The sequence below is a fragment of the Zootoca vivipara genome, chromosome 17 (genome assembly GCF_963506605.1).
Source record: "Zootoca vivipara chromosome 17, rZooViv1.1, whole genome shotgun sequence".
Classification (NCBI taxonomy): domain Eukaryota; kingdom Metazoa; phylum Chordata; class Lepidosauria; order Squamata; family Lacertidae; genus Zootoca; species Zootoca vivipara.
Genome location: NC_083292.1, coordinates 14631689 through 14702927, shown reverse-complemented (window position 1 = coordinate 14702927; position 71239 = coordinate 14631689). Strand labels below are relative to the sequence as shown.

The 71239-nt window shown below is 44.9% G+C and overlaps 2 protein-coding genes and 4 gene segments (V, D, J or C); all 6 read left to right on the top strand.

Moving 5' to 3' along the window:
- The first annotated feature begins 747 nt into the window (after positions 1 to 747).
- On the top strand, positions 748 to 5154 carry LOC132591370 (immunoglobulin lambda variable 3-19-like). The segment is given in 3 exon segments: positions 748 to 860; positions 4663 to 4673; positions 4826 to 5154. Coding segments are annotated over 3 exon segments (453 nt in total).
- Positions 5155 to 25151: 19997 nt separating this feature from the next.
- On the top strand, positions 25152 to 36107 carry LOC132591369 (uncharacterized). Its single transcript, XM_060269809.1, has 3 exons — positions 25152 to 25460; positions 35441 to 35644; positions 35791 to 36107. Exons 1-3 carry the CDS (start codon positions 25190 to 25192, stop codon positions 36105 to 36107), a joined length of 792 nt encoding a protein of 263 aa, XP_060125792.1. The 5' UTR covers positions 25152 to 25189.
- Positions 36108 to 44838: 8731 nt separating this feature from the next.
- LOC132591331 (immunoglobulin lambda variable 2-23-like) lies at positions 44839 to 45422 on the top strand. The segment is given in 2 exon segments: positions 44839 to 44911; positions 45103 to 45422. Coding segments are annotated over 2 exon segments (366 nt in total).
- Positions 45423 to 50586: 5164 nt separating this feature from the next.
- LOC132591368 (immunoglobulin lambda variable 4-60-like) lies at positions 50587 to 51101 on the top strand. The segment is given in 2 exon segments: positions 50587 to 50645; positions 50773 to 51101. Coding segments are annotated over 2 exon segments (375 nt in total).
- Positions 51102 to 52237: 1136 nt separating this feature from the next.
- Positions 52238 to 52760, top strand: LOC132591367 (immunoglobulin lambda variable 4-60-like). The segment is given in 2 exon segments: positions 52238 to 52307; positions 52435 to 52760. Coding segments are annotated over 2 exon segments (372 nt in total).
- Positions 52761 to 60914: 8154 nt separating this feature from the next.
- LOC118078880 (uncharacterized) lies at positions 60915 to 64285 on the top strand. The gene is made up of 4 exons (XM_060269807.1): positions 60915 to 61065; positions 61212 to 61514; positions 63670 to 63774; positions 63966 to 64285. Exons 1-4 carry the CDS (start codon positions 61020 to 61022, stop codon positions 64283 to 64285), a joined length of 774 nt encoding a protein of 257 aa, XP_060125790.1. The 5' UTR covers positions 60915 to 61019.
- The last annotated feature ends 6954 nt before the right edge of the window (positions 64286 to 71239 follow it).

Below are 71239 nucleotides of genomic sequence, written 5' to 3'. Positions count from 1 at the left end.
ATATCCCCTTTGACTTCCCTCCCCCTCTTTTGTGGTTTCATACTGCATCGCCTTTCTAATTCCAATCCTATATAATAAAGTCCAAGTGTCTCTGCGTCCAGTCCCTGTGTCCCTGGGTTTGCGCTACTGCGCATGTGCCCCATGGACAGCCGTTGGGACTTGGGATGCAGAAACACTTGGACGCCGGCGCCGCGGCTGCCGTGGCCGACGCATCCACGACGCCCCCCGCGGCCGCTGTGCCCCCCGACGACGATGAGGAGGAGCCTGGTCTGGCTCCTGCAGCCGCCGCCGTGGCCCCGGAGCCCGATGCCACCATCTTGGTCCGCCGCCGCCTCCTCCTCACAACCCTCCCTGGCCCGTGAGAGGAGCGGCGGGGCCGCGGCCTTCCCTCCCTCTCTGCGCTCGACCACGGGGCACGACAGGAGAGCGAGTTTGTTTACCTGCATTCCCAGCGCCCCCCGCAGCCAAGCGCAGAGAGGGGGGGAACGCTGCGGGCCCGCCACTCCTCTCACATATGTTCTAGCGCCCCGACACCTCTCCTTCTCCCAGAGGCGCCCATGGTGGCAGGCAACCAAGGGGTGGAAAAGAGGCGGTGGTGGGTGGATCCCGGGGCCGGCGAGCCTCCTCCCTGTAGGCCTGGCTGAGGGGGCGGCGCCCCGGCCCTGGCTTCTCCTATAGCTGAGCACCGGGGTTGCGATCCAGCCTTGCCATTGCCGCTGCCGAGACGCGCTTCGGGCCGCTGCCGCGATGGACCTGCAGATCCTGGAGCTCTGTGTGCGGGTGCTGAGCCTGGCTCGCGGCGGCCTCTGGCTCTACACGCACCCGCTGCTCAAGATGCTGCTGCTGCCCCAGCGAAGCAGGTGCCCCACCGGGTCGGGGGTCGGGTTCCTAGCGGCGTGTATGCGTGTCGTGCATACGCACACTCGCGTGTACCAAGGGGTTGAAGGAAGACAAGAGGTCTGCTCTAGAGATCAAGATGAGAGACTTTTTAGAACAGAATGGGGGGAAATGGTTGAATATATGAAGATGTATTAAAAGCATTAGCAGCACTGACATAAACATGTGCAGTAAGAAACAATTAAAAGGGGTTATATAGGCAAAATTTGTAAATAGGTTTGAATTGGATATGCAGTAAGATATCCAATAAGTAACTACTGGGGTGGGGGGAGCAAAGTCGAAGAAAATGCAGATTGGTTTTGTATAGATTTATTTTTGTTGTTAAAATAATTGTAAAATGTGAAAGTGGAAAATAAAATGATATATATAAAACAATATAAAGATGTTGCAGACACAATTCTCCATGTTGGTGAATCAGGAGATAGAATGGAAAATAAAGCAGATGAGACAAAAGAATTTCGAATCGGCAAATAAAACAGGGAAACTGTTGGCTTGGCAATTGAGAAAACGTCAAAATCAAAGTGTAATAAATGAAATCAAAATTGAAGAAGAAGTGACGGAAGATCCAAAGGAAATTAGAAAAGCCTTTCAAAGATATTATAAAAATCTATATAGCAAAGGAAAAGAAGAAGCTAGAAAGATAAAAGAATATTTGGAGAAATATAAATTAAAGCAAATTCCCAAAAAAGAGAGAAGTAAATTAAACGCTTCAATAACTGCACAAGAGGTTCAAATTGCGATAAAGAAAATGAAACAAGGAAAAGCTCCAGGTCCGGATGGGCTCTCAGCAAAATATTACAAAGTGTTAAATGGACAATTAATACCTATCTTAGTAGAAGTAATGAATAATATATTCAGAGGAGGAAAGATCCCAAATACTTGGAAAGAAGCATACATAACATTGATTCCGAAGCCAGGCTCAGATGGTTTGGACGTGAAAAACTACAGACCAATTTCATTATTGAACAATGATTATAAGCTTTTTGCAGACATAATGGCAACAAGATTGAAAGAGATATTGAAGGAATTGATTCATAAAGACTAAGCAGGATTTCTACCTGGTCGACAATTAAAGGACAACGTAAGACACATTATAGATGTAATAGAATATTTGGAGACCAGAATAGACAAACCTGCGGTTCTAATGTTTATTGATGCAGAGAAAGCTTTTGATAATATATCTTGGCAGTTTATGAAGAAGAACCTGGAATTGATGAAATTAGGGGGACCCTTCCTGAAAGGAATAGATGTGATTTATTCGGAACAAAGAGCAAAATTGATAATAAACAATGTTTTAACAGATTACTTCGAAATTACGAAAGGGACTAGACAAGGATGTCCGTTATCACCGTTATTGTTCATCATGGTCCTGGAAGTATTATTGAACAGAATTAGATAAACCCAAACAATTAAAGGAATCAAAGTAGGTGCAAAAGAATTTAAATTAAAAGCTTTCGCGGATGATTTAGTTTTGACCTTGGAAAACCCTAAAGAAAGTGTTGCAGAAGTGATAGAAGTAATCGAAGAATTTGGACAATTGACGGGATTTAAATTAAATAAACAAAAAAAGAAGAAGATGATTAAAAATTTAGAAAAAGAAGAGAAGGAAGAATTACAACAAAGATATGGTATTGCAATTGCAAAAAAGGTACAATATTTGGGAATATGGATGACAGCAAAAAACATAAACCTATTTAATGACAACTATGAATTAGTATGGAAAGAGATAAAGAAAGATTTAGAAACATGGAACAGAATGAAGTTGTCGTTCCTGGGGAGAATAGCAGCAATAAAGATGAATGTATTACCCAAAATGTTATTCCTGTTTCAAACAATTCCTATAATAAAGGGGACAGGACAATTCAAAGAATGGCAAAAAGTTTTGCAAAGATTTGTCTGGCAGGGGAAGAAACCAAGAATAAAATATAAAATTTTGGTCGATAGGAAAGAAAGAGGTGGATTCTCCATGCCAGACAAAGGGTCCAAATTTCAAATAGAGTTGCTGGAAGGTAGAACAAAATTGTTGTCTAAAATGTATAATCTGTTGCTAGAATGGTATACAAAAGATGAAATGACAAAGGAGGTGATGATAAAATGGGCAAAAGATTTTGGGCATAATATTGAATATGATGCGTGGTTGAAATTATGGAATCAAACATTAAAATTTACTGCATGTACCGCCCTGAAAGAAAATGTTTGGAAGATTATATATAGATGGCACCTAACCCCAGTGAAACTATCTAGAATGTATAGAATGAGTAATAGATTGTGCTGGAAATGTAATGAGAAGGAAGGAGATTTTTATCATATGTGGTGGAAATGCGAAATGCAAAAAAGTGAAAGAATTTTGGGAAAGGATATATAATGAACTGAAAAAGATTTTTAAATATACTTTCCCCAAAAAACCAGAAGCATTTCTGTTAGGAATTACAGGACAAGAGATTACAAAGGATAACATATTATTTTTGTATGTGACAACCGCGGCTAGGACATTGTTAGCTCAAAAGTGGAAAACTCAGGATTTACCGACGATTGAAGAGTGGCAGACAAAAATGATGGACTATGCAGAATTAGCGAGACTGACTAGCAGGATCCGGAACCAGGGGAAAGCAAGGTTTCAAAGAGACTGGAGTAAATTTGTGGATTATATGGAAAAGAACTGTAGAAGTTTAAAGACACTTGCAGGGGTGAAATAAATCCTACAAATTGACATTAAATGGGAAATATAAAGGAACTGCGAGATATAAACTGATTAGAAAACCAAATGAGGGGAGGGAGGGAAGTCAAGCTCGGCGGAGCATTGCCAATGAGAGATTGTGAGAGAATTTAAAAAGATTGATGTATGGTATTTTTTTTATGTTTGTCTGTTTTGTTTAATGTTTTTAAATGTGTTTTAATTGGAAAATCTAATAAATTGCTTTTTTTAAAAAAACAAAGAGTTTCAAGGGCTGAAAAGAAATCAATCCCCATCATTTTGCTGGCTCCCTACACCTGGGAAGAAAGGATGATGTGCTGGCTTCTTTCCACAGGGAGTGTTTAAATAGTTATTGTCTTGCATTTCCTGGTTTTCTTGAGGAGAAAAGGTCAATTGTTTCTGCCTAAAATTCACATTTCCAGATCTGAGAAGATATATTGATGTAAAACACCCCTCCTCCCTTGAATCAGAAGAATCTGCATTACAGTTTTTTCAAACTGTTTTGGAGGACTTGTGCAGGAAACCAGCTTTCCCCCATGTTGATATTTGGAAGAAGGAAAGTGATGGGGCAATGTACTAGAAAGTGTGGGAGAACATTTCTTTGACACAATGCCATCTAACCTCCCTGCAACTAAATCACAACAAAAATCAATCCATTTTCCAGGATTCTTATTCTGATCTCAATCATTTACTACCTGATTCTTTTTTAAACTGGAGGTGCCAGCGACTGTCTCTTGCACATGCACATATCATTTACCACTTTGCTGTGAGCCCATCTCTTTCTCTCTTCCCCTGAGTGACATTCCCAATCTGCCTTGATCTACTTCAGGTTCCCCCCCCCCCTCTCCAAATCAGTCCTAATGCATCTGGTTGACCTACTTAATCATGGATTCCAAATAGAGACATGCAGTTCTAGCAGAGCCACTGAGCACAGTTTGGATTTGCATGAAGCGGCCATTCATCAGTTCCAGGGCATTTAAGAAGCAAAAGGCTGAGGTCCCAACCAGTTGCCTGTTTGGATACGAGAGTTCACCATGGCCTGGACTCTGTTTTTTTCTGGCCCTTCTCAGTTACTGCTCAGGTAAGGATGTGAAGGAATAACATTTATTTTGCCTTGGAGCCAACAGCACAATCATCTATAATATATATTCATCATAGAAACATGATGCTTTTCTGATATTATTGTAGGGCAGAGAATGCGTGGAGTCTTTTTGAACCTCCTCTCCTCCAAAGGTGTCACTTCACAGGCAACGTTGACTCAGCCACCCTTCCAGTCTGTGTCCCTGGGCCAAACTGTGGAACTCTCCTGCTCCCAAAGTGGTGGTGGTGATTCTTCATACACATTTGGCTGGTATCAACAGAGACCTGGGCAGGCTCCTCGCTTTGTGTTTGCTGGTACCAGCACCCGGGGAGAAGGGATCCCAGATCGGTTCACTGGCTCTGAATCTGGGAACACTGGCTATTTGACCATCTCCAACATCCAGATTGAAGACGAGGCAGTTTATTACTGTGCTACTGATGAGGAATCAGGTGGCTACAAGTTTCACGATGGTGCAATCTAATGGAGAACTGAGACAAAAACCTTCACTCTCCCTCCCTAAAGCAAGGAAACCACAACATTACATAAGAGCAGGGTTGGGCCTGAATGATTTTTTCTCTGCTTAATGGTTTTTTAACAAGAACTTGGAAAAATATTGGTTGATTTAACAGTGCTTTTTTTCCCTTTAAAAATGTTTAGGGGTACTCTCATTTTCCCACTCATATTGAAATAATGCCCCTCAATGAGGCCAAACTTAGATTCACAAAATGTTTAGGGATATGCATACCCCTGCGTACCCCCAGAAAAAAAAGCACTGGATATAAAGACATGGATGCTGTTAGAAAAACCACCTCACCTTAAATACCATAGCAAAAATATGCCATCTAATAACAACAGTGTACAGTTTGGGGGTGATCTTAATGACCAGATCAAAGCTGCAGTTACAGGCCCTCTCTCCTACGCAGTTGGTGCTGTGGTCTAAACCACTGAGCCTCTTGGGTTTGCCGATCAGAGGTCGGTGGTTTGAATCCCCCTGATGGAGTGAGCTCCTGTTGCTCTGTCCCAGCTCCTGCCAACCTAGCAGTTCGAAAGCACACCAGTGCAAGTAGATAAATAGGTACCGCTGTGGTGGGAAGGTAAACGGTGTTTCCATGCACTTTGGTTTCCGTCACGGTGTCCAGTTGCACCAGAAGCGGTTTAGTCCTGCTGGGCACATGACCCGGAAAGCTTTCTGCAGACAAACGCCAGTTCCCTTGAAAGCGAGTTGAGCACCACAACCCTATAGTCTCATTTGACTGGACTTAACCTGAGCCTAGGGCTTGCTGATCAAAAGGTCGGCGGTTCGAATCCCTGTGACGGGGTGAGCTCCCGTTGCTTGGTCCCAGCTCCTGCCAACCTAGCAGTTCGAAAGCACGTCAAAATGCAAGTAGATAAATAGGTACTGCTACAGCGGGAAGGTAAACGGCATTTCCGTGTGCTGCTCTGGTTCACCAGAAACTGCTTTGTCATGCTGGCCACATGACCTGGAAGCTGTACGCCGGCTCCCTCGGCCAATAATGCGAGATGAACGCGCAACCCCAGAGTCGGTCACGACTGGACCTAATGGTCAGGGGTCCCTTTACCTTTACCTTTTAACCATCCAGGGGTCCTTTTTCTTTACCTTTTACCTACCAATATCTGATGGTCTCAACAAAGGATGCTTTACACAGGTTCATCTGTTTTGCAACCTCTCCTGTGCTCCCAGCATCCCCGGCTGTCTGAGTTTTGTGTTCGGGAACAGTGGGTTTTACCCGCTTTACCTGCCATAGGTGTGAGATCTATCTACACAAATGGTATGGAAACCCTCACGTATCCTCATGTGACGTTGTGTCCAAATTTGAACACAATCGGTCAAGCGGTTTCGGTGAAAAGTGGAGACCAACAAACATGCCCCTTTTACATTTTTATATATACAGTGGTGCCTCAACTTACGAATTTAATCCGTTCCGAAGGCACCTTTGTAGGTCGAAAAATTCGTAAGTCGAAAAGCGCCATTGGAAACACGATTTCCCATAGGAATGCATTGGAAACTGAAAAATTCATAAGTCGAAGCAACCCCATCTAAAAATTGGTAAGCCACAAAAACCCTATCTAAAACCGCCGTGGTTTCCGTTCCGATGTCGAGAAATTCGTAAGCGTGCAGCCATTTGCCCCACTTGTAAGTCGAAAAATTTGGTTGTCGAGTCGTTCGTAAGTCGAGGTACCACTGTATAGATGAAATTCACAATGTAATCCAATAAAATGTAATATGTAAGAAATGAAACAAGCAATGAAAATACAATTAAACGTGAAGCATCTCACACAGAACATTACAATTACTATAATAGGCAGAAAAATTATTAAGCACCCATCCTTAAGACCCTTGGCAATTTCATATGCACAATTTGCAGACTTAACATATAGAATAAGAGAACAAGAAGAACATACATGTTTAAAGAAGACTGGAAATGTTTATTAAATATATGGGAAATAATTGTGTACAGCTAAAAACGCTGGCGGCATTTAGATAAACTCAGCAGTGTAAACAAGTTTTGATGGGTGCAATAATGGAATACTGAATGGCATAGTTTTTTTAAAACGTGCAGGGATTTATGATATGCAAAATGAACCATGGAAAGAGAAGAAGGGAAGTCATTGGTACCTTAAGGATGTAAAATGAGTATTTTAAATGGTAAAACAACCCACTTGGAAATTGCCCAGGGTCTTTTATACGTGTGTGTGTGTGTGTGAGAGAGAGAGAGAGAGAGAGACCCTGGACAAATCTTACCACTCACTTCCAGGCCCTGAGAAACTTTGCCATGGGAACTTTGCTGTTGTTAGAGCTGCAAACTCTGCAATCCTGTCTTTAATCTTTAGGGGGCGTTGTTGGTCCACTTATACCAGATGTAGCAAAATTATATGACCAGATAAACTTCCTGCAACTGCGGTGTGAAGTGAAACAGAAGAATGCTCTTTATGCGTGAGTAAATCTCCTGTGCCTTCCAACTCATTCAGGTGCTAATATTCTGCATCTCTAATCTAGAATATGAGACACTGGGCTGACCAAAGGGGGAACAATTGGTGCTCCAGGTGTTACTGACCTACAAGTCCCATCAGCCCCACCCCAGACAGCTTGGCCAATGGCCAGAATTGCTGGGTACTGTAGACAGAGCCAAAGGTTCCCCACACCTGGTGAACATGGTGTGTGGGGGGGAAATAATAAGAATAAACGCTTATTTTGGCTCCCATTCAACATATAATGCAATCAGGTGCCAAAATGTTTTACATATTATGCATAAACTAAGCCATTCAGTATTCCATTATTACATCCATCAAAACTTATTTACACTGTTGAATTTATCTTAATGCTGCCAACGTTTTCAAGTGTACACAATTTCCCCCCGTATATTCAATAAACATTTTCCAATCTTCTTTAGACGTATGTTCCTCTTGCTCTCTTATTCTATATGTTAGGTCCACAAGCTGCGCCTATTCCATCAGTTTAAGTTGCCATTCTTCTTTAGTTGGGAACTCTCTTATTTTCCTTTTTTTGGGCTAACAAAACACGGGCCGCAGTAATGGCATACATCAATAACCTTTTTTTTTTTAACACCATCTTGTCCATCTTCACCCCTACTCTCCTGAGCTTTGATCCCAGCAGAAAGGGCTGGCCTTGCCATTCGTCAGAGGGTCCAGGCAGCAGATGCCGAGGGTGGCAGGGCGTGCTGGCAAAATTCTGGAGGGTGGGGCTGTGTGTGCCTAGTGGTCTGGCCAGCCTTCCCTAAGCTCCCCTGCTGCTCTCTGGGGTCCAAGAGTCTTGTCAATGGTCTTCACCAACCATTAATGAGAGGGATTATATCTCCATGTCCTCATTTTCATCCTGAATAAAACAAGGCAATATCTATTTTTTAAAAAACAAAACACTCTTTTTGTCAGGCTTCAGGGAATCCAATCCCTCCGCCAGTGGTGGCCAAAAACCATATAGACAAGAAGAGTTAATTTATTCCAGAGAGAGACAGATGAATGCAGTCTCTATCAAATAATGCCATTGCTACGAGTAAATTCCACCCCCACTCCCCATCTCTCCTATTCCACGTCATCCCTGCGCCAGCTGATCTGTGCTTTCTGCTTCTGAGCTTTCTGTTCTACTACTCTTAATGCACGCTGGGTCCTGGGAGGGGTGGGTGGGTCAGGAATGCTTTCAAGAGACACTGAGTTTGTCAGTGGTCTCTTTCCTGTTGCTTCTTTTTCCTGCTGCTCTCCTAATATTTCCCAGCTCCTTCCCTCTGCAGCCTCTGAACTATGCTCTTCCGCAAACCGCTGTTCTAAATCTATACAACCCTCCTGCTATCGGGAAGGTCCAGGAGAAGGGGGTTGGGGGCAGCCCCTACCATTCTTCCTCAGTCCAGCCCTTGATACTTTTATGCAAATTAGTTTTACTGGATTTGTATTTTACAGCATTGTATATTCTCAGTGGTGACATGTGGTTCTAGCAGAGGGAATGAGTGCAGGATGAAGTTGCATGATTTTGCATGATTTGCATTTGTTCATCAGTTCTAGGGAGATTAAAAAAGGAAAAGTTGAGTACCCAGCTAGTTGCCTGTCGGATTCAGAAGGAGACATTGCTTTGGAGAGCTCACCATGGCATGGACTCTGCTTCTCCTGGTCCTTCTCAATTACTATTCAGGTAAGGATTTGGAGACTGAATCTTATTTTGCATGGGAGCAAACGGCAAAAATAAATAAATGGGTGTTATATATTCATCATAGGATCGTAATGCTTTTATGATACAGTAGAGAATAAAATATCATTGTTTTCCCTCCTCTCCCTTTTCCTTTCTTTGTGTGCCGTGTGTGTGTGTGTGTGTGTGTGTAAAGGTGTCACTTCACAGGCAACATTGACTCAGCCACCCTTCCAGTCTGTGTCCCTGGGCCAAACTGTGGAACTCTCCTGCTCCCAAAGTGGTGGTGGTGATTCTTCATACACATTTGGCTGGTATCAACAGAGACCTGGGCAGGCTCCTCGCTTTGTGTTTGCTGGTACCAGCACCCGGGGAGAAGGGATCCCAGATCGGTTCACTGGCTCTGAATCTGGGAACACTGGCTCTTTGACCATCTCCAACATCCAGATTGAAAATGAGGCAGTTTATTACTGTGCTACTGATGAGGAATCAGGTGGCTACAAGTTTCACGATGGTGAAATCTAATGGAGAACTGAGACAAAAACCTTCACTCTCCCTCCTTAAAGCAAGGAAACCACAACATTACATAAGAGCAGGGTTGGCACTTCTCAGCTGCTGGTCGGGTAATAGTATGGAGAACTCACTTTGCATAGGAGAACATCAAAGCTGTTTTCACTGTGTACCTATCATAGGATTGAAATGCTTCTGTGATACCTGAGAGCATGAAAAATGTACCCAAATCATGGTTTCCCTTTTTCTTTTTGTGAAGGTGCCACTTCACAACTCACTTTGATCCAGCCTGCCTCTGAGTCTGTGTCTCTGGGGCAAAATGCGAGACTCTCCTGCTCTAGAAATGGTGGTACTCTCTGGGATGTATTTCAATGGTATGATCAGAAACCTGGACTGGCTCCTCGTTTTGTGTTTGCTGGTATTGGCACCTGGGGAGAAGGGATCCCGGATCGGTTCACTGGTTCGTACTCCGGGAACACTGGCTACTTAAGTATCACCAACATCCAGCCTGAAGATGAGGCGGTTTATAACTGTTGTGGCTTGGAGTATGGCAGTAGCACGTTCCAAGGGGTGCAATCTAAGGGGGAACTGAGACAAAAATCTTCTCTCTCCTTTCACAGAGTGGGGAAACCTAAATCACCCAAGAGCATAATTGCACATGACTGAGCTTTGTCTGTTTTTGACAAGAATGTGCATTTACATCAAGTTCTTTATACTCATGGATGTTATTAAGGGAGGAGAGGCAGAATACAGTCACACCTCAGTTTACGACCGCCTCGGTTTCTGATTGTTTGGTTTGTGAACGCCGCGGACCCGGAAGTGCTTACATCCGGGTTCCGCGGTGCGCAGATGCGCAGAAGCGATCTGCGCAGCATGCGCATGCACAGAAGCGCTCTATCGGCGCTTCGCGCACGCACAGAAGCATGCCTCTGTTTACGACCGTTTGCTCCCCGGAACTCAAAAAGCGAGGTACCACTGTAATACAATAGCTTATTGAAAATCTGACTGTTTTGTCTGACAGGAGTGAGTGATGATATCACTTTATTTAGGGACTACAATGAAGTTATGGTAATTATATCCCCTTCAATATTTGCCACCACCTGTCAAGTCTGTTGTAATAAACAGTTACTGACTGACGCTTACTTGAAAGAAAGGGTTAACTTGAGCCCTGAGCTCAGGTTGCCAGTGCGGGTGTGGCTTAGTAGACTCTCAGTTGCCTCTGCTTCCCATTTCCTTTCAGCTTATCTTCGTGCTTCCCGGAACAAGCAAGGAACAAGCAGGAGCCATGAGACGCTGGCTCCCAACTCAGCAGAAACTGCATGTGGACAAAAAGTCTCTCTGAAGGATTTCAGAACCTGCATCTCTGATAACCCAAAGAGCTTAATTTCATCTTCTGAGTCTGTGTCAAAAGACCTTTTGATCTCTAGAGCCAGAAGGCCACCTGGTCTCAGTCAATGGCAGGACCACCCACCCACTATCTGCACCAGCAATCTGGACAGCAGTAGATAGGAAATTTTCCTTAAAATCTCAATGTCAGGCTCTGTGTGATTTCTTGCCTTTTTTTCCCTAATCCCATTTAGCTCCTTAATCTCAACAGGGCACCTATCCCGGTTCTTTTAAATTGTGCACAGTTCCAGCATATTTATGTGCATTATCATATGTATGACGTTATACACATGTACACGCCATGATCCTCAAAGTAACCTGTACATAAGCAGGTTCATGCAACAATGTGTGTAACCAGAGCCATCTTTCCCATAGGGCTTAGTGGTTCATTGTGCCAGGGTGCTGGCCTCTCAGGGGTGCCCAGCGAGTGGGGGAGCTGTGTGGCTTTACCAGCGACCTCCCCTTTCCTTGCACGCCTGCCAGCTGCGCCCCATCAACCATATGGCTGGTGGGCGTGCAGCTTCCCTCCCAAGCCTCTGCAGGGATTGCTCTCCTGCAGCAGCATGGGGGAGAGTTGCACCCCCCCCCCCCCATGGCTGGCAGTGTGCAGCATTGCCCCCCCCCCCAACTATCTGTGGTAATTTGGGGGCACTGGGTGGATATTTGCACTCCAGCGCCACATCTGCTAAAGATAGCCCTGTATAAAAACAATACAACCCATTAAATAGATCCACGCAAAAACACAAACGAGTGTCTAACAACGCATGTCTCCAATGCCACAGAGTCATTACGAGCTTTTCAAAGAATACAGAGCAGGAGATGGAAAGCTCCTTGAGTGGAGCTGCAATGCAAACACACATGTGTAAATGGTAGTTCTGCATACAATTTATTTCTACTATAATTCAAATGTATATTCGTATCAGGTTTTTGTTTTTAGCATTGCAGCAAACTGATCAACGTTCGAACAGTCTGGACAATTCACAGCACTTTCAGTTTGTAATAACCTCCTGTGGACATAAATGCAAACCTAAAGGAAAAAACAAAAACTACGAGCGCCGTCTGCAAAGTATGCAACAACATGAACCTGTGATGTGCAGACGTGTTGCAGTTGCATTGGCTCTGCAGTAAAGCCCTATCAAAGGGTGTTTGAAAGTGCTGTTTCACACAGCTGAAGCTGGTCAGAATTTCTCGCACTGAAAAAGGAGAGGGATGGGCAGCACCAGCAGGAGAGAGTCTGCCCAGGACTCTCTCCTGCTGTGAGTACCCACAGGCCCTGTCCCTACCTCTCTCCACCTGGCCTAGGGCGGGGCCTGGAAGGCCTCATAAAGGACTGCTGCCGCTGCTCTGCTGCTGGTGCTGCCCAGGACTCTCTCCTGCTGTGAGTACCCACAGGCCCTGTCCCTACCTCTCTCCACCTGGCCTAGGGCGGGGCCTGGAAGGCCTCATAAAGGACTGCTGCCGCTGCTCTGCTGCTGGTGCTGCCCAGGACTCTCTCCTGCTGTGAGTGCCCACAGGCCCTGTCCCTGCCTCCTTCCACCTGGTCTAGGGCGGGGCCTGGAAGGCCTCATAAAGGACTGCTGCCGCTGCTCTGCTGCTGGTGCTGCCCAGGACTCTCTCCTGCTGTGAGTACCCACAGGCCCTGTCCCTGCCTCCTTCCACCTGGTCTAGGGCGGGGCCTGGAAGGCCTCATAAAGGACTGCTGCCGCTGCTTTGCTGCTGGTGCTGCCCAGGACTCTCTCCTGCTGTGAGTACCCACAGGCCCTGTCCCTGCCTCCTTCCACCTGGTCTAGGGCGGGGCCTGGAAGGCCTCATAAAGGACTGCTGCCGCTGCTCTGCTGCTGGTGCTGCCCAGGACTCTCTCCTGCTGTGAGTGCCCACAGGCCCTGTCCCTGCCTCCTTCCACCTGGTCTAGGGCGGGGCCTGGAAGGCCTCATAAAGGACTGCTGCCGCTGCTCTGCTGCTGGTGCTGCCCAGGACTCTCTCCTGCTGTGAGTACCCACAGGCCCTGTCCCTACCTCTCTCCACCTGGCCTAGGGCGGGGCCTGGAAGGCCTCATAAAGGACTGCTGCCGCTGCTCTGCTGCTGGTGCTGCCCAGGACTCTCTCCTGCTGTGAGTGCCCACAGGCCCTGTCCCTGCCTCCTTCCACCTGGTTTAGGGCGGGGCCTGGAAGGCCTCATAAAGGACTGCTGCCGCCGCTCTGCTGCTGGTGCTGCCCAGGGGAACTTGAAACAGCACAGAGTTCTTTTTAAAATGCTTTTTAAAGAATTTTTTATGTTTTTATCTTCTTTGGGGTGGTAGGCGGGAGGGATTTTTAGTTGGGTGTGGGAATCTGTTAAATTTTAGTGTATTTGTAATTTTTATTGTTTTTGGTTTTATTGTTTTATTGTGTTTGGGGTGGTAGGTGGGAGGGATTTTTAGTTGGGTGTGGGAATCTGTTAAATTTTAGTGTATTTGTAATTTTTATTGTTTTTGGTTTTATTGTTTTATTGTCTTTTTTGTACTCTTCTTTTGTTGAGTTCTTGCTGTTTTTTACAGAGGTTTTATTTTGTTTTTAAGGGGAGGGGTCAGGGCTGCCCGGGAGGGGGTCCCAGCAAGCAAAATGGCTGGGGCAGATTCCACAGGGGTGTGTGCACTGGAACAACCGATCTCAGTGGTCACGGGTAGGAGGAGGAGTTACGCTAAGACCAGACCATGTCATTACCGAGGAGGCAGACTTAGTCGTTGTCTGAGGACTATCCCTGCCTCCAGGTCTGGTCCTGACCGGACGGATATTGGAATAGGCAAGGGATACCCACATGACCTGAAGGTGCTGCTGTGCAATGCCAGGTCGATGATGAATAAGACCACCGCCATTCACGACCTGATTGTGGATGGAGGATTTGACCTGGCATGTGTGACAGAGACCTGGTTGGAGGAAGCCGATGGGCCCGTTCTTGGCGCTGCTTGCCCACCAGGTTTCTCTTATGCACAGCAACCCAGGCCATCTGGGCGGGGAGGGGGGGTTGCAGTGATTTTTAGGAAGTCATTAGTTTGCACCAGGCGTCCTATTGGGAAGACCCAGTTCTCTGAGTGCATGTTCTGGAAGTTGGGCAATAGAGGCAGTACAGGATTCCTTTTGGTGTACCGACCTCCCCGCTGCACCAAGGATTCCCTGCCCGAGCTGCTTCAGGTCGTGTCGGATGTGCTCCTGGAGACACCTAGCTTGGTTGTCTTAGGGGATTTTAACATCCATGCCGACACGACCTTACAAGGAGCCGCTCGGGACTTTGTGGAAAGCATGGCCACCATGGGGCTGTCCCTGAATAAGTCTGGCCCAACTCATAGCCGCGGACATGCCTTGGACTTGGTGTTTACCTCTATGGATGTTGGTGATCTGACATTAAGTAAAAGTGAAACAAAAGAAGTGCCATGGTCAGATCACTTTCTGGTGCAACTGGACTTCTCCGCAACCCTTCCCCTCTGCAGGGAGGTGGGACCGATTCGGATGGTCCGCCCCCGCTACTTAATGGATCCAATTGGCTTCCAAAGAGTGGTAGGGGATGTTTTATCCCATGTCGATGGCCTTTCAGCTGATTCCCTGGTGGCCCGCTGGAATGCGGAGTTAACCAGCGCTATTGACTGTCTGGCTCCGAAGCGCCCTCTCAGATTGCATGGAGCCCGGACAGCCCCGTGGTTTTCCCCGGCGCTGAGGGCAATGAAACAGTCGTTGAGACGGCTAGAGCGCCGGTGGCGGAAAACTCATTTTGAATCAGACCGGACACGGGCTAGAGCTCAACTTCGAGCCTACCAAGTGGCAATGGCGACGGCGAAGAGGACCTTCTTCACCGTCTCCATCGCATCTGCAGAAAACAGCAGCAGGAGACTCTTCCAGGTGGTTCGCAATTTAGCGGAACCACCTGCTCCATCCGGGCCCAGTACGGGCCACACGATCTCCTGCAATGATTTTGCAAAGTTTTTTGCAGATAAAGTCGCTCAGATTCGGGAAGAGGTAGACTCCACCGTGGGAGCAGGGCCGGGGCGGGGGAGTGCTAGAGTCCTGTCTAGTCAAGTTTTGTGGGATCAATTTCAATCTGTTACCTCCGAGGATGTGGACAGGCTGCTTAGACGAATGAAACCAACCACCTGTCTCCTTGATCCTTGCCCATCCTGGCTTATAAAAGCTAGCCAGGAAGGGCTGGGCGATGGGCTTCGCGGGTTGGTAAATGCTTCTCTCCATGAGGGAGCCTTCCCAGACCCGCTGAAAGAGGCGGTTATTAAACCGCTTCTTAAAAAACCATCTTTAGATCCGGCCAATATGGCCAACTATCGCCCAGTCTCAAATCTTCCATTCTTGGGCAAGGTGATTGAGCGAGTGGTTGCGGAACAACTCCAGGCACGCCTGGAAGAAGCGGACCATTTGGATCCCTTCCAGTCAGGATTCAGGCCTCATCATGGGACTGAAACTGCCTTGGTCGCACTGGTCGATGATCTCCGGCGGGCTAGGGACAAAGGTAAGAGCTGTTTCCTTGTTCTGCTGGATCTCTCAGCGGCTTTTGACACCATCGACCATAACATCCTTCTGGACCGTCTAGAGGGCTTGGGAGCTGGGGGCACTGTCATGCAGTGGTTCCGCTCCTTCCTCCTGGGCCGTGTTCAGAAAGTGGTGGTGGGGGATGAGTGTTCAGACCCCTGGGCGCTCACTTGTGGGGTGCCTCAGGGTTCTGTCCTCTCCCCCATGCTTTTTAACATCTATATGCAGCCGCTGGGAGAGATCATCAGGGGGTTTGGGCTGGGTGTCCATCAGTATGCTGATGATACCCAGCTCTACCTCTCTTTTAAATCAGAACCAGTGAAGGCGGTGAAGGTCCTGTGTGAGTGCTTGGAGGCGGTTGGAGGATGGATGGCAGCTAACAGATTGAGATTGAATCCTGACAAGACAGAAGTACTGTTTGTGGGGGACAGGAGGCGGGCGGGTGTGGAGGACTCCCTGGTCCTGAATGGGGTAACTGTGCCCCTGAAAGACCAGGTGCGCAGCCTGGGAGTCATTTTAGACTCACAGCTGTCCATGGAGGCACAGGTCAACTCCGTGTCCAGGGCAGCTGTTTATCAGCTCCATCTGGTACGCAGGCTGAGTCCTTACCTGCCCAGTGACTGTCTCTCCAGAGTGGTGCATGCTCTAGTTATCTCTCGCTTGGACTACTGCAATGCGCTCTACGTGGGGCTACCTTTGAAGGTGACCCGGAAACTACAACTAATCCAGAATGCGGCAGCTAGACTGGTGACTGGGAGCGGCCGCCGAGATCACATAACACCGGTCCTAAAAGACCTACATTGGCTCCCAGTACGTTTCCGAGCACAATTCAAAGTGTTGGTGTTGACCTTTAAAGCCCTAAACGGCCTCGGTCCGGTATACCTGAAGGAGCGTCTCCACCCCCATCGTTCTGCCCGGACACTGAGGTCCAGCTCCGAGGGCCTTCTGGCGGTTCCCTCATTACGAGAAGCCAAGTTACAGGGAACCAGGCAGAGGGCCTTCTCGGTAGTGGCACCCACCCTGTGGAATGCCCTCCCACTAGAGGTCAAAGAGAACAATTACCAGACCTTTAGAAGGCATCTCAAGGCAGCCCTGTTTAGGGAAGCTTTTAATGTTTGATGGATTTCTGTATTTTAGAATTTCTGTTTGTTTGGAAGCCGCCCAGAGTGGCTGGGGGAACCCGGCCAGATGGGCGGGGTATAAATAATAAATTATTATTATTATTATTATTATCTAAGATCAACTACGTTATGATGCCAGTACTGTATTCTGTTTTAAAATGCGACGCACCTTAGGTGATGCCTGCTATTCCAGCTTTAACCTCCAGGGGGGGCAATGTTGGTTCAGCTTCCCAACTTTTGAAGAAGGAAAAAAGGAGTTCCTGTGATGGAAAAGTTTGTTTACCGGTTGAGTCACTGAAAAAAGGAGTAGTTCCAAAGGCAGAGGTCCAGCATCAGTATGAGGGGAGGCCTGTACTTTTCCAGCATCTTCCAGCACAATTTGTTGTTAATGTATAAGGGGTTTATGCATGCAGAGAGAGGGAGAAAAACAAGGAAGGGTTAAGTTAGTTGTGCTGGTTAATTTGGGTGTGTGCTCCGAGTTCAGCATGGGAGAGTTGAGTCAGCAAGCATGTGAGAGTGACTCAGCACAATCTAAAGTATAAAGTCTAAATCCCCTTGTGTTTGAAGCAAATTTGCTCTTGGCTAGTGCCCTTAGCCAGAGCCTGATCTATGTTAGTAAGGTTAAAGCTTACTGGGAAATGATATATAATGAAATGAAAAGGATGTTTAAAATAACGTTTGGGGGGAAAAAACACCCAGAAGCTTTTCTTTTGGGAATTATAGGGACAGAACTACCTAAACTGCATACAGTAGAAGCTTATTCATGTATGAGACTATAGCGACAAGAATGTTACTTGCCCCAAAATGGAAAGAAGCAGAAATCCCAGCAAAGGAAGAATGGATACAAAAACTTATGGAATATGCAGAAATGGCAAAACTTACCAGAAGAATAAGAAATCAAAATAATAAACTTTAAAAAAGAATGGAAATTGTTTATTCAATATTTACAGATAAATTGTAAGCAGATAAAAACATTGGCAGGATTAGTGTAATAACCTGCAGTTTCATAAGAGTATATATTTAAAGAAGATGAATAAATGAGCAAATTAAGTTAATGAGGATATGAAAAATAAATTTAAGGAACCGCAGAAAGAGCGGGGAAGGAAGTCAGGTTTTGAAATGTCAAAATGATTGTAAAATCAGTGAAATTTATAAACCATAATAATAATAATAATAATAATAATAATAATAATAATTTTTAAGAGCCTGATCTGTGTTGGATTACTGCAAGCAGACTGTATGCTGCTGGAATTGATGCCTAGTACAACTGTATGCAGGTGGCGCTGTGGGTTAAACAGAGCCTAGAGCTTGCCGATCAGAAGGTCGGCGGGTCGAATCCCTGCAACAGGGTGAGCTCCTGTTGCTTGGTCCCAGCTCCTGCCGACCTAGCAGTTCGAAAGCACGTCAAAGTGCAAGTAGATAAATAGATACCGCTACAGCGGGAAGGTAAACAGCGTTTCCGTGCGCTGCTCTGGTTCGCCAGAAGCGGCTTTGTCATGTTGGCCACATGACCTGGAAGCTGTACGCTGGCTCCCTCGGCCAATAAAGCGAGATGAGCGCCGCAACCCCAGAGTCAGTCATGACTGGACCTAATGGTCAGGGGTCCCTTTTCCTTTACCTTTACGACTGTATGTAACTGCTAATCTGTGTAACTGCATTATACTGTCAGTAACGGAACGGGCCCTACCCAAACTGTTTGGTGTTTTCTGTGCCTTTGGTAAAGCATCTCCAGAATTCTGTTTGAGCAGGGGATTTACATACTAATTTGTATTACATCACTTCATAGTGTGTTTAAACCAGCTCTGCTGCATTATTTTAGAGGCATCCTGCTTATTCTGCTGACTGGGGGTCCAGGACACCTGCCCCATAGTCCTGTCCCAATGACATTCCCCCTCTTCCCTTTATCTTGATTGGAGTAAGTACCATCCCTCAGCACTTTTACGCAAATATGTCCTTTGATCGTTGCCTTCACTCAGACAGATAAATAAGCTTTTGCAGAACCAAATGATCATCAAATGAATTTGCATAAAGGACAGATGAAATGTACTCGGAGTCGAGAGTGAATTTCATGCTCTTTATTCAGCTCATAGTCATCAAGGAGAAGAGGAGAAGAAGAATGGCTCTTTTCCCAAAACCATCTGCTTATATACATTATTTACACAATGGGCCTTGCGTGATTGGCTACTTCAGGGCTACACCTGTGGGCCAATTATATTGTGGATTGACTTCTGCCTGCAGCCTGATTGGCTGCTCCTACAGGCCAATCCGGTAGCAGATTCACTTCTGCCAGCCGCCTGATTGGCTGCTCCAGCAGGCCAATCAGGTTGCGGATTCACTTCCACCTGGAGTTGGATTGGGTAGCTCCCGCTGATTCTGAATCCTATTGTTCTAGGATTCAGCTCAGTACATAACAACAGAGTTGGTATTTCTAGGGGGAATTCAGAAAGGAGGAAGAAGATCCCCTCTAGATCTCTTTCTGAAGGGAAGTCCTTTACAGAGCTCACCATGGCCTGGACTCTGTTTCTCCTGGCCCTTCTCAATGACTGTTCAGGTAAGGATGTGGGGGGTATAGATTTAAGTGGACCTAAGAGAGTACATATGTGTTTATCATGGGTTGAGAAATATGATAGTATTTAACACCAGTCAGATTAAATCAAATAAACAAGGAATATTCAGTGCTATGTTGGAGGGGCTGCCAGGAAACAGGGAATTATGTTCACATGTGGTGGGAGTGTAAATATGTAAAGAAGAAGAAGAAGAAGAAGAGGAAGAGGAAGAGGAAGAAGGTGGCAGAGGGTGTTTAAGGAGATAACAGAAATCACTGGGTTAAAGCTGAGACAAAAGTCCAGAGGCAGCATTATTATCAATTTACAATGGGGTGGAAGGTTACAGGCTATGAAGGACTTGCTCACAAATTTATGACAGCTGCACAAATTATTATAGCCAGGAAGTGGAAGGGGCAAGCAGAATATAAAATGGTAGAATGGTATAAAGAGGTGTGGGAGATACAGGCCCGGCTTTACGTAGACCCCCGGTGGCGCAGTGCACCATGTGTGTGTGGGGGGCTGGTAAGCTGGGCGCCGGCCTGGCAAGGAGGGTGCCGCGCGGCAAAGCCGCGCGGAAACCAATTGTACCCTGCGAGGGCGGGGAGGGCGGCGGAGCGATCTCCGCCCCTCAGCACCAGGGTGCGCGATCTGCTCAAGACGGCCCTGGGGAGATAGCTATTAAAGATAAATTAATATGTGCCATTAAGGTAAGGTGGGGAATATGCAGCCAACATGATTTTGAGGAGCTATGGAGGGTGTTTGTGGAATTTGTACTGTTAAAACGGAAAGGGGTCAAACCATCGCAAGAGTTGTTGAAATTTTGGGAGGCTGGATAGTTACAATGGAATGGTCTCAGGGGTGGGGTGCACATTTTTATTCTTATTTATTTATGATTATTACTTTGTCAAAATAAAAATAAAAAGAATGTATAAAATTTAAATAAAAGAATGGGGGAGGGGGAGAAATATTATTTTATCACAGGAAGAAAGAAAAGAAAAGAAAGCTTTGGTGAAACTGAAGGAAACAAGACACCAAGGGTCCTTTTCTCTTTCCATAGGTATCATTTCACAGCCAACTTTGACTCAGGCGCCGTCCCAGTCTGTGTTCCTGGGCCAAACAGCTACACTCTCCTGCTCTAAAAGTAGTGGGAGGTGGAACCCATTTTACTGGTATCAAAAGAAACCCGGACAGCCTCCTCGTTTTGTGATCTACAGCGACAGTCCAAGGGGAAGAGGGATCTCAGAGTGATTCACGGGCTCTTCCTCTGGGAACAATGGCTATCTAACCATCTCTAACTTCCAGGCTGAAGATGATGCAGTTTATTTCTGTTGTGCCTGGGAGTTCAACATTGACATGTACCACGGTGGTACAATTTGACGGGGAACCGAGACAAAAACCTCCCCTCTTCCTGCTTAGGCAGAGGAAACCAGAATCACTGAAGAGAATAACTGGTCATGGGTGACTTTTGTTTTTGGCAAGAAAGTTAAGCAGGTGGATTCGGTTAGAGAAAGGATCGTCCCTTAAATATCTGACACACCTGACTGAGAAACAAGGGCCCACAAATTTTGTCTGACCTTCCTAATGTTAGAAGAATTCTAAGGTCTCAAATGTTCATAAATCTACAAGACAAACACATACATAAGTACAGTGGTACCTCGACTTACGAACAACCAAATTTTTCGACTTACAAATGGGGTAAATGGCTGCACGCCTACGAATTTCTCGACATCCGAATGGAAACCACGGCGGTTTTAGATAGGGTTTTTTCGACTCACGAATTTTTAGATGGGGTTGCTTTGACTTACGGATTTTTCCGTTTCCCATGCATTCCTAAGGGAAATCGCGTTTCCAATGGCGCTTTTTGACTTACGAATTTTTCGACCTACGAAGGTGCCTTCGGAACGGATTAAATTCATAACTCTAGGCACCACTGTATATAAACCACATGTCTGAAATAGTACAGGAGAGCAATCCTGAAGCCATGCTGACTCTTCCGAATTGACCTCAAACATTTCTCTGCAAGGAGGAAGGAAATGGGAAAAGCTTGGACTGGAGGGGCTTACACCTCCCTTTTCGAATACAGTCTGGCAAGTATCTGTTAAGCTGAGCAAACTATCAATATCTGTAAGAGATTCAAGAACTAAAGTATTTATCATCTCAAAGGAATGGCCAAGCTACCCAGAAAATGCAATCAAGCAAGGCATTATCAGGTATCCTGGCAGACAGGAGAGAAGCAACACTCTCAAATTACTACTGGAGACCGCCTCCTTCTGTGATGTATGTATGATGTTATTGGGGGTGGTCTTGGGCTACAGGGTGGGCAATTTCAAAAGTCTATATATGGGCTTGTGCATCATTGTTCGGGGTTCTCCTCCCTCCTGTATGTGGTGCGTGGGGACCCTGTTGCAACAGTTCCTTGAATAAAGATCAGGCTTGCTAGCCCATTTGCTTCTCAATATACCCCGGTTGGCCTCTGTTATTTTCTCCTACCAATAGGGAACCCACTTAAGGACTATATACGGGCTCTGAAATACCCCATAAAGGAAAGGGGAGCAGTTTTCTTAGAACACTACTGAAGGCAAAACAGGAGTTCGAGTCCCCCTCCCCTACCAAGCCCACCCTTGCTGTTTTTCCTTAAGCAAAAGGCTTTGTTTGTGAATTGTGATCTGGGGAAACTTGAATTCTAGGGTGCCTCTGCCCTGGAGAGAGGCCATAGCTTAGTGGTAGAACACCTGCTTTGCTTGCAGAAGGTTCCAGGTTCAGTTTCTGAGATTCTTCAGGGATGCGTGGGAAAGACCCCTATCTAAAACCCTAGTGTGTAATGTAGAGCAAGGCCCTGACTCACCAACTCCTATGGTCCTGAAGGTGCTATGTGTCCCTTTAGGAAGCAAAGTCCTATTCTGCTTGCCTTCATCTGGCTCTCTCCGAAAGGACGTAAAATGTTGGTCCTCGCAGCTTCTGTGCGAGCTGCTCTTCTACATTTAGCCTGTAGGGGGAGAAGTTGCACCAGTTTTCACGTATTTGATGAAATTCTGCTTTCATAGAGACTGTGCACCGTCACACAATGCATATGTTCAGTACAGTGGACCCTCTGGTTACGTTACCTTCGCGTAACGTAACTTTTGGGTTGCGAACGCAGCAAACCCGCAAGTGTATATTTTCGGAATTCGCCACGCGTGCATGCGCAGAAGCGCTCTATCATGCTGCATGCGTGCACAGAAGCGGCGCCTCTTCTTATGAAATTTTTGGGGTGCGCACGGACCCCTGGGACGAATAAAATTCATATCCGGAGTGTCCACTGTACATATATTTAGGGAAGCTTTTAATCTTTAAGAAATTAGTGTATTTTAATATATCTGTTGGAAGCTGCCCAGAGTGGCTGGGGAAACCCAGCCAGATGGGCCGGGTATAAATAATAAATTATTATTATTATTATATTATTATATATTTGTAAGGTCCCCACCCTTGGTTTCTCCTACACATTCATATATAAAGACCAAACAAGCAGTCAGCTCTAAGTGTTTACCTGATAGAGTCAATGCAACCTTATTTCATTGTAACAACAATGTATTATTTATACCCCACCCATCTCTCTGGGTTTCCCCAGCCACTCTGGCCAGCTCCCAACAAAAATTAAAAGCACAATAAAACATCAAACATTAAAAACCTACCTAAACAGGGCTGCCTTCAGATGTCTTCCAAAACTCAGGTAGTTGTTTATTTCCTTGACATCTGATGGGAGGGTGTTCCACAGGGTGGGTGCCAGTACCAAGAAGGCCCTCTGCCTGCTTCCCTGTAGCTTCACTTCTTGTAGGGAGGGAACTGCCAGAAGGCCCTTGGCGCTAGATCTCAGTGTCCGGGCTGAACGATGGGGTGGAGACGCTCCTTCAGGTATACTGGGCTGAGGACGTTTAGGGCTTTAAAGGTCAGCACTACCGTAGCACTTTGAATTGTGTGTGGCAATATACTGGGAATGAAAATCTTTTAGGACTGGTGTTATATGGTCTCTGTCACCAGTCTAGCTGCCTCATTCTGGATTAGGTGTTGTTTCTGAGTCCCCTTCAAAGGTAGCTCTTTAGGGGCCTTTCAGCCTGTGTTTCCTTTGGGTGTCATTTAATCACCTATCAGCAAATTCTGCTTCTGCAATTAAAATTGGGGGCTTCTGCTACAAAGCTGCTTCCAACTCCCAACCCCAACCCAAACTAGTTTTTTTTAATGAAAGGGAAGTGATGGGGAAATACACTAGAAAGTATAGGGTAACCTATGCTAGACACAACATCATCTGCATAGCTGCCAAGTACCCCGTTATCCCCGGGAAACCCCTGTTTTTTATACCGTTTCCCGGCGGTCCCCTGTATCTCTTCGTCTCCCGTTTCCCCCCCTTATATTCTCCTGTCGGCTGCCATTCCCCCCCCCCTGCTTTGCCCATCTTTGAGCACCGAAAATGGCTGGCGTCGGTGTCAAAAGTCACGTCTACGCATGTCCGGAAGTGCGTAGACACGACTTCCAGTGTCGGCGGCGCCCATTTTTGGTGCCCATAGATAGGCAGAGCGACACCGGAAGTTGCGTCTACGCACTTTCGGACATGCATAGACGCGACTTCTGGTGTTGTCGTTGGCCATTTTTGGTGCCCATAGTCTACGCAACTTCTGGTTTCACGCGCCTGCCGGTCCTGGATTCTCCAGTCCGGGACTTGGCAGGTATGATCATCTGCCTTCCTTGCAAACAAATCAGAATGAAATGCTCAATCAGTAGCCAATACAGCCTTGCAAACACAATCAGGAGGAAAGTTCAATAAATGGTAAAACTTTAATTTGAAAAACCAAATAAATATTTACTTATTTTTTAAAAATAAAGTTCAATAAACAGCAAAACCTGGTCCAGTACTGCTATTCTGCCTGCAAAGGTTTTCGTATCATTTGATACTTGTTCCATTTTTTAACAGCCTTCCACATGCAAATTGTTTCTTTCCCCACAAAGCTATCATCTTTCTTCACCCCTCTTCCCCTGATTTCTGGCACCCAGATGAATTGATTGCCATGAATTATCTTGCTCTTGCCTTATGTTCATCCCGGGCAAAACAAGAGTCATTCTCCATACTTTTTTCGGCACCTCCTTAATACAAATCATTTACCTTGCATTTAGTTTTGTTACTGCACATTTTCATTATCAGTAGAGGCATGCAGTTCTAGAAGAGCCAATGAGTACAGGAATGGATTTGCATGAATTTCCAGCACTGGGGGATTTAAGAAAGGGAAGGGGGAGGTCTCGGCCAGTTCCCTGTTAGCTCCTGGAAGCCCCACTGTTTTGGAGAATTCATCATGGCCTGGGCTCTGCTTTTCTTGGGTCTTTTCAATTGCTATTCAGGTAAGGGGGGAGTAATTTCTGCATGTGTAAGAGACAAAGCAAATATTATTTTTGATATTTTACAAAGAAATATATCACTTCTCTAATACAGGAGAGTAAAAGAATGAAGGATAATGCTGTCCCTTTTTTCAGTTTATAAAGGCGTCACTTCACAGCCACTCTCAAAGTCTGTGTCCCCAAATTAGTGGAGCGATTTCACTGGTATCAAGAGAAACCTGTACAGGCTCCTCGCTTTGTGCTCTATGAGACCAGCGATATTTTGGTCCATTTATCATGGACCAAAAGAAGAAGAAGAAGCAAAAGCTGACTTCTATGATATTAGAAAATGCAGAAAATGATTCATGGGTTTATCTTTTTTCTTCCTTCTTGCAAAGGTGTCCTTTCACAGCAAACGTTGACTCAGCCTGCCTCACAATCGATGTCCTTGGGGCAAAGCGTTAAATTCTCCTGCTCGAAAAGTAGTGGTGGAAGCTGGAGCAACTTTTATTGGTATCAACAGAAACCTGGACAGGCTCCTCGCTTTGTGCTCTATCACATCAGCGACAGGGGAGAAGGGATTCCAGATTGGTTCACTGGTTCTGTCTCTGGGAACACTGGCTATTTAACCATCTCCAACACCCAGGCTGAAGATGAGGCCGTTTATTATTGTTGTGCCTGGGAGCGCACTGGCAGTGATAAGTTCCACGGTGGTACAATCTAATGGGGAACTGAGACAAAAACCTATGCGCTTCTTCCCTTCCCCAGAGTGAAGAATCATTGCAGGGCATCATTGCAGGGCAACTCCATTTCCATTGTGCCCTCCATTTCCTTTTGAAATGGAGGGAAAGAGGACACACCATCCTGGTAATGGAAAAACAAACAAAAACCTTTCTGGAATATTTGAGGGGGTAGCCCCCACTGAGTTGATGGGCGTTGCCATTCATATGGTCTTGTGATCGATTATGTCAGTTGGCTTACCTGCCCTTTCCTCGACCCCATTCTATTCATGTTGGCTCCTCTGTGCTATATGGCTTTATGTATGATTGTTGCAAACCACATATTTTGTTAAGAATATATATATTTGGGACCCGGGTGGCGCTGTGGGTTAAACCACTGAGCCTAGGGCTTGCCGATCAGAAGGTCGGCAGTACGAATCCCCACGACGGGGTGAGCTCCCGTTGCTCGGTCCCAGCTCCTGCCAACCTAGCAGTTCGAAAGCACGTCAAAGTGCAAGTAGATAAATAGGAACCGCTACAGCGGGAAGGTAAACGGTGTTTCCGTGCGCTGCTCTGGTTTGCCAGAAGCGGCTTTGTCAAGCTGGCCACATGACCTGGAAGCTGTACGCCGGCTCCCTTGGCCAATAACGTGAGATGAGCGCCGCAACCCCAGAGTCGGTCACGACTGGACCTAATAGTCAGGGGTCCCTTTACCTTTACCTTTAAATAGGTTTGCATTTTTTTTAATTCTATTGAGACTATAATGGCCAGTTGTTTCTGCCCAACATTGTATCATTCACTTTGTTCAGAACTGAGAAAAAGCCCTTTCTTTATGGGAATCTGCCTTATAGCAGCTCCAACTATTTCTCCATTCAAGGCAATTCCATAGCTGCCAAGTTATCCCTTATTTTAAGGGATTTCCCCTTATGCTGAATAGGCTTCCTCGCGAGAAAAGGGAAAACTTGGCAGCTATGCAATTCCAGCTTGCCATTGTTTTCAGGTGAGATTCAGTCACGTACCAGCAAATTGAAGCTGCACAATTCAGGTTGATTTCGAGGAAGCCAGCTCCTACTCAAAATTCGACTTTGCCCAGAAGGAAATTGATAGGGGAATGCACTAGAATATATAGGGCAACATTTGCTGGACACGCCAACTAACCTCATCACAAACATCAAAACCAAGGTTTAATGACATTTTAATCCAGTATTGTTATTCTGACTGCAGAGTCTCAGGTGCAAATCTTTGAAGTCTCTCAGCCTCACTCACCTCACAGAGTGTTTGTTGTGGGGGAGGAAGGGGAAAAGGAGATTGTTAGCCGCTTTGAGACTCCTTAGGGTAGTGATAAAGCGGGATATCAAATCCAAACTTCTTCTTTGTTGTCATGTGCTGCTTGATTTTTAAAAAAAATAAATTTGAGATGCAGGGGTGGCATCCTCAGCATCCACACATCACCCCTCATCCCTTGAACTACAGTCCCAACCATGCTTCCTTGTGGTAAATTGACCTAGTGTCGCCTCAAGTTCACAAGACAAGAACCTTCCTCAATTTGAAAAGCAGACGTCTCCTTTATCCAAATCAGTGCCATTGTGTTTTGCTTATTGCATCATTTATTCCAGACAAGGCTTTCTAACAGAGCCAGTGAGCACCGCCTGGATTTGCATGAAAGGATCCTTCCCCAGCTCCAGGAAGTTTTAACAAAGGAAAGACTCAGGACCCCAACAGTTGCCTGTTAACCTTCAGAAAGTCACCTTGCTTTAGAGAGCTCACCATGGCCTGGACTCTGTTTTTCCTGGCTCTTCTGAGTTACTGTTTAGGTAAACATAAAAAGAAGTAATCTTAAGTTGGCCTAAATGAGGGTGGGGGGTGGGAAGCATATCTGTAATGTTTATTTATGTAGTGCCTTAAAGTTCAGGTGATATTTGAGAACAGAAAGGATTAAGAATCATACATTTCTTTTTCTCTTTTTTTACGAAGGTGTCGTTTCACAGCCAGCATTGACTCAGCCAGGATCCCAGTCTGTGTCCCTGGGTCAAACTGCGACCCTCTCCTGCTCTAAGAATAAGGGGAGCTGGCAGACCTTTGGCTGGTGTCAACAGAAACCTGGCCAGGCTCCTAGTTTTCTGTGGTATGGCCCCAGCACCAGGGGAGACGGGGTCCCAGATCGGTTCACCGCTTCTCCCTCTGAGGATACCGGCTATCTAACCATATCCAACATCCAAGCTGAAGACGAGGCAGTTTATCACTGTTTTGCATGGGAAGGCACCGGTAGTGCGAAGTTCCACTGTGGTACCATCTGATGGGGAACTAAGACAAAAAGCTTCTCTCGCCTTCCCCATAAAGCAAAGAAACCAGAATTAGGCAAGAGCTGAGTTTGCTCCAAATGAACTTCATTTCTTTTTGGCAAGAATATCAAGTTACAGTGGTACCTCGCTAGACGAATGCCTCACAAGACGAAAAACTCGCAAGACGAAAGCTTTTTGAGATTTCAATGGAGACTCGCAAGACGAAGTTTCCTATGGCGCGCTTCTCAAGATGAAGGAAAATATCTAGAACAACATAAAATACCTGACATAAGAGAGGAGAAACTACAAAAATTAAACAACCCAATATTGGAAACTGAAATAATGAGAGCAATACAGAAATTAAAAACAGGTAAATCACTGGGCCCCGATGGTCTACCATCAGAATATTACAAAAAACTGGCAGAAATATTGATAACACCGCTCAAGGAAATTATGAATAAAATCTTAGAAAGTGGCACCATGCCTGACTCTTGGTCAGAGGCGTATATTACTCTTATCCCCAAGCAAGGAGGAGATTTGGAACTGATGTCAAACTTCAGACCAATCTCGCTTCTTAACTGCGATTACAAAATTTTTGCAAATATACTTGCCAACAGATTAAAGGAGGCCTTACAGGAGGTTATACACCCAGATCAAGCAGGGTTCCTTCCAGGAAGATTAATAACAGACAACACAAGAAACATCGTGGACATAATAGAATTTCTGGAAGTTAACAACGAAAGAGAAGCAGCATTATTACTCCTGGATGCAGAAAAGGCATTTGATAATGTCTCGTGGCAGTACATAAAGAAACAACTAGAAATAATGAACATCGGGGAAAAGTTTAGAAAGGGAATAGGAGCCATATATAGTAAACAATCAGCGAGATTACTGGTTAATGGTAATGTGACAGAGAAAATCAAAATTGGTAAAGGAACAAGGCAGGGCTGTCCAGTATCACCCTTACTCTTTATTCTAGCGTTAGAGCCCCTTCTACAGGAAATTAGAAATAAAGAAACTATAAAAGGAATAAGAGTCGGGGAAAGGGTGTACAAGCTAAAAGCGTTTGCCGACGACCTGATCGTAACAACTCAGGACCCCCAACAGAGTATACCAGCGGTGATGGAAACAGTTGTAAATTTTGGAAAACTAATGGGAATGAAAATAAATCTTCAAAAAACAAAAATGATAACCAAAAACTTAAGACAGGAAGAGAAAAAGAAACTACAGGAAAAAACAGGATTAGAAATAACAAACAAAGGAAAATATCTAGGAATTTGGATATAAAATAATAACTTAAATTTATATGAAGACAATTATAACCGAATATGGAAGGAGATAAAAAGAAATATGGAAATGTGGAACAAACTGCACTTATCGCTATGGGGGAGAATATCGGCAGTTAAGATGAACATCTTGCCAAAAATGATGTTCTTATTTTAAGCCATCCCAATATTAGGAGGATCTAAATGCTTCAAAGAGTGGAAAAGGGAGATAGCAAGATTTGTGTGGAATGGCAAGAAAGAACAGATATTTTAGATCTTGAAGGTCACGATGCGAGGTTTGGATGGCACTCCTATCTAATATACGGGAAAATCAAAGCACACAGGGTTTTTGTAAATCATATAGTAAGGAAATCTTTGTTTAATATTTGGACCAAATACAAAGGAATATTAGAACCAAAAATTCCACTCTGGACATCACCGCTAGAAGCAATAGCGGTGAAAAGAAGAAATATGAGAAATGATTGGCCAACATATAGAGATGTATTAGAAATCAAAGAAGGAAAATTAGTGTTGAAAGAGCACGAGGAAATCAAAAAATATTTAATGGATTGGTTTCAATATTTTCAATTAAATCAAAAATTTAAAATGGACATAAAGGAAGGATTGGCAACTGAAACGTCAAAATTTGAAACAAATTTAATCAGGATTAAAAAGAAGAATATTTCCTTGGTATATGATTACCTCCTGGAGTGGGAAACAAAGGAGGAGCAGACTAAAGCTGTGATGATTAAGTGGGCCCAAGACATCGGCCACAACATACAAATAGAACAATGGGAGAAAATGTGGGCTGATAATATGAAATTCACAGCATGCTATAGTCTGCAGGAGAACAATATGAAAGTATTCTATAGGTGGCACTTTACTCCCAAAAAACTTGCAAAAATGTATGGAGGACCAAGTCCCCAATGCTGGCGTTGTAAAAAAGAAATTGGAACATATTACCACATGTGGTGGACCTGCCAGGAAATTAAAAGATATTGGAATAATATATATGAAGAAATCAAAAAACTATTTAAACAACCAATAAAAAAAAGGCCGGAAATATTCTTATTAAACATACTACCACCAGAAACTCCAAAAGAAACAAAATTCTTACTGCTGTATGCATTAACTGCGGCCAGGGTACTAGTGGCAAGAAAGTGGAAGAGTGAGATCCTACCCACTGTATTGGAATGGCAAACACTCATGCTAGAATACGTACAACTGGCTAAACGTACTGACTCAGTAAGAGAATCATCAACACAAAAAGTATCCAAAGAGTGGAACGTCTACAAAAAATATCTAAAAGTGTATTATCCTAATAATTCCGTATTGGCAGATATAGAATAACGTTTGTGATATTAAAATGAGATTAAGGAAAAATAGAGAAGAAAGGAAGAAAACTATAACGAAGACCCGAGGAAACAAAGAATTTGAAATTGTAACATTGGAAGGACGGGAAGTGTCTAAGAGGGAAGAAATAGGATGTAACATAAAGATGGTATACGGTTCACATTGCGAAGAAGAATTTATTTTGAATTATGCATTTAGTTTTTTTGTACTTATCTTTTTTGTATGAGATACGATGAGGAGAAAATTATCGTTGTATTTATATCATGCATATGTTCTACTTTGTATTATTTTAAACAATAAAGTCTTACATTAAAAAAAAAAGATGAATTTTTTTCGTCCCATAGGGTGCCTCGCAAGACAAATATTTTTCCCCCCGGCTTGTGAGGCAGGCACCCTATGGAAAACCGCACTTCAATGCGTTCCTATGGGAGCCGCTTCACAAAACGATTTTTATGCTATATGAAGCGACTCGCGGAACGAATTAAATTCGTCTTGCGAGGCACCACTGTATTTAAATAGATGGATGCTTTTAGACAAATGACCTCACATACAATATCTGACACATCCCACCATTAAGCAGAGGCAGGGCCGTCTTACCCATAGGCGCTAGGGGTGAGGGGCACCCGGGCACCAGGCTCTCAGGGGCTCCATGGTGAAAGTCCGGGGCCTGAGAGTTGAGTCCGGGGAAGAGCCCACCCACCGGTTGGAGCGCCGCAGTGGGCTCTTCTGCTGCGGGCCGCTCTGTGCCACGAGTTCAGGGGCGACTGAGCGAGCGAGATGCTGAGGCAGCCGGCCGACCAGCTCTGCCCTCCTGCGCACCTGGGACTCGGCAACCTGAAGCGGGGGATGCTGGGCAGATCTTTGCACCCCGGAGACACATATGCTTAAGACAGCCCTGAGCAGAGGTCCACAATTTTGGGATGACCTTGTCAAAACTGTAATTACCGTGTTTCCCCCTTTTTAAGACACCATCTTATTCTTTTTTTTACTCAAAAAAACACACGGTGTCTTATTTTCAGGGAATGTCTTGTACCTTAAGGCCTCCTCGGAGGGGCCAGGCAGCTGGCTGGGGTGCTGCTGGGCGCTCTGTGCGGCGCTGCAGCAGCAGCTGGTTCCAGGCATCAAGGCAGCAGGCCGCTGGCTCAGTGCTTCGTCCGGCGCTGTGGAGCGCTCCTCTCTGCAGCTGCCGGTTCCGGTCCGGTGGCAGGGCGGCAGGCAAAAAAAACCCAAAACCAAAGAGGCCAGGCCGCTGCGCTCTGCCCAGCGCTGCAGGGCGCTCCGAGCGCTTGGCGCTGCGGAGCGCTCCTCTTTGCAGCTGCCGGTTCCGGTGGCGGGGCGGCAGGCAAAAAAGAAAAGAAAAAGGCCAGGCCGCTGCGCTCCGCCTGGCGCTGCGGAGCGCTCCGCTCTGCAGCTGCCAGTTCCGGTAGCGGGGCGGCAGGCCGCCTCGGGCAGGCAAAAAAAGAGAGGCCAGGTTGCTGGCTCGGGCGCGCGGAGCACCCCGAGCCTCTGAGAGCCAGCAGGACGAGGAGGAGGCTTGCCGGGTCGTCGCCCAGCAGCGCGCGCGGAGCGCCCCGAGCCTCTGGGATTGTTGTTGCTGCTGCTGGCTGCCGGAGGCTCGGGGCGCTCCGCGCGCGCTGCTGGGCGACGACCCGGCAAGCCTCCTCCTCATCCTGCTGACTCTCAGAGGCTCGGGGTGCTCCGCACGCACTGCTGGATGCCGACCTGGCAAGCCGCCTCCTGCTCTTGCCGGCTCCCAGAGGCTCGGGGCACTGCACCATGCCTCAGCCCCCACAGCACTGAGCGCGCCTCCTTCGCCTCCTCTTCCCCAGCCTGCGCTCGAGGCCATGGTGCGTGCAGCCGCCTGCTGCCCAGACTTTTTGTTCTCCGCTCCTCCGTCTCGCCCACCTTGAGCCTCACATTGTTCGCCTCTTCGCCCGCAACTCCCTCCCGAGACATGGAAAGCTGCTTCGCGCGGCAGCATCTGCTGAAAAGCAGTCGACTCTCGCCTCCCCCCCCCTCAGGAGTCCAGCGCAAGGTCCGGCACTGAGCTCTGCCTGCGGGGCCCCGAGGATCCGCGCACACCCTTGCCTCCCCCTCGACGCCCCTGCTCGGCGGCAGCCCACGCCGCTTGCCGGACACCCCTCTTCGCTGTGACTTCTTTCTCTGCTTTACTTCTTATTTCTATACTCTTGCCGCGGCCAGCGTGCTGGGTCCCGCTGGCTGGCTGGGGCACTCAGCGGTCTTGCTCCTCGGAGGTATGGCTTATTTTCGGGGTATGGCTTATATTTCCTAAACGCTTAAAATCCTGCTATGGCTTATATAATGACTACGTCTTAAAATAGGGGAAACACGGTACAAGCCCCCTGGCCTGTCAAACCAGTTCTTATGTGTGATTTATTCAGTCATCACAGTAAAGACAAAGAATTCCGGTCATTCCTCCATAATGGAGTTGCTCGCACTGAGCTACTCCTCCTCCCCCCTCTAGCAACAACACCTGTTCCTACGGCATCTGTCCTTGGACAATTGTCTCTGTGCTCTTTGTTCTTGCACCCTTAGTGAACGCCGCATTTTGGGAGAAGGGGGGGGGGTCTGTTATGCTGTCCAGTGACATGTCAGCTAGCTGCTCTGCCTTCCCTCCCCCTTCTCCTAACTCTGCATAGCTCTGCTGTTTGCCTATCTCTGAGCTCTTATCTCCCTCCAAGCCCTGCTGTAAATCAGGACTGCTGTCCTTCTCTCTGGAAGCTACAGGAGAAGGGGGAGGGGAGACCCCCCACCACTCCTCCTCCTCTTCAGTCCAGTCCCTGACACCACCATTTGAATGAGGTTTTGCAGTTCATGCAAATACAACATTCACAAGCTATCAGATACAAAATGGTCAACCTGAAAATGTTTCAAGGAGGGTGCTGCAGAAAAAACTGGGCTCCTGGAAATTCTTTGCTCAACTTCACTTCCGGCGATGTGAATTTACATTTCCACCTGACGTAGACCGCTGCAGAACTTGCACGTCTGAATTCAGCTCTGATTAATGAGTGGGGCTTTGTCCTCTCCCCACCCCAAGCACATTTTCTCAAATCTTGTAGGTAAAATGTTGGTTGTCTACTTTTGGCCTGAAAGATGGACAAACTTCCCCATATCTCATAGAATTTAACAGAAAACCCGCACACCACCTGCACCTGTGAAGCAAATGAAGCAGGACATGCTCAGGAAGGACGTATCTGCTCATGTTTCCACCGCCAACTGCCCCGTCTTCCCTACTCATTCATGCACAGAAATCAAACCATAACTTCTATGTGCACACAACAGAAGCCAGTGCAACCTCACTCTCATCCAGTTAACCCACCATTCAAGCTGCGGAAAGCTTTGTGTATTCCCACAACTGGGGGGAAAGTCCAGGCCTTTTTCTTTTGTATGTAATTTTTATTAAATTTTATGTTTTCCCATTTTAAATACTCTTTTTTACATCCTTGAAATAGCAATGACTTCCGTTCTTCTCTTTCCTTGGTTCATTTTACATATCATAAATCTATGCATATTTTTACAAAAAACTATACTATTCAGTATTCCATTTTGCATCCTTCAAAGCTTATTTACACTGTTGAATTTATCTTAATGCTGCCAGCGTTTTCAGCTGTACACGATTATTTCCCATATATCCAATAAATGTGTTCCAGTCTTCTCTAAACATATGTTCTTCTTGTTCTCTTATTCTATGTGTTTAAGTCTGCAAGTTGTGCATATTCTGTCAACTTAAGTTGCCATTCTTCTTTGGTTGGGAGTTCGCTTGTTTCCCATTTTTGGGCTAACAAAACACGGACCGCAGTAATGGCTTACATACAGTAAATAACCTTTTTTGACACCTGGGAATTTCAGTCTGAATTATCCCCAACAGAAAGGACTCTGGGTTGTTGTTTTTTTTTGGGGGGGGGAGTACTTTTAAACATTTTTTTCAATTCATTTTGGATCATTTCCCAATACTATTTTTCCCTTTTACAAGACCACCACATATGAAGGAACTTCCCCTTTACCTCTTTGCATCTCTGTGTCCAGGCCTTTCTATATGATCCTTCAGGGTATCTACAGATAATGACTTTCTTAAGACACACCCCTCTCCCCAGGCCACATCACTCATCACCTCTGCTATGTGGCCTCCATGGGTGTTTACGGCCATCTGGATTGTGTCTTTGAATTCTTACAAGAAGGAGGAGTCTCAAAGCGGCTAACATTCTCCTTTCCCTTCCTCCCCCACAACAAACACTCTGTCAGGTGGCCGGGGCTGAGAGACTTCAGAGAAGTGTGACTAGCCCAAGGTCACCCAGCAGCTGCATGTGGAGGAGTGGAGATGCGAATCCGGTTCACCAGATTACGTGTCTACCGCTCTTAACCACTACACCACACTGGCTCACACTTCTAGATTGTCAGAATTGCCAAGAGAGGGGTGTGAGAGCATAGAAACCAGCCTATGCTACAAAGGTAACATCATCAGATGTTGCTCCACCCACTTTCACCTCAGCCAGCCCCCCCCCCCATTATCCAGAAAATGATCCAGATGGGCTCTCTCTGAACTATGTCCACCACCCAGAGTACTGAAAAAAAATCACCTGTGGACTTAATGGACTAGGCAGTGGGTTTTGCTTCACTTCAAAACTGGTACATTTAGGGAACTTCCTGCTCATTCTACTGTGTTGAACCCTGGGCATCATCTGCCCTTAAGGCATATAGAGTTGTACCTCAGAAGTCAAACAGAATCCATTCCAGAAGCCCGTTTGACTTCTGAAACATTTGACTTCCAAAGCACAGCTTCTGATTGGCTGCAAGAAGCTCCTGCAGCCAATCGGAAGCCATGGAAGCCCCATCAAACATTTGGCTTCCAAAAGAACGTTCAAAAACAGGAACACTCACTTCTGGTTTTCGATCATTCAGGCGCCAGAACATTCGACTCCCAAGATGTTTGGGAGCTGAGGTATGGCTGTACTTGGTAACACTATGACCCCCTAATTTTTATCTTGGCCAGAGTAAGGACTGCCCTCAACATCATTATGCAAATTTCTCCTGTGATCATTGGCTTTTCACAGAGGGAAGCAAGTAGATAAAGAAACTCTTGCAGAACCAATGAGTGTACAACCAATCTGCGTGAAGGAGACAATTGGTATTTCTGGGGGATTTCAGAGAGGGGGAAGAAGATCCCAACTAGATCTTTTTCTAAAGGGAAGTCATACTCTAAAGAGTCTTACCATGGCCTGGCCTCTGCTTTTCCTGTCCCTTCTCAGCTACTGCACAGGTAAGAGCGTGGAGGACTCACATCACGTAGGGCAACATCAAAACTCTTTTACGATGCATCTACCAGAGGGAGATAAAGCTTCTGTGATATTTGAATGCATAGGAAATGTACCAAAGCCATGGTTCCTTTCTTTATCTTTATGACAGGTGTCACTTCACAACCCAGTTTGACTCAGCCTGCTTCCCAGTCGGTGTCTCTGGGCCAAACTGCTACACTCTCCTGCTCTAGAAATGGTGGTAGCAGGTGGGATGATATTCACTGGTATCAACAGAAACCTGGACAGCCTCCCCGTTTTCTGTGGTATGGATCCAGCACCCGGGGAGAAGGGGTCCCAGTTCGGTTCACCGGTTCTCGCTCTGGCACATTAACTATCTCTAACATCGAGGCTGCAGATGAAGCAGTTTATTTCTGTTGTGACTACGAGGGTGGCAGTAGCACGTTCCACAGTGGTATAATCAAATAGGGAACTGAGACAAAAACCTTGTCTCTTCTTTCTTACGAGGGTAGAATCCTGGATCACTCAAGAGCATAGCTGCACACGAATGAGTTTTGCCTGTTTGCGACAAGAGCGTGCATTAAAAGTGATCAAGTTATTTAGACTAAAGAATGCTATTGGAGATATGACCGTGCATTAAATATCTGACACATGTGCCAATAAGCAATGCTATAATAATAATAACAATAATAATAATAATAATAATAATAATAATAATAATAATAATATTTATATGCCACCAATCAGCCACCAAAAAAAGAATTGAAAACACAATATCTATCAATCAATCAATCAATCAATCAATCAAATCTTTATTATGGTCATAGACCAACATAAGTAGGGTGGGGTACAATCATTTAGAATCTGTAAAACATTTTGGAAAGCTAAAAAGTATTAAAACAGAAGATAAATTTAAAAGACTATAAGAATCGAAAGGACTCTGATGTGAGTGTTCATTAAATCTAGTTTGTTTTTTTTTTTTTTTTTTTTTAATAATTATTTATTAAATTTTCCAAAATAAACACATTTAAAACATTATACAAAACAAACAAATAAACAAACAAACATTCAAAAATACATACATCCCAAAAAACATGCTCCGCCGAGCTTGACTTCCCTCCCTCCCCTCAAAAGGTTTTCTAATCAGTTCTTATCTCGCAGTTCCTTTTTATCTAATCTTTAAAGTCAATTCGTAGGATTTATTTCACGCCTGCAAGTGTCTTTAAACCTTTACAGTTCGTTTCCATATAATCCACAAATTTACTCCAATCCCTTAGAAACCTTGTCTCCCTCTGGTTTCGAATCCCGCTAGTCAGTCTCGCTAGTTCTGCATATTCGATCATCTTTGTCTGCCAGTCTCCAATTGTCGGTAAGTCCTGGGTCTTCCATTTCTGGGCTAATAATGTCCTCGCCGCGGTTGTCGCGTACAAAAAAAGGGTACTGTCCTCCCTAGTTATCTCTTGGCCTATCAGTCCTAACAGAAAGGCCTCTGGTCTTTTGGGAAAGGTATACTTAAATATCTTTTTCAGTTCGTTATATATCATTTCCCAATATCCTTTAACCTTTTCACATTTCCACCACATATGATAAAAGTCCCCTTCCTTTTCATTACATTTCCAGCACATTCTATTACTCATTCTATACATTTTTGCTAATTTCACTGGAGTTAAATGCCATCTATACATCATCTTCCAGACATTCTCTTTCAAAGCAGTACATGCTGTAAATTTTATTGTTTGGTTCCATAATTTCAACCACGCATCATATTCAATATTATGCCCAAAATCCTTAGCCCATTTTATCATTACCTCTTTCGTCAACTCATCTTTAGTATACCACTCTACCAGCAGATTATACATTTTGGACAACAATTTTATTCTGCCCCCTAGCAACTCTGTTTGAAATTTGGACCTTCTCTCCTCAAAACCAATTTTTTTATCTTTCACAAATACATCATTAATTTGATGATATTGCAGCCAACTCGTCAAATATACTTTAACCTCTTCATATGGTTTCAATTTCCAACCTTGTTCCGATTGTCTTAGAAAATTTTCATATGTTGGTCTCTCGCCTTCCATATTCACTTTTTTCACTATGATCACTTCCATTGGTGAGATCCACCATGGCGTCTTGGTCTCTAACAAGGCTTTATTTCTTTCCCATACTTCAAATAACGATCTTCTTATAACATGGTTCGTAAATCCTTTATGGGTTTTTTTCTTATCATACCATAGATATGAATGCCAACCTGCTCTGTTGTCAAATCCCTCCAAGTCCAACAAGTCCGTATTTTCCAATGTTATCCATTCTTTTATCCAACAGAGACATGACGCTTCAAAGTATAATTTCAAGTCTGGCATGGAGAATCCGCCTCTTTCTGTCTTGTCTACCAATATTTTATATTTTATTCTTGGTTTCTTCCCCTGCCAAACAAATCTTTGTAAATCTTTTTGCCATTCTTTGAATTGTCTTGTCCCCTTTATGATAGGTATTGTTTGAAACAAGAATAACATTTTGGGCAATACGTTCATCTTTACAGCTGCAATTCTACCAAGGAATGACAGCTTCCTCCTATTCCATATCTCTAAATCTTTCTTTATTTCTTTCCATACCAATTCATAATTGTCATTAAACAGATTTATATTTTTGGTTGTCATCCATATTCCAAGGTATTGTACCTTTTTTACGATCGCGATACCATGTCTTTGCTGCAAATCTTCCTTCTCTTCTTTACCAAAATTTTTTATCATCATTTTCGTCTTTTGTTTATTCATTTTAAATCCTGCCAATTGTCCAAATTCTTCAATCACTTCTATCACTTCAGCAACACTTTCTTTGGGGTTCTCTAATGTTACAACTACATCATCTGCAAATGCTTTCAGTTTGAATTCTTTCGCACCTAATTTGATTCCTTTGATGGATTGTTTTTCTCTAATTCTATTTAGTAGCACTTCCAGGACCGTGATGAACAGTAACGGAGACAATGGGCAGCCCTGTCTGGTCCCCTTTGTAATTTCAAATTCATCTGTCAAAACATTATTTACTATCAATTTTGCTCTTTGTTCCGAATATATTGCTTCGATCCCATTCAGGAAACATCCCCCTACCTTCATCTTTTCAAGGTTCTTTTTCATAAAATGCCAAGATATATTATCAAAAGCTTTCTCTGCATCAATGAACATCAACGCCGCAGGTTTATCTATTCTAACCTCCAAAAATTCTATCACATCTATAATATGTCTTACATTATCTTTTAATTGTCGGTTAGGTAGAAAACCTGCTTGGTCTTTATGAATCAAATCCTTCAAAATTTCTTTCAATCTTGTTGCCATTATATCTGCAAAAAGCTTATAATCATTATTCAATAACGAAATTGGCCTATAATTTTTTACATCTAAACCATCTGAACCTTGCTTCGGTATCAGAGTTATATAAGCTTCTTTCCATGTGTTTGGGGTCTTTCCTCCTTGAAGTATATTATTCATTACTTCCACTAATACAGGGGTCAACTGTCCATTCAGTACTTTATAATATTTTGCCGATAGTCCATCCGGTCCTGGTGCTTTTCCTTGCTTCATCTTCTTTATCGCATTCAGGATTTCTTGTGCAGTTATTGAGGCATTCAATTTATTCTTCTCTTTTTCCATAATTTGTTTTAACTTATATTTCTCCAGATATTCATTTATCTTTCTAGCATCTTCTTTTCCTTTACTATAAAGACTTTTATAATAATTTTGAAAGGCCCTTCTAATTTCTTTTGGATCTTCAATTATTTCTTCCCGAACTTTAATTTTATTTATTATATTTTGATTTTGTCTTTTCCTCAATTGCCAGGCCAACCATTTCCCTGTTTTATTTGCCGATTCAAAATTCTTTTGTTTCATCTGCTTTATCTTCCACTCTATTTCCTGATTCACCAACATGGAGAATTGTGTTTGCAACATCTTTATATTGTTCTTAATTTGCTGATCGTACGGTTTGTCGATCAGCCTCTTCTCATTCTCCATGAGGTGTCTCAGAATTTCTTCTTTCTTCTTTTCTTTATTTCTCTTTAAATGACTGTTTTTTTGTATTAAATAGCCTCTCATTACTGCTTTGCTTGCGTCCCATACTATATCTATTCCAGTTTCTTTATGCAAATTCCAGTGGAAATAATCCTTCAAGATTTCTTTTGCTTTTTCAGCAGTTTCTTTATTTTCCAACACTTCTTCATTCATTCTCCATCTAAAGGAATTCTGTTCTTTCCCTCTCATTTCCAAAAATACTGGATTGTGGTCCGACAATGTTCGTGGCGTTATTTCACTTCTTGTTGTCCTGGGTACTAATTCTTTAGAAATCCACATATGATCAATTCTTCCCGAACTTTGATTTGGTTCTGAAAAAAAGGTAAATTGTTTCGTCGTCGGGTGTTTCACTCTCCATACATCTACTAGCCCCAGATTTTCCGTAAGTTCAAAGAACGATTTAGGTAATTTTCCATCATACTTCCTCTTTTTTGTTCTGTCCAATTCAGGTATCGCCACTCCATTAAAGTCACCTAACAAGATAATCTTTTGATCCATGTATTCCATTAGGTCTTCCTCCAACTTCTTAAAAAATTCTGCCTTATTTTCATTCGGTGCGTAAATTCCAACCAAAAACATTTTTTCTCCATAAAATGTTATCTGCACAACGATCACTCTTCCCTCCTCGTCCCTCGAGATCAATTTCGGATCCAATTTCTCTTTCACATAAAAGACTACTCCTCTCTTTTTATTAGCAATTGAATTTATAAACTCTTTTCCTAATCCTTTATTAATTAAAATATGACTGTGCTTCTTCGCTACATGAGTTTCTTGCAAACAAATCACATCCAAACTCCTTTTCTTCAAAATATGTTCAATCTTGTTTCTTTTCTTCTTATCATTTAGTCCATTTACATTCCATGACAACACCTTGAGTGCCATGTTCAAATTCTGTTACAAGATCTAGTTTAGTCTTGGATGGGTATTTTATTACTATCTTTATCCTCTTCCTCCTCCTCCTCTGGTTTAGATTCTTCCCCCGATTCTCCTTCTTCTTTATCTTCTTCCTCTTCTTCTCTTTTTTTCTCTTTTTTCTTCCTTGGTCTAACGTCTTCTTCTTCTTCTTCCGTCTCTGCAGCCAAAATTGCTAGACTTGGTTCCAACGGCCCCAGGAACTTCTCGTATTTCCTTAGAAATTTCCCGATGTCTGACATACTCGTCAGTATGTGTTTCTTCTCTTTGTAGTAGAACATTATTCCTTCGGGATATTCCCACTTATGTTGTACTCCGTTCTTCCTCAGTAAAGACACCATTGATTTATACGCGTCCCGTTTGCGAAGGAACCTTCCCGGTATTTCTTTAAAGACGATTATGGGTCTTCCTCCGATAATTAACTTGTTAGTAAAACTTAATCTCAGAATCTCATTCTTCATTTCCATTGAATTGAAGATCACCAAGCAGTCTCCTGGTGCTTTTCTTGCTCTGGCTTTGGCCGATTTTGCTCTGATCCTAAATGCAGTGACAATGGAGTTACTCACTTCTTCATCTGTTTTCTCCATCCATTTCGCTAGTTCTGCGGTGATTTTTGCTTTAATGTCCTCATCTTGTTCCTCTGGTATACCTCTTAATTTCAGATTTAATTGTTTTTGTTTCATTTCCATCATTGCCAAATTATCCAACATCTGTTCGTGGGCCTTATCTAATTTATCAACTTTTTCTTTCACCTTATCCGATTGTTTCTTGACATCTCTAATTTCTTTCTGATTTTTCTTCACCGCTTCATCAGTTACTTTGGATCTCACTGTTAAATCCTTTATTTTTGTTGTGAGGTCCCCCACTGCCCCTTCCACCTTTTCAAATTTTTTATCTAGATTATCCTGTACTTCCCCTAGCTTCTTTTCCATGCGTTTCTCATTTTGTCTTAATTCATCTTTGATTTTCTGCCATAAAACGTCCAGATCTTTGACTTCTTCTTGCTTTGATCCTCTTCTCTCTGATGGTGTTGCCGATCCCTTTTTCCCATCTTTACTCTCTTTTCCTGCCATTTTCCTCAAATTATATCTGAAATTATAATTTTATCCTCTGGGTGGCGCTCCTGTTTCAAATATTACAAATTTAAAGAGATGTAATACCCCAATGTCCACCAGGTGGAGCTCTGATACCAAAATTGTAAATGCATGCAATACTGGGCTAACCCCCAGATGGCGCTCTAATACACTTCCAATATACTTTCCAAATAATCATGCAATAATTTTCTGCCCACCGGGTGGAGCTAATTTTCCCTCTTCTCCCCTCTCAGTACTTTTCCATCTACCACTCAAACAATACAATACACAGATATAGTTTTGTCTATTGTTCTACTAGTTAGTTTCCCTTTCGTCTTCAGCCACTCACTGGCCTAATCCACCACGATACCTGTAAAAAAGAAGCCAAGTCCCGCAACTCTTCAGCCTCTTAATGGCCTAATCCAAAATTTTGGGGGGGAAATATAAACTTAAAACACCAAAGCCAAAGCAGGTCAGAGCCAGGTCTTCACAGGAGAAATCAGGCGTCGAAAATCCAGACAATAAAATCAATGGAGGGGGGGGATATAACACAAAAGAGAAGATAAATCCTCTTCAGCCGCTACTGGCTTAATCCACTTGGATCTTCTGCTGATCTCAAAGGGACAAAGAGATCGGGTTTCGCTGCACTCTCAAACAAAATAAAAATGCATGTATATGTATATATGCAAAGCCCACCGGCTAATACATACAGTTAAATAAGCTCTTTCCCCTCCTCAGTGTTGCTACAGTTTAAGATCTTTTCCACCTTTCACTCCCTTCAAGTTTAAACGTTGCTGCGTAGCAGACAGCCAAGTCTTTGAGCTGAAATCAGACACTTAAAGCCTGAGGCTCACAGCAGGGTCCGTTTTCCCAGCAAGGAGACAAAGTAACTCTTTAAAAGACTCCCATTCAGCTCTTAAACAAAGAAAAAAAAAACAGCTGCCTCGTTACAAGTAACAAAGGACTTTGGCATACCTCACTCAGCAGGCAGTTTCACTTTTGAGTTCTCCATTCCTGCGATTTCACAACTGCGTCATAGACACACCGCTGCTGGGACGGACTCCCTTTTTGCGCCCTCAGCCATCCAAATTCGCCAAATAACTCAGGTAATCCTTAATTTCCTTCTATACACCACGAATTTGTTCTTTTTTTTGGAAGTTCACCGCTTCACATCAGGAGCCAGAGACTGCGCTTGATGGGGCTAGTGGTCTTCTCCCTTTCGCGCCCGCAGCTCGATCCCTTCCTCGGCTCTTAACAGCGAAAAACCGGGGTGCAGGAGAGCGCGCTGGACGCCGCTGGGTGCCACGACCCACAGGGTAACCCCCCCTGTGGTTTAGGAGGATCGCAGAGCCTTTGCGATGCCTCCGTGCGCCCCCAAAAAGCTCAGGACTCCCCGAGGGGTTGTCCTGCGCTCCCTTAAGATGTCCGCAGGTCATCATCTGACGAATTTTGAGCACTGCTGTGCAGAATCTGGCAACGTTGTATGTTGTAGTACAGGGGTAGACAACCTAAGACCCTGGGGCTGGATGCGGCCCAATCACCTTCTAAATCCAGCTCGAAGACGGTCCGGGAATTTTTTGTGGGTACCCAGCACCCATACTGTGGGGCTCTGACATGGCTTTTGGTTTCTACCACATGGTGCATTGGAACCCCAACTCAACCTCTGAGGCAACATCTGAAGCCTTGCAAAGCCTCGGAAGCGACTTCTGGTAGAAACCGGAAGTCACACTGGACGTCTTGTGAGGCCTCGGACGTGACCTCTGGGGCCCTGTGAGGTCTCAGAAATGACATCCAAGGCCCTGCCAGGCCTCCAATTGCAACTTCCTACTTCTGCCTCTTTTGTGAAATACTTGCTTACAAGAAAAACCAATTCAGTTCTAATTAGTGCCTTAATTTCTTTATTTCTAAGGTGAATAATTTATTGGGAACCATTATACATATTATCTGGGTTTTCGACACAAGGAGGAGCTGTTGGTTCAGCTTCCCTTCATTTGAGAGACTTAACGACTTAAAGAGTCTCTAGATGGTCTTGCACCTGCATTGTGAAATATGAGTTCATCAACAGATGGGCGTTTAGTTTGAGTCTTACTCATGCATGGAATTCAAGTGCCTGTACACAACTTTCTCTAGCTTATCATATGCTCTGGGTTGTTGAATCATCCAGTCATCCACCCTTAATGAGATCTGATTCAAGCTGTCTCTTCTTCACTCACATTGATATTATGATCCCCACTCTTTGGAAACTTGCGTAATTTTGGATTGCATGGGACAGAGATGGGCAACGTCGAACCCGGCAAGCAAGAAGCATCATCAACATTCAGGGATATGTTCAAGCCAGGCAAAATCATTGGGGGCCACAGCACCATGTTAGTGAGCTGTGTGGCCTGAAGAGGGCATGTTCTGAGCAGGTTCTGAGAGCCAGAGAAGGAAATACCTGAAGGAGCCTCTCCACCCCCATTGTTCAGCCCAAACACTGAGGTCTTCCTCCAAGGGTCTTCAGGCGGTTCTCTCACTGCGAGAAGTGAAGTTACAGGGAACCAAGCAGAGGGCCTTCTTGACGGTGGCACCCTCCCTGTAGAATGCCCTCCCATCAGATGTCAAAGAAATAAAGAACTGCACTACTTTTAGAAGACATCTGAAGGCAACCCTGTATTGGGAAGTATTTAATGTTTGATATTTTATTATGTTTTTATGTGCACTGTAAGCCGCCCAGAATGGCTGGGGAAACCCAATCAGATGGGCGGGGTATAACAACAACAACAACAACAACAACAACAACAACAACAACAACAACAACAATAATTCTGGGAGTCCATATTCAGTCCCTGGGTCTACAGTTCCTCAATCATGTCCTAAACCAGGCATCCCCAAACTCGGCCCTCCAGATGTTTTGGAACTACAATTCCCATCATCCCTGACCACTGGTCCTGTTAGCTAGGGATGTTGGGAGTTGTAGTCCCAAAACATCTGGAGGGCTGAGTTTGGGGATGCTTGTCCTAAACAACATAAAGAAGCTTTCGTGTATTTCCTCATATTCTTTCTAGCAAGGCCAATGGGTATTGAGGTATTTGCATAATTGCTCATGCCTCATTTCCCAGGTAATTTAAGAGGGTGGTAGGGGGGTGCCAGCAGATTAGAGATCTGTTTGTGGGATTCACCCTCCTTTTGACGTTCACCATGGCCTGGATCCTTGTTCTCCTCACATGCCTCAGTTACTGTTCAGGTATGTTTGCGGAGATCTAATGTATTATTTTACTTGACCTCTGTTGATAATAATTTTCTGAAATTTGAGGGCACAGAAAATGATGCATGTACTAGCAAGAAAGCTATTTGTCTTCTCCAATAGTCTTTCCTAATATCTGAGAACACTGAAAATGATGCATGTGCTTTTATTTGATTTTTCTTTTTGCAAAGGTGTCACATCGCAGACAACATTGATCCAGCCTGCCTCCGAGTCTGTGTCTCCAAGTCAAACTGTCAAATTGCCCTGCTCTAGAAGTAGTGGCAGCTTGCATACTTATAGCTGGCATCAACAGAAAGGTGGACAGGCTCCTCGTTTTGTGTTCTATGCTACCGGCACCCGGGGAACCGGGATCCCTGATCGGTTCACTGCCTCCACCTCTGGGAACACTTACTATTTAACCATCTCCAATGTCCAGCCTGAAGACGAGGCGGTTTATTACTGTTGTGACTATGTGACAGGCAGTAATGTGTTCCACGGTGGTACAATCTGATGGGGAACTGATACAAAAACCTCTCTCACACACTTCCCCTATAGTTGACAAACAAGGATTGTTCATGAGCTTGCTTATACGAGAGAAAAATAGTTTATGGATTATGCCAAAATGGCTAAAATGACCGTGAGAATCAGAAATCGGGAAGACCAAAATTTTAATAAGGAATGGGGGAAATTTACGATTTGTCTTAGAAGCCATTGCAAACATTTAAGATCACCAGGAGGAAATTATTAACAGTAGGACTCACAAAGGGGAGGAGGGGAGGCCAGGAGATTCTTTGGAATCTTGTTTTTATGCGGTATGTTGGATATGTGACTGTAAAGTTTTAAACTGAAAAACCAAATAAATAAATAAGTAAATAAATAAATAATGCCAGCTCCTCTCCCTAGACAGGGACAAGCTTGAAGTGGTTGGGGCAAGAGGATAGATTTGGTGGGTCAGAGATGGGGCAACTGCAGAGGTTGAGTACCTCCATCTTCTGCCCTGATGCTTGATAAAAGGAATTTCTTTCACTACTATTACAAGAGAGCCGGACCAAATCATCACTATATGTTCAATATACAGTGGTACCTCTACTTACGAATTTAATGCGTTCCGAACGCACATTTGTAAGTCGAATCCCATAGTAATGCATTGGGATAAAAAATTCATAAGTCGAAGCAACCCTATCTAAAAATTCGTAAGTAGAAAAAATCCTATCTAAACCGCATCCAAGATGGCGGACGGAGCTCCATTCGTAAGTAGAAACATTCGTAAGTAGAGTTATTCATAAGTAGAGGTAACACTGTAATGTCAAGAGCATAGCTGCCAAGTCTCCCATTTTCCTTGGGGAAACCCCATTTTTAAAGCCATTTCCCGCTGTCATCCCGAATGGGGAAATATCCCGTAATTCCCCCGTAATTTTATTTTTTTTTTTGCAAACTGAGCCAGGAAGTGTGCGCGCGAGTATCACTCTTTACTTTTCCTATCTCTATGGGTACGCTCGCTCGGTCTTCCCAGGGGCGGCACTGGCTCCGTGTTTCCTTTTGCAGCCCAGGACCAGGAAGAGCGTGTGGCGATTCTTTCGCTTGTCCTCCCGCCATGCGCCTTTCCTTCCTGGTCCCCAGCAACTGTTCCTTGTGCTGCGGTGCCTCTGGTGAGTGCAGGAGCCACGACGGGCTCAAGGTCCTAATTTTGGGGGGAGGCGCTTCTTGCCCTCTAAACTTTGCTTTGTGCTGGGAAGGGAAATAGCTACAACTTCAGTACAAATGTTGGCAGCAGCAAATTTCTATTTTTAAACTCCTCTTTGCTGTGGCTTCATCAGTTTCTGCATTCCCTCCCCCTAAACACTTCTTTATATAAAATTGTTGGCATGAGGTCCTAACATAATCTTCTTAGGGGTGGAATGAAGGTTGCTGAAGTTCTAAAGGTTTTTGGTTTCTAAGTGGGATTTTTTTATAAAAAGAAAAGAAAAGAAAAATACATATTGAAATTTTAATTTGAGTCATGGAAGAAACAGATGTATTTTATGGCTTACAGATGCACCCACACAAACTCCAGCCCAGGTATATATAGCAGAGTTTTAAATGACTAATTTAGAGGTCAGAGAGATAAACAACTACCTGACATTTAGAAAATACTGTATTTTAGACAGGGGGAAGGGGGATTTATCCAGACTGTGCAGTATAACATGAGACCACATATGTTTTGGGGAGCTATGTTAGCTGATATTACAAATCAAAACAAATAAGCAGATTTTATTTTGCCCATTTGGTGATTGGATGTTCCTAAAAACAGCTCTTCTTGTATCTACAGAACTCATTGTAATTTACACTCATTTACATGTGAAAAGGATCTAGGAGTTTTGGTAGACCACAAACTTGACATGAGTCAACAGTGTGATGCAGCAGCTAAAAAAGCCAATGCAATTCTGGGCTGCATCAATAGGAGTATAGCGTCTAGATCAAGGGAAGTAATAGTACCACTGTATTCTGCTCTGGTCAGACCTCACCTGGAGTACTGTGTCCAGTTCTGGGCACCACAGTTTAAGAAGGATACTGACAAGCTGGAACGTGTCCAGAGGAGGGCAACCAAAATGGAGCTCGGTATGTTTAGCCTGGAGAAGAGAAGGTTAAGGGGTGATATGATAGCCATGTTCAAATATATAAAAAGGATTTCATATAGAGGAGGGTGAAAGGTTGTTTTCTGCTGCTCCAGAGAAGCGGACACGGAGCAATGGATTCAAACTACAAGAAAGAAGATTCCACCTAAACATTAGGAAGAACTTCCTGACAGTAAGAGCTGTTCAACAGTGGAATTTGCTGCCAAGAAGGGTGGTGGAGTCTCCTTCTTTGGAGGTCTTTAAGCAGAGGCTTGACAGCCATATGTCAAGAATGCTTTGATGGTGTTTCCTGCTTGGCAGGGGTTTGGACTGGATGACCCTCGTGGTCTCTTCCAACTCTATGATTCTATGATTCTATGACCCTTGAAATATATATTTTTTAAATCTGCATTGATAAAACAGGTCAAATTTTGCAGAGATTCTTGGTCTTCTGAGTATAAGGTAATTTTTTTGTTATTTTGTGTGTAAATATGTTGCAGTTGATAATGAAGATTATGGGGTTAAGCCAAAGGTCTTGTGGAAAAGGTGGGTATTGAAGAGAGTTTTGAAGGAATATTTGAGGGGCTATTGCATCACAGCTGAAAATAATACTGAGCTTTTAAAATTAGAAACCCTCTTAACTTTTAGAGTTTGTTTCTGCTGAATTACTACCTCTCTTTCTCTCTCCACACGGATGTAATAATGACATGTGCAGAAGCGATTTTCTTTCGGTGCCCAGACATGCGCAGAGCTGGCACCACATCTACGCATGTCCAGAAGTGCATAGATGCAACTCCGGTGTCGGCGGCGGCCATTTTTGGTGCCCATAGATGGGCAGAGCGACACCAGAAGTTGTGTCTACACAACTTCCGGTGTCACACGGCTGCCGGCCCCGGATTGGGCAGTCCGGGACTTGGCAGGTATCGTTTGGGTTCCAAGTTGTTTGAGTACCAAGGCATTTGAGAACCAAGGTACCATTTGTATTATGAAATACTATACAAATATGTTGTGATCCTGGTTTCAGACACAAGGGGGAGATGTTGATTCAGCGTCTCTTCATTTGAGGGACGTACATAGTCCCTATACACCCAGCTGCAGTGTGAAATAACAGCTTGGTAAAATGTATGTGTTTGGTTTGGGTCTAACTCCTGAATAGAACTCAAGTGGCCATAGACAACTTTCCCCGCCTTATCCCTAGCGATGGGCAAATCCATCAGTTTCACTTTCTTTCACTTTCCTCATTTTTCCCATTCTCTCTCTCTCTCTCTCTCTCTCTCTCTCTCTCTCTCTCTCTCTCTCTCTCTCTCTCTCTCTCTGTAAAATAACGACTAGATTTTCTCAGTAAGTTCACATTGTATAGAACTCAATGAGCAGCTGTATATCAAGAGAAGAAAAAAGAAAAGCCACCAGTACAAAACAAATATTGTTTCACAATATTAGAGGGGAACTGCAAAGCTGGAGACCACAATATCAGCACTAAGTCCCTCTGGAACGAATTCACTTTGCCACACTTCCACATACGTTTGGTGAACTTTTCTTGGTGAGAATTCATCAGCATCGCAGTTTGAAATTCGCCTCATACACACATTGTTGCAATTAATTTCCCCCCTCATACACATTTTGCAAAACAATTTTCCCTGATAAAATGCACTTTTGTCTGCTGTTTTCACCAACTCATGCATTTATAGGCACACTTTATCCCATTATATGAAGTTTTATACATATTTCTTGGCCAGTGAAGTGCATTTCAAAATTCGCAGAAACGCAAATTTCAAAAGAATAGTTGTGTTTTAGCTCAGGTGTGGTGAAGTTTATTAAATCTTAATTGAATCACATTTCTCCCTCTGCCTACTTATACTAATTTCTGGGTTATTGGATTAGTCTAGTGTGCAGCCTGAACGGGGCCTGGCACAGACGCTTCCTTCCCAATCCAGATTTATAACCTAACACTTTTTGTGTGTGTTTGTGGGGTGAGGAACATCAGACCTTGCCATACTCAATAGAGGACAGGACTTCTGTGCCTTTAATTGCCCTGCTCTCTTTTGAGTGTGGAAACCTTAAAGAGAAACCAGCAGACCCTTTGTTTAATTTCCAAGCAAAGGGTCTGCTGGTTTCTCTTTAAGGTTTCCACACTCAAAAGAGAGCAGGGCAATTAAAGGCACAGAAGTCCTGTCCTCTATTGAGTCTGGCAACCCTAGACCTGAGGCCAGATGTGGCCCTCCAGTCCTCTCTATGTGGCCCTGAGGGGATTACCCAGGCCACAACCCTAAAAACCCCTTATTTGAGCCTTGCTCAACTGCTCTTGCCTGTCAGGAGAATGACCATGAATTGTGATCATCCTTCTTGCTTGCCTGGACGAAGGATCAACACACACACACACATTTTTTTCTGGGGGTACACATGCCCCTAAACATTTTGTGACTATGTTTGGCCTCATTGAGGGGCAGTATTTCAATATGAGTAGTAAAAGGTTTCTTTATGTTCATGAGGAGCTGAGAGTCTGTTTGTCTCAAAGTAGACCTAATATAAATGAGATTACCCAGCAAAAGCAAGCTCACACAATATACAAACTTAAGCTACATATATAAGAAGCTCATTTATACTTTGGGGGTGATTCATGTTCTTATGTAGCTGCACTGTTTTATATTTTCTAAATGTCCCATGATCATATTATAAAGTAGTTGTGTTCTATGTTATGAGTCAAGCACCGCTACTGTAGGAGTTGCTTCTTTTAGGTTTCCAATGTATTATTATTAATAATAATAATAATAATTAATAATAATAAAAATCTGGGTGCCATGAGCAATTTTTTATTCTGAAAGTGTGGCCCTGAGAAAGAACCCAGACAAAACAATGAGCCTTATCTCTTCTTTTAAACAGTCCCTTTCATGCAAAATCTGTTCCAGGGTAATTTCTCAGAACTTCATCACAGTTCTTCATAATGTCTCCAGAACAGCCAATGGGACTTGACATATTTGCATGATAAATTATTCCCCAGCTCCTGGGGTATTCAAAAGAGGAGGAGATATGTGCAGCTAGATTAGACACAGAATTTCCCCCCTGTCTGAGGCTCATCTTCCTTTTGACTTCCATCATGGCCCGGATCCTTGTTCTCTTCAGCTTTCTCACTTACTACTCAGGTACGGTTCTGGTGGGCTAATGAGCCTACAGAGAAACTATTTATCATGTGTATTTAACATGCCCCCCCCCAAGCCAACTTCCATGATATTTGAAAATGTGTTTATCATTTTCCTCCTCCTTGCGAAGGTGTCCTTTCACAGCCAACGTTGACTCAGTCTGCCTCACAATCGACGTCCTTGGGGCAAAACGTTAAATTCTCCTGCTTGAAAAGTAGCGGTGGAAACTGGGGCTACTTTCTCTGGTATCAACAGAAACCTGGACAGGCTCCTCGCTTTGTGTGGTATGGCGGCTCCAGCACCAGGGGAGACGGAATTCCAGACCGGTTCACTGGTTCTACCTCTGGGAACACCGGCTATTTAACCATCTCCAACACCCAGGCTGAAGATGAGGCCGTTTATCATTGTTGTGCCTGGGAGAGCACTGGCAGTGATAAGTTCCACGGTGGTACAATCTAATGGGGAACTGAGACAAAAACCTTTGCTCTTCCTCCCTAGAGCAGGAAACTTGAACCACCCAGGAACTTCATTGAGGCCAAAAGGGACAGCCCTTCCTCCTCACCATGGACAGGGTCCAAGTTAGGGCAGGAGAGCAGATCTTGTAGCTTTGCTGGAAGACGATCACGGAGCAGTTGCCGATCTTGTATGCAACTGCACTGATGTTAAGTCTGAGGACCTCGCTTTCATTGGTATCAACAGAAAACTGGGTAATATCCCTGCTTTGGGCTCTACAATGCCAGCACTAGGGGAGAAGAGATTCCAGATCAGTTCATACGTTCTACCTCTGGAAACATTGCTCATTTAGCTATCCTAACATCCAGACTGAAAGCAATTAATTACACCACTACAGTTATTCAGAAGAAGCATGCACACTAACATTTGTACATGTCTAGAGGCAGCTTGTAGCTGTGTGCTGTGTCACGTGTGAACAAGCCTATGGTCTCTCCGGAGTGTTGGTACATTCATATGGCAAGGAATGGAACTTGCATACCCAATAGGTGAGATCTGCAAGCAACAAAATGTTGCAGCATACAGTTCAGACATGGCAGAAAAAGATTGCCCAGATTTTCACTACAATCCTAACCCTTTGAAATACATTGCATTTTTGGTTTGCCTTGAGAATTTCCAGCCCGGGCAGCAAGGGTCCTTCTCACCATTCAATGATATATTCTAGTCAGGTCTGGAAGGTTCCTGAGGGCCAGTAAGAGAGGCTGGAGGGCCGCATTATGCCTCTGGATCTAAGATCCCACCCCTGTCCTAAACAAAATGTTATTCTTCTTTTAAACTGCCTAATGCATGCAAAATTATTTCGTTAGAAGTTCATCCCATTTCCTGCCCCTGCCCCTAGCAGAGCCAATGGGTGTCATGGAAGTTGTAGGCCAAAACATCTGGAGGGCCGCAGTTTGGGGATGCCTGATCTAGCAGCTAGCCATTCCCTGACGTCAGGACTCTCCACAAATCACACCCCTTCCTCCAAGGGAATCTTTCCAGTGGGTGCAGATATATTTGCATGATAGACCATCCCTCAGCTCCTGGGGTATATAAGAGAGAATGGAGGAGGTCCAGCTAGATTGGAGAGCTGTTTGCCTCTGGGACTCACCATCCTTTTCAATTTCATCATGGGCCAGATCCTTATTCTCTTCATTTTTCTCGCTTACTGCTCAGGTATGGGTTATGTGGTCTAATGGGCTAGCAACAGAGCTATTTCTCTATTTAGCACAGAAACAGAATACGTTTGTGATATTAAAGAGCAGAGAATGACGCATTGGTCTTTCTTTTTCTTTGTGCAAAGGTGTCGCTTCACAGCCGACATTGACTCAGGCAGCCTCCAAGTCTGTCTCCCTGGGCCAAGCAATTAAACTTGCCTGTTCTAAAAGTAGCAGTGGAAACTGGGGCAGCTTTCATTGGTATCAACAGAAACCTGGACAGGCTCCTCGATTTGTGTGGTATGGCTCCAGCACCAGGGGAGACGGAATTCCAGATCGGTTCACTGGTTCTTCCTCTGGGAACACCGGCTATTTAACCATCACCAACATCCAGGCTGAATACGAGGCCGTTTATTACTGTGGTGCCTGGGAGTACACTGGTGATAGCAAGTTCCACAGTGGTGCAATCTGATGGGGAACTGAGACAAAAACCTTCACTCTTTCTCTGCAGAGTGCAGAAGTCCAGAATAGCTCAAGCTTGTAAGTGACAGTTCTCCTCCCTGGGAAGTCCAGAATAGCTCAAGCTTGTAAGTGACAGTTCTCCTCCCTGGGAAGGGACAGGCTTGAAGGACAGCAAAATGAAATAAGAGTTCATTAACAGAAATGCATTTGGCTTGGGTCTTACTCATGCGTTGAAATGAAGTGGGCATGCACAATATTCCTGCCTAATCGCACATTATGGGTTGTTCAAGTAGCCAAGTATGCATCTTGAATGGGTCCTGGCTCATGCCCTTTATAGCCCACTGTTGGAAATCTACCATCAAGTCTATTATCTGGGTGGGAATGACCGTTCCCCACATAAAAGGGGAGGCGCATTTTGCGCGGTCGCGTGCAGCCCCTTGGGATCCCTGGGGCAGCACTTGGAAGTTTGGAGGCCGGCACTGCCTTCCCGGGCTGGATACTGGTGATCTCCGCCCACGCAGTTACCTGCCCAATCCAGCTCGGGGAGGCGTTGCCTAGGGGATTGGCCAGGTAGGAGGAGATAACCTTTTCTTGAACGTGGCTGAAGCATAGTCATTCTTGGGAAGCAGTCGATGGCTCCATAAGCTTTCCCACACTACACCCCCAAAATGAAAAATTAATTAATGATTGCATTACAGGTTATCTTCTTCCACAGGTATACACGCACACAGGTGCTGCTACGACAAGGCTGCTGTTGAATCTCCCTGCATTGGCAGGTTTCGCCTTTCCCGTAGCAATTTGTCACAACTTTGGCGGATGCAGGCTTTGGGCGGAATCCTTTAGTCATCTACATAAATAGGGGGGCGTGGGGCGGTGACCCCCCCCATTGCGGCGGTGATAACAGGGTTCCTGTAAATGGGGCTAAGGGGGAGGCATTGACCATGCGCAATAGGCTGTCATTGCCCTCCCTCTTCAGCGGCTGCGATCGAAGGGGGGGTGGGCTAACTGCTTGAACATATGTTCTCCAGAGCTAGCCCAACCCCCACTCATGCTGGATAACCCTGAAATTACCTAGATCCCCGGCTGGGGGCTGGGAAGGATATATGCACAATGCCAAGGTCTCCCTACATCCAAATTCTTAATAAAGTTGTGGCCAATTTTAACCCCATAGAATGTGGTCTTGTGTCATCATTCCGCTCGGGGGCTTTGGGGGACTCCGCCTGACCACGCGATATAATACTACTTTATTATAGAAGTACATAGGTAAAGGTAAAGGGACCCCTGACCATTAGGTCCAGTCGTGACCGACTCTGGGGTTGAGCGCTCATCTCGCATTATTGGCTGAGGGAGCCGACGTATAGCTTCCAGGTCATGTGGCCAGCATGACAAAGCCGCTTCTGGCAAACCAGAGCAGCACATGGAAACGCCGTTTACCTTCCCGCTGTAGCGGTTCCTATTTATCTACTTGCATTTTGACGTGCTTTCGAACTGCTAGGTTGGCAGGAGCTGGGACCAAGCAACGGGAGCTCACCCCGTCACAGGGATTCGAACCGCCGACCTTCTGATCAGCAAGCCCTAGGCTCAGTGGTTTAACCACAGTGCCACCTGGGTCCCATAGAAGTACATGAAACTAAATAAAACCACCTTTCTATTGTTTAAGTCACAATACCAAGGTATACACGCACGCAGGTGCTGCTACCTGCTTCCAGCAGGTGCTGGAAGGTCCTCCAGTTATATTTATCTGCATATCTGCATGCTTGTTCAAACAAGCCCTTTTAAATGTGCTTTCTCTCTCTTTCTTTGAAACAGCATTCCTCTCTCTCTTTTTCAAATCTCACCTGTGCCTTCTTTCAGTGTTACATACTGTCCAACTTTTTCAGACCCCAAACTGGGACGTGTGTCTTCTGGGATGCGCTCCCGGGTGAGTCATGTGACCTGTGCCTCACTCTTGCCTTCAAAAAATCCCCTTTCCCAGGGCAAGATCTTGAGGGGGGGGGACCTTTTCCTGTCTTGCCTGCATGTGAGAGTGTCCTAAATAATTTAGGACTAAAGGTAAAGGCACCCCTACCATTAGGTCCAGTCGCGGACGACTCTGGGCTTGCGGTGCTCATCCCACTTTATTGGCTGAGGGAGCCAGCGTACAGCTATCGGGTCGTGTGGCCAGCATGACAAAGCCGCTTCTGGCGAAACAGAGCAGCACATGGAAATGCTGTTTACTTTCCTGCCAGAGAGGTACCTATTTATCTACTTGCACTTTGACATGTTTTCGAACTGCTAGGTTGGCAGGAGCTGGGACTGAGCAACGGGAGCTCACCCCGTCATGGGGATTCAAACTGCTGACCTTCTGATCGGCAAGCCCTAGGATCGGACACCTGGGAATTTCAGTCTGGAATATCACCGACAGAAAGGATTCTTGTTTTGTGGGGAAAGTATTTTAAACATTTTTTTCAGTCCATTATAAATCATTTCCCAATACTCTTTTACCATTTTACATGTCCATCACATGTGAAAGAACGTTCCCTCCACCTCTTCCATTGCTTATCTGATTCTCTTCTCCTTTCTATCCTGGCCAAAATGAGGACCGCCCACAGCACCATGATGAAAATATGTCCTCTCTTCATTGGTTTCACTCTAACATAAGCAGCTAAACAAAGAAGTTTTTGCAGGACCAATCAGCACAGAGCCCATTTGCATGAAGGAGCCATTTGGTATTTCTGGGGGAATTCAGAAAGGAGGAATAAAATCCCACCACAATCTCTTTTAGAAGGGAAGGTTCTCTCTGTTGCAGAGCTCACCATGGCCTGGACTCTGGTTTCCCTGGCACTTCTGAGCAGTTGGTCAGGTAAGAGTGTGGAGGACTCACTGCAAATACCGGTGGACAACATCAAAGCTATTTCCATTTTGTGTCTATTTCCATTTTGTGTCTATACGCACCTAATTTTGTGTCTATACGCACCATTTTGTGTCTATACGCACCTAATGCTTCTTTGATATTCGAAAGCATGAAAAAAGGTACCCAAATCATGGTTTCCCTTTTTCTTTTTGTGAAGGTGCCACCTCACAACCCAGTTTGACTCAGCCTGCCTCCCAGTCGGTGTCTCTGGGCCAAACTGCTACACTCTCCTGCTCTAGAAATGGTGGTAGCAGGTGGGATGATATTCACTGGTATCAACAGAAACCTGGACAGCCTCCCCGTTTTCTGTGGTATGGATCCAGCACCCGGGGAGAAGGGGTCCCAGTTCGGTTCACCGGTTCTCGCTCTGGCACATTAACTATCTCTAACATCGAGGCTGCAGATGAAGCAGTTTATTTCTGTTGTGACTACGAGGGTGGCAGTAGCACGTTCCAGAGTGGTATAATCTGATGGGGAACTGAGACAAAAACCTTGTTTCTTCTTTCTTACGAGGGTAGAATCCTGGATCACTCAAGAGCATAGCTGCACATGAATGAGTTTTGCCTGTTTGTGACAAGAGCGTGCATTAAAAGTGATCAAGTTATTTGGCCTTGTTGACAATAATAATTATTATTATTTAATTATTTATATGCCACCAATCAGACTGGGTTGCCTCGGTCTCTCTGGGAGCTCCCAACAAAAGAATTCAAAACACAGTATCAATCAATCAATCAATCAATCAATCAAATCTTTATTATGGTCATAGACCAGCATAAGTAGTGTAGGGTACAATCATTTAGAAACTGTAAAACATTTTGGAAAGCTAAAAAGTATTAAAACAGAAGGTATATTTAAAAGACTATAAGAATCTAAAGGAATCTAAAGGAATCCAAAAGAAGGGTTAGGAACATTAAATGGATATGGAATAGCGTAAAAGGTTAGTATATAAAAGAATACAACTATCAGTTTAGAGAGAACTCTGATGTGAGTGTTCATTAAATCTAGTTTATGGCACAGGTCAACATCTGACAAATTTTGAGCAGTGCTGTGCAGAATCTGGCAACATTGTAAGTTGTAGTACAGGGGTAGTCAACCTAAGGCCCGGGAGCCGGATGCGGCCCAATCACCTTCTAAATCCGGCCTGCGGATGGTCCGAAATTTTTTGTGGGTGCTCAGCACCCATACTGCGGGCCTCTGAAACCGGAAGTCACATTGGAGGTCTTGTGAGGCCTCGGACGTGAACTCTGGGGCATCCAAGGCCCTGCCAGGCCTCCAAATGCAACTCCCTACTTCTGCCTCTTTTGTGAAACACTTGCTTAAAAGACAAATCAATGCAGATCTAATTAGTGCCTTAATTTCTTTATTTCTAAGGTGAATGTTTTAATGGGAACCATTATACATATGATCTGGGTTTTCGACACAAGGAGGAGCTGTTGGTTCAGCTTCCCTTCATTTGAGAGACTTAACAACTTAAATAGTCTCTAGAAGGTCTTGCACCGGCATTGTGAATCATGAGTTCATCAACAGATGGGCGTTTAGTTTGAGTCTTACTCATGCATGTAATTCAAGTGCCTGTACACAACTTTCTCTGCTTATCATATGCTCTGGGTTGTTGAATCATCCAGTCATCTATCCTTAATGAGATCTGGTTCAAACTCTCTCTTCTTCACTCCAATTGATATTATAATCCTCACTCTTTGAAAACTTCCTTAATTTTGGATTGCATGGAACAGAGATGGGCAAGAAGCATGATCAACATTCAGGGATATGTTCGAGCCAGGCAAAATCATTGGGGGCCACAGCACCATGTTAGTGAGCTGTGTGGCCTGAAGAGGGCATGTTCTGAGCAGGTCCTGAGAGCCAGAGAAGGGAATACCTGAAGGAGGGTCTTCTGGCATTTCTCTCACTGCGAGAAGTGAAGGAACCAGGCAGAAGGCCTTCTTGACAGTCGCTCCCTCCCTGTGGAATATGACCTCCCATCAGATGTCAAAGAAATAAAGAACTGCACCACTTTTAGAAGACATCTGAAGGCAACCCTTTAATGTTTTTAATTTAATGTTTGATGTTTTTATGTGCACTGTAAGCTGCCCAGAATGGCTGGGGAAACCCAGTCAGATGGGCGGGGTAGAAGAAGGAGAAGGAGAAGGAGAAGGAGAAGGAGAAGGAGAAGGAGAAGGAGAAGGAGAAGGAGAAGGAGAAGGAGAAGGAGAAGGAGAAGGAGAAGGAGAACAACAACAACAACAACAACAACAACAACAACAACAACAACAACAACAACAACAATTCTGGGAGACCATATTCAGTCCCTGGGTCTACAGTTCCCCAATCATGTCCTAAACAATACAAAGAAGCTTTCATGTATTTCCTCATATTCTTTCTCGCAAGGCCAATGGGTGTCGAGGTATTTGCATAATTGCTTGTGCCTCATTTCCCAGGTGATTTAAGAGGGTGGTAGGGAGGTGCCAGCAGATTAGAGAGCTCTTTGTGGGATCCGCCCTGCTTTTGACATTCACCATGGTCTGGATCCTTGTTCTCATCACATGCCTCAGTTACTGTTCAGGTATATTTGTGGAGACCTAATGTATTATTTGACTTGACATATGTTACTTTTCAGAAGACGATAATAATTTTCTGAAATTTGAGGGCACAGAAAATGATGCATTGTACTAGCAAGAAAGCTATTTGCCTTTCCTAACATTTGAGAACACTGGAAATGACGCATGTGCTTTTATTTGCTTTTTCTTTTTGCAAAGGTGTCGCATCGCAGACAACATTGATCCAGCCTGCCTCCGAGTCTGTGTCTCCGGGTCAAACTGTCAAATTCTCCTGCTCTAGAAGTAGTGGCAGCTTGTATGCTTATAGCTGGTATCAACAGAAAAGTGGACAGGCTCCCCGTTTTGTGTTCTATAAAAGCAGCACCCGGGGAACCGGGATCCCTGATCGGTTCACTGTCTCCACCTCTGGGAACACTTACTATTTAACCATCTCCAATGTCCAGCCTGAAGACGAGGCGGTTTATTACTGTTGTGACTGGGTGACAGGCAGTAATGTGTTCCACGGTGGTACAATCTGATGGGGAACTGATACAAAAACCTCTCTCACACACTTCCCCTAGAGTTGGCAAACAAGGATCGTTCATGAGCTTGCTTATACGAGAGAAAAAGAGCAGCTCAACTTGATGGATTATGCCAAAATGGCTAAAATGACCATAAGAATCATAAATCGGGAAGACCAAAATTTTAATAAGGAATGGGGGAAATTTACAATTGATCTTAAAAACCATTGCAAACATTTAAAATCACCAGGAGGAAATTATTAACAGTAGGACTCACAAAGGGGAGGAGGGGAGGCCAGGAGATTCTTTGAAATCTTGTTTTTATGTGGTATGTTGGATATGTGACTGTAAAATTTTAACCTATAAAACCAAACAAACAAACAAATAAATAAATAATGCCAGCTCCTCTCCCTAGACAGGGACAAGCTTGAAGTGGTTGGGGCAGGAGGATAGATTTTGTGGGTCAGTGATGGGGCAACTGCAGAGGTTGAGTACCTCCATCTTCTGCCCTGATGCTTGATAAAAGGAATTTCTTTCATTACTATTACAAGAGAGCCGGACCAAATCATCACTATATGTTCTATATAATGTCAAGAGCAGGGGGAGAGGGACCACAAACTGCTTCGCTCATTCTACCTCTGGAAACACTGTTTCTTTGCAATTTTCAACCTCCTGGCTATATTGTATTCCCCTCAGGGGTACCAACTTGAATAAAATATTGGGTGGGGGGACGGACGACAACACTTAAGCCCTGCCTAACTGATGAGAAGATGCGACACACACACCTCATTTGAATGGCAATGCCCATCAATGGGGGGGGCATTAAACATTTCATTGGGGGGAGTCGAAGGGACTTCAGCCCCTAGGAGTTGGCTCCTATGATTCCCCTTGTTGGGTTTTAATGCTATTTACTGGTGTTCTGCTGTAGTCTCATTTTTGGCTGCTTTCTGCTAGCCTTTTGATAGTTTTCAGTACCATTTATTGTCCTTGCGTCTTATTGGTTTTATTTAGGGAACTGCCAACAAGACATGATTGATTGGGGTGTATAATAATGGCCAAAGTTATCATTTTTGAGTACTTACTGGACGGGAGCTTGGAATTAATCTAATCCAACCCCTTGCTGAATGCTGGAATTTTGCAAACCTCAACATACCTGACAGGTACAGGTAGCTTATCGTCCTCTGCTTAAATGCCACCGTAGTGGAAGATCCCATCATCTCTCAAGGTTGTCTGATCCACTCTTGAGCACCTGTTACAATTGTGAGACAGGGATGCAGGTGGTGCTGTGGTCTAAACCACGGAGCCTCTTGGGCTTGCCGATCAGAATGTCGGTGGTTCGAATCCCCACGACAGGGTGAGCGCCAGTTGCTCTGTCCCAGCTTCTGCCAAGCAAGCAATTCAAAAGTATGCCAGTGCTAGTAGATAAATAGGTACCGCTGCAGCGGGAAGGTAAATGGCATTTCCATGAGCTCTTCTTTCCGTCTCGGTGTCCCGTTGCACGAGAAGCAGTTTAGTCATGCTGGCCATGTGACCCAGAAAGCTGTCTGGGGGCAAATGCCAGCTCCCTCGGCCTGAAAGTGGAGATGAGCGCCACAACCCCATGGTCATTTTTGACTGGACGTAACCCTCCAGGGGACCTTTATCTTTTTTCTTTTTATTTTAACCATTGTGAGATTACCCCAATGGTTAGCTGAAATCTCTTTCCTTTGTGGAAACTGAAATCAAAATATCTATACAGTGGTTCCTTGGTTCTCTAACTTAATCTGTTCCAGAAGTCTGTTCCTCATTTTTCCCATTCTCTCTCTCTCTCTTTGTAAAATAACTACTAGATTTTCTCAGTAAGTTCACATTGTATAGAAGTCAAGAAACAGTTGTATATCAAAAGAAGAATAAAAAGAAAAGGTTGTCCCTATGCCTACTTATATTATTTTTAGGTTATTGGATTAGTCAAGTGTGCAGCCTGAATGAGGCCTGGCACACTCACTTCCGGTATTTTGATCATTCGGGAGCCAGAACATTCGACTCCCAAGATGTTTGGGAGCTGAGGTATGGCTGTACTTGGTAACACTATGACCCCCTAATTTTTATCTTGGCCAGAGTGAGGACTGCCCTCAACATCATTATGCAAATTTCTCCTTTGATCATTGGCTTTTCACAGAGAGAAGCAAGTAGATAAAGACACTCTTCAGAACCAATGAGCGTACTGTACAACCAATCTGCGCAAAGAGACATCTGGCATTTCTGGGGGATTTCGGAGAGGGTGAAGAAGATCCCATCTAGATCTTTTTCTAAAGGGAAGTCACACTCTCAAGAGTCTTACCATGGCCTGGCCTCTGCTTTTCCTGTCCCTTCTCAGCTACTGCACAGGTAAGAGCGTGGAGGACTCACATCACGTAGGGCAACATCAAAACTCTTTTACGATGCATATACCAGAGGGAGATAAAGCTTCTGTGGTATTTGAATGCATAGGAAATGTACCAAAGTCATGGTTCCTTTCTTTTTCTCTATGACAGGTGTCACTTCACAACCCGGTTTGACTCAGCCTGCTTCCCAGTCGGTGTCTCTGGGCCAAACTGCTACACTCTCCTGCTCTAGAAATGGTGGTAGCAGGTGGGATGATATTCACTGGTATCAACAGAAACCTGGACAGCCTCCCCGTTTTCTGTGGTATGGATCCAGCACCCGGGGAGAAGGGGTCCCAGTTCGGTTCACCGGTTCTCGCTCTGGCACATTAACTATCTCTAACATCGAGGCTGCAGATGAAGCAGTTTATTTCTGTTGTGACTACGAGGGTGGCAGTAGCACGTTCCACAGTGGTATAATCAAATAGGGAACTGAGACAAAAACCTTCTCTCTTCTTTCTTACGAGGGTAGAATCCTGGATCACTCAAGAGCATAGCTGCACATGAATGAGTTTTGCCTGTTTGCGACAAGAGCGTGCATTAAAAGTGATCAAGTTATTTAGACTAAAGAATGCTATTGGAGATATGACCTCGCATTAAATATCTGACACATGTCCCAATCAACAATGCTCATCATGTTTTCACTGGCTTTGTTGACAACAACAACAACAACAACAACAACAACAACAACAACAACAACAACATTTATATGTCACCAATCAGCCTGGGTTGCCTCGGTCTCTCTGGGCAGCTCCCAACAAAAGAATTGAAAACACAGTATCTATCAATCAATCAATCAAATCTTTATTATGGTCATAGACCAACATAAGTAGGGTGGGGTACAATCATTTAGAATCTGTAAAACATTTTGGAAAGCTAAAAAGTATTAAAACAGAAGGTACATTTAAAAGACTATAAGAATCTAAAGGAATCCAAAAGAAGAGTTAGGAACATTAAATAGATATGGAAGAGCATACAAGGTTAGTATATAAAAGACTAGAACTATCAGTTTAGAGAGCACTCTGATGTGAGTGTTCATTAAATCTAGTTTGTGGCACAGGTCATCATCTGGCGAATTTTGAGCACTGCTGTGCAGAATCTGGCAACATTGTATGTTGTAGTACAGGGGTAGACAACCTAAGGCCCTGGGGCTGGATGCGGCCCAATCACCTTCTAAATCCAGCTCCAAGACGGTCCGGGAATTTTTTGTGGGTGCCCAGCACCCATACTGTGGGGCTCTGACATGGCTTTTGGTTTCTACCAGATGCTGCATTGGAACCCCAACGCACCCTCTGAGGCAACATCTGAAGCCTTGCAAAGCCTCGGAAGCGACTTCTGGTAGAAACCGGAAGTCACACTGGACGTCTTGTGAGGCCTCGGACGTGACCTCTGGGGCCCCGCGAGGTCTCAGAAATGACATCCAAGGCCCTGCCAGGCCTCCAAATGCAACTTCCTACTTCTGCCTCTTTTGTGAAACACTTGCTTAAAAGGAAAACCAATTCAGATCTAATCAGTGCCTTAATTTCTTTATTTCTAAGGTGAATATTTTATTGGGAACGATCTGGGTTTTCGACACAAGGAGGAGCTGTTGGTTCAGCTTCCCTTCATTTGAGAGACTTAACGACTTAAAGAGTGTCTAGATAGTCTTGTACTTGCATTGTGAAATATGAGTTCATCAACAGATGGACATTTAGTTGGAGTCTTACTCATGCATGGAATTCAAGTGCCTGTACACAACTTTCTCTAGCTTATAATATGCGCTGGGTTGTTGAATCATCCAGTCATCGATCCTTAATGAGATCTGGTTCAAGTACTCTCTTGTTCACTGACATTGATATTACGATCCCCACTCTTTGGAAACTTCCTTAATTTGGGATTAAATGGGACAGAGATGGGCAACGTCGAACCCGGCAAGCAAGCATCATCATCAGCATTCAGGGATATGTTCAAGCCAGGCAAAATCATTGGGGGCCACAGCACCATGTTAGTGAGCTGTGTGGCCTGAAGAGGGCATATTCTGAGCAGGTCCTGAGAGCCAGAGAAGGAAATACCTGAAGGAGGGTCTTCTGGCAGTTCTCTCACTGCGAGAAGTGAAGTTACAGGGAACCAGGCAGAAGGCCTTCTTGACAGTCGCTCCCTCCCTGTGGAATATGACCTCCCATCAGATGTCAAAGAAATAAAGAACTGCACCACTTTTAAAAGACATCTGAAGGCAACCCTTTAATGTTTTCAATTTAATGTTTGATGTTTTACTATGTTTGTATGTGCACTGTAAGCTGACCAGAATGGCTGGGGAAACCCAGTCAGATGGGTGGGGTAGAAGAAGGAGAAGGAGATGGAGAACAACAACAACAACAACAACAACAACAACAACAACAACAACAACAACAACAACAATTCTGGGAGACCATATTCAGTCCCTGGGTCTACAGTTCCCCAATCATGTCCTAAACAATACAAAGAAGCTTTCATGTATTTCCTCATATTCTTTCTAGCAAGGCCAATGGGTGTCGAGGTATTTGCATAATTGCTCGTGCCTCATTTCCCAGGTGATTTAAGAGGGTGGTAGGGAGGTGCCAGCAGATTAGAGATCTCTTTGTGGGATCCCCCCTGCTTTTGACATTAACCATGGCCTGGATCCTTGTTCTCCTCATATGCCTCAGTTACTGTTCAGGTATGTTTGTGGAGACCTGATGTATTATTTGACTTGACTTCTGTTGATAATAATTTTCTGAAATTTGAGGGCACAGAAAATGATGCATGTACCAGCAAGAAAGCTAATTGTCTTCTACAATAGTCTTTCCTAATATCTGAGAACACTGAAAATGATGCATGTGCTTTTATTTGATTTTTCTTTTTGCAAAGGTGTCACATCGCAGACAACATTGATCCAGCCTGCCTCCGAGTCTGTGTCCCTGGGTCAAACTGTCAAATTCTCCTGCTCTAGAAGTAGTGGCAGCTTGTATGCTTATAGCTGGTATCAACAGAAAAGTGGACAGCCTCCCCGTTTTGTGTTCTATGCTACCAGCACTCGGGGAACCGGGATCCCTGATCGGTTCACTGCCTCCACCTCTGGGAACACTTACTATTTAACCATCTCCAATGTCCAGCCTGAAGACGAGGCGGTTTATTACTGTTGTGACTGGGTGACAGGCAGTAATGTGTTCCACGGTGGTACAATCTGATGGGGAACTGATACAAAAACCTCTCTCACACACTTCCCCTAGAGTTGGCAAACAAGGATCGTTCATGAGCTTGCTTATACGAGAGAAGAATAGCAGATCTAGTTGATGGATTATGCCAAAATGGCTAAAATGACCGTAAAAATCATAAATCGGGAAGACCAAAATTTTAATAAGGAATGGGGGAAATTTACAATTGATCTTAAAAACCATTGCAAACATTTAAAATCACCAGGAGGAAATTATTAACAGTAGGACTCACAAAGGGGAGGAGGGGAGGCCAGGAGATTCTTTGGAATCTTGTTTTTATGCGGTATGTTGGATATGTGACTGTAACATTTTAACCCGAAAAACCAAATAAACAAACAAACAAACAAACAAACAAACAAACAAATAATGCCAGCTCCTCTCCCTAGACAGGGACAAGCTTGAAGTGGTTGGGGCAAGAGGATAGATTTTGTGGGTCAGGAATGGGGCAACTGCAGAGGTTGAGTACCTCCATCTTCTGCCCTGATGCCTGATAAAAGGAATTTCTTCCACTACTATTACAAGAGCCGGACCAAATCATCACTATATGTTCTATATAATGTCAAGAGCAGGGGGAGAGGGACCACAAACTGCTTCAATCATTCCACCTCTGGAAACACTGTTTCTTTGCAATTTTCAACCTCCTAGCTATATTGTATTCCCCTCAGAGGTACCAACTTGAATAAAATATTGGGCGGGGGGACGGACGACAACACTTAAGCGCTGCCTAACTGATGAGAAGATGCGACACACACACACACCTCATTTGAATGGCAATGCCCATCAATTGGGGGGGGCATTAAACATTTTATTGGGGGGAGTCGAAGGGACTTCAGCCCCTAGGAGTTGGCTCCTATGATTCCCCTTGTTGGGTTTTAATGCTATTTACTGGTGTTCTGCTGTAGTTTTTGGCTGCTTTCTGTTAGCCTTTTGACAGTTTTCCGTACCATTTATTGTCCTTGCGTCTTATTGGTTTTATTTAGAGAACTGCCGACAAGACATGATTGATCGGGGTGTATAATACTGGCAAAACTTATCATTTTTGAGTACTTACTGAATGGGAACTTGGAATTAATCTAATCCAACCCCTTGCTGAATGCTGGAATTCTGCAAACCTCAATATATCTGACAGGTACATGTAGCTTATTGTCCTCTGCTTAAATGCCACCGTAGTGGAAGATCTCATCATCTCTCAAGGTTGTCTGATCCACTCTTGAGCATCTGTTACAATTGTGAGACAGGGATGCGGGTGGTGCTGTGGTCTAAACCACAGAGCCTCTTGGGCTTGCCGATCAGAATGTCGGTGGTTCGAATCCCCACGACATGGTGAGCGCCAGTTGCTCTGTCCCAGCTTCTGCCAAGCAAGCCGTTCAAAAGCATGCCAGTGCTAGTGGATAAAAAGGTACCACTGCAGCGGGAAGGTAAATGGCATTTCCATGAGCTCTGATTTCCGTCACGGTGTCCGGTTGCACCAGAATTAGTTTAGTCATGCTGGCCACGTGACACAGAAAGCTGTCTGGGGGCAAATGCCAGCTCCCTCGGCCTGAAAGTGGAGATGAGCGCCACAACCCCATGGTCATTTTTGACTGGATGTAACCCTCCAGGGGACCTTCATCTTTTTAAAAAAACCATTGCGAGATTACCCCAATGGTTAGCTGAAATCTTTGTCCTTCGTGGAAACTGAAATCAAAATATCTATACAGTGGTACCTTGGTTCTCTAACTTAATCTGTTCCGGAAGTCTCTTCCAAAACCAAGGCATGCTTTCCCAGAGAAAGCACTTGCTTAAAAGACAAATCAATTCAGATCTAATCAGTACCTTAATTTCTTTATTTCTAAGCATAGCTGCCAAGTTATCCCTTTTTTAAAGGGATTTTCCCTTATGCTGAATAGGGAGAAAAGGGAAAACTTGGCAGCTATGTTTCTAAGGTGAATATTTTATTGGGAACTATTATACATACAATCTGGGTTTTCGACACAAGGAGGAGCTGTTGGTTCAGCTTCCCTTCATTTGAGAGACTTAACGACTTAAAGAGTCTCTAGATGGTCTTGCACCTGCATTGTGAAACATGAGTTCATCAACAGAGTTTGAGTCTTACTCATGCATGGAATTCAAGTCCCTGTACACAACTTTCTCTAGCTTATCATATGCTCTGGGTTGTTGAATCATCCAGTCATCCATCCTCAATGAGATCTGGTTCAAGTACTCTCTTGTTCACTGACATTGATATTACGATCCCCACTCTTTGGAAACTTCCTTAATTTGGGATTAAATGGGACAGAGATGGGCAACGTCAAACCCGGCAAGCAAGCAGCAGCATCAGCATTCAGGGATATGTTCAAGCCAGGCAAAATCATTGGGGGCCACAGCACCATGTTAGTGAGCTGTGTGGCCTGAAGAGGGCATGTTCTGAGTAGGTCCTGAGAGCCAGAGAAGGAAATACCTGAAGGAGCCTCTCCACCCCTATTGTTCAGCCCAGACACTGAGGTCTTCCTCCGAGGGTCTTCTGGCAGTTTATGTCAAAGAAATAAAGAACTGCACCACTTTTAGAAGACATCTGAAGGCAACCCTGTATTGGGAGGTATTTAATGTTTGATATTTTATTATGTTTTTATGTGCACTGTAAAACGCCCAGAATGGCTACGGAAACCCAATCAGATGGGCGGGGTATAAAAACAACAACAACAACAACAACAACAACAACAACAACAACAACAACAACAACAATTCTGGGAGGCCATATTCAGTCCCTGGGTCTACAGTCCCTCAATCATGTCCTAAACCAGGCATCCCCAAACTCGGCCCTCCAAATGTTTTGGAACTACAATTCCCATCATCCCTGACCACTGGTCCTGTTAGCTAGGGATGTTGGGAGTTGTAGTCCCAAAACATCTGGAGGGCCGAGTTTGGGGATGCTTGTCCTAAACAACACAAAGAAGCTTTCATGTATTTCCTCATATTCTTTCTAGCAAGGCCAATAGGTGTCGAGGTATTTGCATAATTCCTCATGCCTCATTTCCCAGGTAATTTAAGAGGGTTGTAGGGGGTGTGTGTACCAGCAGAATAGAGATCTGTTTGTGGGATCCGCCCTGCTTTTGACATTCACCATGGCCTGGATCCTTGTTCTCCTCACATGCCTCAGTTATTGTTCAGGTATGTTTGCGGAGACCTAATGTATTATTTGACTGGACTTCTGTTGATAATAATTTTCTGAAATTTGAGGGCACAGAAAATGATGCATGTACCAGCAAGAAAGCTATTTGTCTTCTGCAATAGTCTTTCCTAATATCTGAGAACACTGAAAATGATGCATGTGCTTTTATTTGATTTTTCTTTCTGCAAAGGTGTCACATTGCAGACAACATTGATCCAGCGTGCCTCTGTGTCTCCGGGTCAAACTGTCAAATTGTCCTGCTCTAGAAGTGGTGGCGACTTGTATGCTTATAGCTGGTATCAACAGAAAGGTGGACAGGCTCCCCGTTTTGTGTTCTATCAAAGCAGCACCCGGAGAGCCGGGATCCCTGATCGGTTCACTGTCTCCACCTCTGGGAACACTTACTATTTAACCATCTCCAATGTCCAGCCTGAAGACGAGGCGGTTTATTACTGTTGTGACTGGGTGACAGGCAGTAATGTGTTCCACAGTGGTACAATCTGATGGGGAACTGATACAAAAACCTCTCTCACACACTTCCCCTAGAGTTGGCAAACAAGGATCGTTCATGAGCTTGCTTATACGAGAGAAAAAGAGCAGCTCAACTTGATGGATTATGCCAAAATGGCTAAAATGACGGTAAGAATCATAAATTGGGAAGACCAAAATTGTAATAAGGAATGGGGGAAATTTACAATTGATCTTAAAAACCATTGCAAACATTTAAAATCACCAGGAGGAAATTATTAACAGTAGGACTCACAAAGGGGAGGAGGGGAGGCCAGGAGATTCTTTGGAATCTTGTTTTTATGTGGTATGTTGGATATGTGACTGTAAAATTTAAACCTGAAAAACCAACCAACCAAACAAATAAATAATGCCAGCTCCTCTCCCTAGACAGGGACACGCTAGAAGTGGTTGGGGCAGGAGGATAGATTTTGTGGGTCAGGGATGGGGCAACTGCAGAGGTTGAGTACCTCCATCTTCTGCCCCGATGCTTGATAAAAGGAATTTCTCTCTGTTATGTACTGAGCTGAATCCTAGAACAATAGGATTCAGAAACAGCGGGAGCTACCCAATCCAACTCCAGGTTGAAATGAATCCGCAACCTGATTGGCCTGCTGGAGCAGCCAATCAGGCGGCGGGCAGAAGTGAATCTGCTACCTGATTGGCCTGTAGGAGCAGCCAATCAGGCTGCAGGCAGAAGTCAATCCACAATATAATTGGCCCACAGGTGTAGCCCTGAAGTTGCCAATCACGCAAGGCCCATTGTGTAAATAATGTATATAAGCAGATGGTTTTGGGAAAAGAGCCATTCTTCTTCTCCTCTTCTCCTTGATGACTATGAGCTGAATAAAGAGCATGAAATTCACTCTCGACTCCGAGTACATTTCACTGGCGACGAAGGTGGGATCCTGCTGAGCTGACCGCCACCACGCACTGCACCGCAGCACCGCCACCTGCTGCACCGCTGCATCGCACCGTGCATCCAGGCTTCAGCTCCAGGACCCAAGGAACCCAGAATGGCAACCGACAGCAGCTTCTCGCCATTCAAACCAGCATCAGGAGACTGGGAAGGGTACGCTGCCCGTTTCAACTTCCTCCTGCAAGCGAAAGAAGTCACCAACGATGCCATGAAGAGGGCGACATTCTTCAGCGTCTGTGGAGAGGAGACGTTTGAAATCGCCCGGGCTCTCCTTGCACCTAGAGATGTCGCTACCGTCTCGTACAAAACAATAATGGAACGGCTGAAGGAGCACTTCTCACCACAGCCCTCGGTGGTAGCTTGCCGAAATGCCTTCTACGCAAAGCGGCAAGCCCCGGGGGAAACCATAACTGGGTTTGTGACCTCCCTCCGCCAAGCCGCCCGGCTATGCAACTTCTCAGAGTTGGAGAACATGCTTCGTGACCGCCTCGTCGGTGGCCTGAGGGACGAGATGTTGCAACGACGCCTCTACGCCAAAAAAGACCTCACGTTCCAGATTGCTCTGGAGGAAGCCCTGGCAACCGAAGCCGCCGAGAGGTCAACGCAAGAGGCACGACCGGCCCCGCCATCCCAACCGGGGGTCTACCACGAAGACCTCACCGACGAATCCGAATCTGACAGGGAGGAAGTACACCGAGTACAGCGGCGCACTCAAGCAGCACACACACCACAGCAGCCTCGACGAGAAGGAGGGAACTGTGCAAGCTGCGGGGAGAACCACGAGAGGAGGACCTGTCGTTTCCGCAACGCAGAGTGCAGGCAGTGCAGAAAATTGGGACACATCGCCCGGGTGTGTCGGGCTCGACTCACCCGTCGACAAGCATCAGATGACCGACCCAGGAGCCCCAGGTCACACGGCACCATGCACCAAGGCAACTCGACGGAGATCACGGACTACCAGGTATTCCAGTTGCCCCATCCCAGCACAGAGAAAATTTATATAGAGGTACAGATAGAGGGAGCCCCATGCCGCATGGAGCTGGACACGGGTTCAACTCTATCCATAATCTCGGCCCGAACATTAAGGGAACTGTGCCCTAATGGGGGTCCCAAACTAAGGCCGGCCCCATTCACCCTCCGGGACTTCCAGAAACGTAAGGTCCCTACAATGGGGGTGGGGACCTTCAGGGTGCAATATCGAGGGCGAAAGCAACAATTGGACTTGCTGGTAGTTAAGGGCCCCTACGTTAGCTTACTGGGACTGGCATGGTTTGGACCTCTGGGGCTAGCCGTTACCGGGGTGAACCGCACTAGCTTACAAGTGGACGTGGACGCCATATGCAAAGAGTTTCCAGGGGTTTTCGATGGGGCATTGGGACGATATACAGGACCCCCCATTGCCCTACAGCTAGACCCCGCTGTACGACCCATCAGGCACAAGGCCCGCCGGGTCCCGTTCGCCCTGAAACCCCGCATAGACGAGGAATTGGACCGACTCGTGGAGCAAGGAGTGCTGGAGCCGGTGCCCAACGCCCCCTGGGAAACTCCAATTGTCACACCCGTCAAGCCTAACGGTTCGGTCCGCATCTGTGCAGACTACAAATGCACCATAAACAAGGCTCTCACGGCCCATGCATACCCAGTGCCAGTGGTCAGCCATGTCCTCGCCACCCTGGCTGGGTCAAAAATCTTTGGCAAACTGGACTTGGCCCAAGCGTATCAACAGTTGCCTGTGGACGAAGCCACAGCAGAGGCTCAGACGATTGTGACGCACAGAGGGGCATTCAGAGTAAAGCGGCTGCAATTTGGCGTTAGCGTGGCACCAGGCATATTCCAGAATCTAATGGACTCTCTCCTTAAAGGGATTCCTGGCGTCACCCCCTTCTTCGATGATGTACTGATCGCCGGGCCCACACCAGAGGAATTTGAGGACCGCCTCCGCTCCGTCCTGCACCGTTTCCAGACGGCGGGCCTCAAGGTGAAGCGGGAAAAGTGTTTACTGGGAGTGCCGCAGGTGGACTTTCTGGGATTTAAGGTGGACGCAGAAGGGGTCCATCCAACCGGTGACAAGGTACGGGCCATTTGTGAGGCCCCAGCGCCCAAGAGCAAGCCCGAACTTCAGTCATTCTTGGGACTATTGAACTTTTACCATGCCTTTCTTCCGCATAAGGCAGCGGTAGCGGAGCCCCTACACAGACTCCTAGATAAAAGGGCCCCTTGGGTGTGGGGCCAGCGACAAAGGGCCGCATTCCAGGCAGTCAAGGACTTGCTCGTCTCGAACTCGGTCTTGGCACACTTCGACGAGAGGCTGCCAGTGGTGCTGGCATGCGACGCCTCTCCCTATGGCATC

What these genes read in the sequence shown, in the direction of transcription:
- LOC132591369 (XM_060269809.1), top strand. Translation starts at nt 25,190, where the DNA reads ATGTCCTTGGGGCAAAGCGTTAAATTCTCCTGCTCGAAAAGTAGTGGT. An exon ending in CAGTGATAAGTTCCACGGTG is followed by an intron (nt 25,461 to 35,440) that starts GTACAATCTAAT and finishes CTTTTCACAGAG; the next exon opens with GGAAGCAAGTAGATAAAGAA. An exon ending in CCTTCTCAGCTACTGCACAG is followed by an intron (nt 35,645 to 35,790) that starts GTAAGAGCGTGG and finishes TCTTTATGACAG; the next exon opens with GTGTCACTTCACAACCCAGT.
- LOC118078880 (XM_060269807.1), top strand. Translation starts at nt 61,020, where the DNA reads ATGGCCTGGCCTCTGCTTTTCCTGTCCCTTCTCAGCTACTGCACAG. An exon ending in CCTTCTCAGCTACTGCACAG is followed by an intron (nt 61,066 to 61,211) that starts GTAAGAGCGTGG and finishes TCTCTATGACAG; the next exon opens with GTGTCACTTCACAACCCGGT. An exon ending in CAGTAGCACGTTCCACAGTG is followed by an intron (nt 61,515 to 63,669) that starts GTATAATCAAAT and finishes AGAGGGTGGTAG; the next exon opens with GGAGGTGCCAGCAGATTAGA.